Source organism: Schistocerca cancellata, chromosome 6 (assembly GCF_023864275.1).
Source record: "Schistocerca cancellata isolate TAMUIC-IGC-003103 chromosome 6, iqSchCanc2.1, whole genome shotgun sequence".
In the NCBI taxonomy this organism is placed as follows: domain Eukaryota; kingdom Metazoa; phylum Arthropoda; class Insecta; order Orthoptera; family Acrididae; genus Schistocerca; species Schistocerca cancellata.
Genome location: NC_064631.1, coordinates 656,201,477 through 656,273,565, shown reverse-complemented (window position 1 = coordinate 656,273,565; position 72,089 = coordinate 656,201,477).

The following is a 72,089-nucleotide window of genomic DNA, read 5'->3' as shown; positions in this document are numbered from 1 at the left end:
CAGACGACCATGGATACAGAAGAACTGCCTAGCGTGGATGCAACGGCGGCCAGCGGGCCGGCGACACGACCTACCGCTGACGATGCTCCAGACACAGCGAAGGAGTTCGATCGACAGCAACAGGCTACCGAGGAAGCTACGGCGCCTGCACCGCACGACAACGATGGGACACTAGGGGACTGGTCAGAAGACGCACCCCCATGGCGAACAGATGATGCCGGAGGAACTGCTCCCACGCATTCTCCCGGTGTAAGACCGGTACGGCCGTGACCATAGGTGGAATACGTTTGATCAACATATACGCACCGTCAGGCTCGGATAAGAGGAGGGACAGAGCAGATTTTTACGCCCATGAGGTTACACCGTTGTTCCAGGGACGATACGATGGTTGCATACTCGGCGGAGATTTTAATTGTGTGCTCGACAGGAAGGACCAACAACCTAACTATACTACTAGCCAAGAACTTAGGGAGCTGGTCACCGGGATGGAATTAGTCGATACATGGGACCTAAAGTATCGCAACCAACCAGGATATACATTTTTTACTAGCCACTCCGCGAGCCGTTTGGATCGGATCTACGTTTCAAGGGCGTTAGCAATGTCGACGGTGGACGCAGAAATATGGCCGACAGCGTTTACAGACCACGAGGCATATATTTGTACGGTTAACCTTGATAGACAGCAGGTATGGAGACGGAGGGGTAATTGGAAGATGAACGTCTCCCACCTGCGAGATGCAGAATGCCGACGCATGGTGAAGGACGCGTGGCATGGCTGCCTCCGTCGACGAAATTCTTTCCGTTCTGTCCTGCAGTGATGGATCGAGTGCGCGAAGCCAGCTTTACGGAGGACGTTAATAGGTTACGGGAAGAAGGTTTCTCAATGGCAGCGCATGACCACTGAGTTTTAGTTTACGGCTCTCCGTGAACCGTTAGCTCAACCACCTACACCAGAACACCAGACGGCCGTCCACCGAGTTAAGGCGAAGCTGGTACAACTTGCGACGCAGAGGATGGCAGGTACGATGATACTCGCGAGGTCGCAGGATTTCCTGCCCAATGAGGTTCCCTCGATGCATTATGTGATAAAGGAAAGACGAAGGAATTTAATACATGAGATCGATTTCGGCGATGGCCGTTGTTTTACAGCACAAAGGGACATAGCACAGGCGTTTACGGATCATTTTAGCAAATTCTATGCGAGCGACGGGGAGGGTCAGAGGGAGCTGGGAAACATCCTGGAAGAGATACCAGACGCGACGAGTGTGAACGGGGAAGTGGACGGGTTATCTGAAATTACGTGTGAAGAGCTGGAGGAAGCGATTACACGAGGTGCCTGCAACAAGTCCCCAGGTCCAGACGGATTCCCGTTGGAATTTTACCGTGCCTTTGTGATCATTATGACACCGATGCGGCTATGCATGTTTAATGAGCTTCTGCGGCAAGAAGTTCCAGTTCACATTCAGTTCACGGAAGGGCTCATGAGACCGATACCAAATCCCCGTGGTGGCAAACGGCCTTGTGATTATCGCCCCTTGACCCTCCTTAATAGTGACTACAAGATCTTCATGCGCATCCTGGGCAGTCGTATCAAAAAGTCGCTGGAGAATCGAATACATGCCGATCAGACTTGTCTTGGCGGCATCAGTAATATCCACACCGCCTTGGGAGACTATCGTGATGTCGTCGCCCTCGCGGTTGCATGCCGCCTCCGGGGTGCGATGGTTGCAGTAGATTTCGATCATGCTTTTGATCGCATGGATCATGTGTACCTCGCGGCGGTGATGAACAGGATGGGTGTTTCGCCCTTATTGACCACTGCTGTGATGCGGCTGTTGCACGGCGCCAGATCAGTGATGGTGGTCAACGGAGGGAGAACTGAGTATTTTAAGATCTTAAGATCAGTGAGACAGGGTTGCCCCTTGTCGATCCTCCTTTATGCGATCGCCTTAGAACCGTGCTTCGCAGGCCTTCGCCGCCGTCTTACCGGGCTCTCCCTACGGCATATATCATTCAAATGCAGAGCATACGCGGATGACATTGTGTTCCTCGTACGGAATGAGGGGGAGACTCAAACAGCACTGGATTGGCTACAGACATATGGGAGGGCAGCTGGAAGTATGGTCAACTACCGAAAATCACAATTCATGCATGTGGGGCGTGGACTAGAACTAGGAACGGAAGGACCCTTACCTGCGGTGCAAACCCTCCGCTGTTTGGGTATCACCTTTCATAAGGAGACAGCGGGAACGGCTGCGGACAACTACCGAAGGCTGTTACTCAGAGTCCGCACGGTAGTACGACTAAAACGCCCTACGGTCAATGGATATGCTGCAGCGAGAGTTACTCGTCAACCTTTATCTCGCGCCCATGATGTGCCATCTGACACACCTTCTCCCCTTGACGCGCACGATGGCTATGAGGATTCAGGCGGCTTTTGGGTACTGTGTATGTCTGGGACAGCTCTTTAAGGTACAGTACAACACGCTTACCCTCCCAGCGCGAGAGGGGGGCGTTGGTTTAGTGAACGTGCACGAGATGGCGCGTGCCATGTATATTAATACTATGCTCAAACGATGGCGCAACAGGAATCACTCGCTTACGGGAACGATCATCGAAGAACTAGTACCAACATCGCATCTTCCTCCAGTCAGTGTCGGCCATATATCGCCCCCGTTAACGTATGTGCGCACGTTCATCGTGGAACACAGTTACGTTCGAGAGCGTTTACCGACGGCCCGACAGTCGACATCGAAGGACGTGTACCATCTGCTTCTTCGACAGATCGCCCGGAATAGGGTGGAACGGAAACATCCAGCTGTTAATTGGCACATGGTGTGGCGCACTGTCCACCATCCCCACCTACCTACATCAGTCAGATCAACGTGGTACATTGTCGTGAACCGAAAATACCCTACGAATGATAAAAAGTACGCAATACATTTGGCGGATTCGCCCTTGTGTCAGCAATGCGGCGTACTGGATACGGACGACCATCGGCTGGTCTGCGGCGAGGCATTGGCGCACTATTTATACAGCAGTCTCTCCTGACATAGTATTTTTTCCAGAGGAAACGTATTTTCCGCGTCATAAGACGAACGCAGTGGCGTGGATCACAGGTATGACGGTCCATTACACCTATAGAGACACACGTCAGAACGTACTGAACGTCCTGGATTACTGGAAGTACTTGCACGATGGACACACAAAACTATTACGGCTACACAAGTACAAGGATTGGTATGCCAATTTCCTAGTAACGGTTTTTGCGGACCCGCCATATACTTGGGGTGTGCCGGGTGCGCAAAGATGAGCGGCGGTGCTGTCGTTGTGAAACCGACCAAGTAAAGTGATCGGCTACGGATACTATGCGAGTATGCGACCTAGGAAAAACTAACGCTTGCACAGTTAGCAAATGTATGTACTTCAAATTTTGTTTTCATATCTATAAATACCTTTCTTTAGGGTGCCGGAGGTGGCCCCACTTTCATTTTGTTGTTATGTCATGCTGCATGGTAGGACGGCAGCGAGGTTCCTTCCGGGACAGTTATCATGTGTCAGGAGGTACTATGTTTATTTTGTGAATAATAAAGGTTTCTGTTTCTCCTACCTTCGTTAATAAAAAAATAATAAAAAAACCCTCATTCCTGGCAAAATAAAGTGGTTCCCTTGTAAAAAAAAAAGAAAAAAAAAGATGGATAGAGCGTCTGCCATGTAAGCATGAGATCCCGGGTTCGAGTCCCAGTCGTGGTACACATTTTTAGCTGTCTCCATCGAGGTATATCAACAACGCCTGTCGGCAGCTGAGGGTTGCAATTAATTATCATATATTCTACAGAAGCTGCACTGTCAACAATGGTATCTGTTCTTTCGAGAACAGTTACTATCTTCATATATAAACTGCTTAGTGTTTGCCGGATAGTCCCACATCCACAATCGCAATGTACACAGTCACAGACGGTGCAGTATGGCACAGAGAAGACGCCTACCAGGTTATGGGCCATAGGAAGAATAGAAGCACTCAGTCAAAAACTGATGTGTCCCGATGTCTTAACGTGAATCGTTCTGTTGCTTTTCGGATGAGGTGACGAAACTCTATCTCGAAGAGCAGGACAGGGCCGACCGCGTGTTGCACCAGAAATAGAAGACCGTTATTTGGCTGTAAAGGCACGACGGTGCCACCTTAGTACTGCACAGCAACTGACATCTGACCTCGCAGCATCCACTGGACGTGTTATATCGATCCAAACGGTGTACAGAAGGCTTCGGCAGAGTGCCCTTTACCACAGACCTGCTGTATGTGTACCTCTGACGCACCTGCACAGGAGGGAACGTCTAGAGTCGTCAACATGCCACTTGCACGTTCGAACAGTGGGCCAATATTCTTTTCAGAGATGAGTTCCGATTTGGTCTGGAGGGTGATTCTCGACGGATTCGCATCTGGAGCGAAACTGGAGCACGATTTCGGCACCCAAGCATTGTGTAAAGAGACCGATATCAAGAAGAATTCCTAACGCTGTGGGCAGGGATTATGTTGACCCCTTAAACACCTCTTCATGAACTTGTATAGGTGACTCGGCAAGGTTTAACTGCTGCCAGATACAGTGCAGAGATCTTGGGACCTCATGTACGGTTGTTGCGAGTTGCTGTGGGCCCATTCTTCCTAGTGATGGACGATAATGCTCCACCTCATAGAGCACAGGCGGCTAATGTTTTCTTGGAAATGGAAGTTACTGCTCAGATGGCGTGGCCTGCTCGCTCACCCTATCTGAATCCCGCAGAACACATCTGTGTTGCAGTAGGGAGACGGGTTGCATCACGTCACCATCCATTAACCACTCTCCAAGACATGTGATCAGGAAGAAGGGGCAGTATTGCCTTGACATAAGATAGGTGACACCATTTACAATATGCCCTATGGTTGTCAGGCCTATACTGCTACCAGAGGTGGTCATACACCATACTGAGCACATTAACCAGTTGTCGGAATGTGTGTGCAAATCCGTTAAGTTGAGAAAAACGAAGAACATTTTTGTCTGCCGTTATGCATGTTGCAGTTGTTTACGTTCTTTATTTTTTACATTGTTTCTACTGTACTAACACCCATTTATAATTTTTTGAAGGACATAATCTTTCCGCCAGTGACTGCTATAAGTTTTTATTTCACTATTGCAATTTCGGCCTTAGGCCATTATCAAGTGATATGGCTCTAAGCCATGTCAACGTAATGTAAGCTGACACATTTGTATGTCGTTGTTAATACTGTTAAATACTCTCGTGACGTTGTTACACAGTGCAAGCACACGTATTCAAACATCGTAAAACAACATAATCTGTAAGTGCACATGATCGTTAAACCATCACTAGTCACAAATGCATTTGCTCGCACTGTGTAACAACGTCACGAGAGTATTTAACAGTATTGACAACGACATACAAAATCTCTCTCTCCCTCCATTTATCCCTCCTATCAACTCTGAAAATTCTGAAAATTCTGAAAGACAACCTGAGAGTACATCGTGGTTTGAAGATAAATTTCAATTTATTTTGTGAGTACAAATTGCATACGGATGATAAAGTTCAGGAATTTGGACAACAAACACAAAACTATACCATTATGACAGAGAAGGATTTTAGTAAGAAATTCGAGCGTGGGAAGCGAGATATTTTAGCGAAAATATCTAATTTTCAAGCACAACGATCAGGATGGACATTAAATAGAAATATTGGTTTACAGCTAGCAATTAACAAATATGTCCCACTGAGGGGATCGTCTTACATTGAGTTACCTGGAGCTATAAAAAAGAAAAAAGCTTGCATCAGTGTAAAAAATGACGATCAAAAATGTTTTCTGTCAGCTACAAAATCAGCTTTGTATCCTGTAGACACACATTCAGAGTATCGAAGTATAGAAATGTTGGTCTTGATCTTGATCAGAACTTGAAAATATTGAGTTTACTGTAGTGGTTGATCATATTCCAAAAATAGAGAGTAGAATTAATGTATCTATCAGTGTCTATTCATTTGATGAAGAATATCAAGTGTATCCATTAAAAATTACGAAAAGTAAGAGAGAGAAACATGTAAATCTCCTTCATTTCAAAAAATATGAAAATTCACACTATTGTTACATAAAAAATTTTCCTCGACTTGTCTCAAGTCAAATCACCAAATATACTGAAGCAAAATTTATTTGTGGTTTATGTTTACTCCATTTCACTAGTAAAGAAAAATTAGATAATCAAACATCAAATTGTTTGACTAAGAAGTCATTAAAAGTTGAAATGCCAAAGAAAGGATCATATGTACATTTCAAAAATTATCAACACACACAGAAAGTTCCTTTCGTTATTTACGCTGATTTTGAAAGTTTACTGTTGAAGATGAACAACTATCAGCCGAATCCAGAAATGTCGTACACAATGAAATATCAGAAGCATGAACCAAGTGGATTTTGCTACTGTATCAAGTACGTATATGGACATTATAAAGATCCTGTTGTTTATTGAGGACCAAATTGTCATAAAAAATTCATATAATGCATGAATCAAGAGGTTGAACAGATTGGAAGAATTTATTCTGAAACTGAAGGAATAAAACCACTTACACCTGAAGAACAATCAAGACATAGTAAATCTAAAGTTTGTACACAGTGCAAATGTCATTATACAAGAAATAATAGAAAGATTCATCACCATGATCATCTAACTGCTAAATACATTGCTCCATTGTGTACTAATTGGGTATGATTCTCACCTCTTTGTGAAAGAAGACCTAATCCCACACAATGAAAATAGATACATCAGTTTTGGTAAGAGCTCAAAAAATTTGAAAATGAGATTTGTTGACACATTTAAATTTATAGCTTCATTACTTGACAAACTTTCGTCAAATTTGAAGAGAGATCAAATGAAAAATACTAAAAAGTTTTTCTCAGCACCAGCACCAGCTGAAGCAGGCTTAGGACTGCGTCCAGCTGAAGCAGGCTCAGACCTGTGGTCAGCAGAATTATTTAATCTAGTGATCAGAAAAGGTATATATCCATACGATTACATGGATTCTTCTAAGAAATCTGAAGATACACAATTACCACCAAAAGAAGAATTTTACATCAAATTGAATGACTGTGACATAAGTGTTGAAGATTATGAACATGCAAAAATGGTTTGGAAAAAAATTAACGTGAAAAATCTTGGTGAATATCATGATTTGTATCTGAAAACTGATGTACTATTGTTAGCTGACGTGTTTGAAAATTTTAGAAAAACTTGCATAAAAGCATACAAATTAGATCCATCTTGGTATTTTTTGCACCTGGATCGTCTGAGCAATGTTGAAAATGACTCGACAACTGCTTGATTTACTACATGATTATGATATGGTTCTGCTACTTGAAAAGGGAACAGGAGGAGGAATATCACAACGTTGCAAGATATATGTAAAAGCAAATAATAAATATGTGAAAGTTTTTGATGATAAAAAGATATCAAATTATTTAGCATATTTAGATGCAAACAATCTGTATGGTTACGTGTGAGTCAATATTTACCATATAGTGGATTTCAATGGGATGAACCAAGTAATTTTGATTCTACATCTAGATGATTACTCTGCAATTCACATTTAAGTTCTTGGCAGAGGGTTCATCGAACCACAATCATACTATCTCTCTACCATTCCACTCCCGAACAGCGCGCGGGAAAAACGAACACCTAAACCTTTCTGATTTCTCTTATTTTATTTTGATGATCATTCCTACCTATGTAGGTTGGGCTCAACAAAATATTTTCGCATTCGGAAGAGAAAGTTGGTGACTGAAATTTCGTAAATAGATTTCGCCGCGACGAAAAACGTCTTTGCTTTAATGACTTCCATCCCAACTCGCGTATCATATCTGCCACACTCTCTCCCCTATTACGTGATAATACAAAACGAGCTGCCCTTTTTTGCAACCTTTCGATGTCCTCCGTCAATCCCACCTGGTAAGGATCCCACACCGCGCAGCAATTTTCTGACGGAGGACGAACGAGTGTAGTGTAAGCTGTCTCTTTAGTGGACTTGTTGCATCTTCTAAGTGTCCTGACAATGAAACGCAACCTTTGACTCGCCTTCCCCACAATATTATCTATGTGGTCTTTCCAACTGAAGTTGTTCGTAATTTTAACAGCCAGGTACTTAGTTGAATTGCCAGCCTTGAGAATTGTACTATTTATCGAGTAATCAAATTCCAACGGATTTCTTTTGGAACTCATGTGGATCACCTCACATTTTTCGTTATTTAGCGTCAACTGCCACCTGCCACACCATACAGCAATCTTTTCTAAATCTCTTTGCAACTGATACTGGCCTTCGGATGACCTTACTAGACGGTAAATTACAGCATCATCTGCGAACAACCTAAGAGAACTGCTCAGATTGTCACCCAGGTCATTTATATAGATCAGGAACAGCAGAGGTCCCAGGACGCTTCCCTGGGGAACTCCTGATATCACTTCAGTTTTACTCGATGATTTGCCGTCTATTACTACGAAATGTGACCTTCCTGACAGGAAATCACGAATCCAGTCGCACAACTGAGACCTATACCTATACCTATGGGGTATAGGCCCGCAGCTTGATTAGAAGTCGCTTGTGACGAACGGTGTCAAAAGCTTTCCGGAAATCTAGAAATACGGAATCAACTTGAGATCCCCTGTCGATAGCGGCCACTACTTCGTGCGAATAAAGAGCTAGCTGCGTTGCACAAGAACGATGTTTTCTGAAACCATGCTGATTACGTATCAATAGATCGTTCCCTTCCAGGTGATTCATAATGTTTGAATACAGTATATGCTCCAAAACCCTACTGCAAACCGACGTCAATGATAGAGGTCTGTAGTTCGATGGATTACTCCTACTACCCTTCTTAAACACTGGTGCGACCTGTGCAATTTTCCAATATGTAGGTACAGATCTATCGGTGAGCGAGCGGTTGTATATGATTGCTAAGTAGGGAGCTATTGTATCAGCGTAATCTGAAAGGAACCTAATTGGTATACAATCTGGACCTGAAGACTTGCCCGTATCAAGCGATTTGAGTTGCTTCGCAATCCCTAAGGTATCTACTTCTAAGAAACTCATGCTAGCAGCTGTTCGTGTTTCAAATTCTAGAATATTCCATTCGTCTTCCCTGGTGAAGGAATTTCGGAAAACTGCGTTCAATAACTGCGCTTTAGCGGCACAGTCGTCGGTAACAGTACCGTCGACACTGCGCAGCGAAGGTATTGACTGAGTCTTGCCGCTTGTGTACTTTACATACGACCAGAATTTCTTCGGATTTTCTACCAAATTTCGAGACAATGTTTCGTTGTGGAACCTATTAAAGGCATCTAGTATTCAAGTCCGTGCCAATTTTCGCGCGTCTGTAAATTTTAGCCAATCTTCGAGATTTCGCATTCTTCTGAACTTCGCATGCTTTTTCCGTTGCCTCTGCAACAGCGTTCGGACCTGTTTTGTGTACCATGGGGGATCAGTTCCATCTCTTACCAATTTATGAGGTATGAATCTCTCAACTGCTGTTGCTACTATATCTTTGAATTTGAGCCACATCTCGTCTACATTTGCATAGTCAGTTCGGAAGGAATGGAGATTGTCTCTTAGAAAGGCTTCTAGTGACACTTTATCCGCTTTTTTAAATAAAATTATTTTGCGTTTGTTTCTGGTGGATTTGGAAGAAACGGTATTGACCCTAGCAACAACGACCTTGTGATCACTAATCCTTGTATTAGTCATGATGCTCTCTATTAGCTCTGGATTGTTTGTGGCTAAGAGGTCAAGTGTGTTTTCGCAACCATTTACAATTCGCGTGGGTTCGTGGACTAACTGCTCGAAATAATTTTCGGAGAAAGCATTTAGGATAATCCCGGAAGATGTTTTCTGCCTACCACCGGTTTTGAACAAGTATTTTTGCCAACATATCGAGGGAAGGTCGAAGTCCTCACCAACTATAACCGTATGAGTGGGGTATTTATTTTTTACGAGACTCAAATTTTCTCTGAAGTGTTCAGCAACTATATCATCGGAGTCTGGGGGTCGGTAGAACGAGCCTATTATTCACTTACTTCGGGTGTTAAGTATAACTTCCACCCATACCAATTCGCACGGAGTATCTACTTCGACTTCTCTACAAGATAAACAACTACTGACAGTCACAAACACTCCACCACCAATTCTGCCTAATCTGTCTTTCCTGAACACCGTCTGAGACTTCGTAAAAATTTCTGCAGAACTTATTTCAGGCTTTAGCCAGTTTTCTGTACCTATAACGATTTCAGCTTCCGTGCTTTCTATTAGCGCTTGAAGCTCAGGGACTTTCCCAGCACAACTACAACAATTTACAACTACAATTCCGACTGTTCCTTGATCCAAGCACGTCCTGTATTTGCCATGCACTCTTTGAGACTGCAGCCCACCCCGTACTTTCCCAAGGCCTTCTAACCTAAAAAACCGCCCAGTCCACGCCACACAGCCTCCGCTACCCGTGTAGCCGCCAGCTGAGTGTAGTGAACTCCTGCCCTATTCAGCGGAACCCGAAACCCCACCACCCTATGGCGCAAGTCAAGGAATCTGCAGCCAACACGGTCGCAAAACCGTCTGAGTCTCTGATTCAGAACCTCCACCCAGCTGTGCACCAAAGGTCTGCAGTCGGCTCTGTCAACGATGCTGCAGATGGTGAGCTCTGCCTTCATCTCGTAAGCAAGACCGGCAGCCTTCACCAAGTCAGATAGCCGCTGGAATTCAGAGAGAAGTTCCTCAGATCCAAAGCGACAAACGTCATTAGTGCTGACATGTACCACCACCTGCAGCTGGCTGCACCCTGTGCTCTTCATGGCATCCGGAAGGACCCTTTCCGCATCAGAAATGACTCCACCCGGAATGCACACGGAGTGCACACTGGATTTCTTCCCCTCCCTAGCCGCCATATCCCTAAGGGGCCCCATTACGTGCCTAACAAAAATAGGTGATATGTCAAACACTTGTCGAGATGGATACATATTCGAAGTAGATCCAGAATATCAAAAATAATTACACGTTGTACATAAAGATTTCCCATTAGCTCCTGAAGGGAAAATTGTGCCAGGGACGAAGGAAATCAAATTGATGATTACTCTGCTTGACAGGTATAATTATGCAGCTCATTATAGAAACCTTAAACAGTATTTGTCCCTTTGAATGAAACTCACAAAAATACATAGAGTTTTAAAATTTAAACTATCTGATTGGCTAAAGAAATATACAGATCTGAACACACAGATGAGGACCAAGGCTTCAAATGACTTTGAGAAAGATTTCTACAAATTGATGAACAATTCTGTGTTTGATAAAACGATGGAAAATATAACAAACAGAGTGGATATAAAATTAGTATCAGATGGAAAATTGTGTGATAAACTTATAGCAAAGCCAAACTATAAAGGTAGAACTATATTTAATGAAAATCTTGCTGCTATCCATATGAAAAAAAAACAAAAATTACGTTTCATACGCCTATCTATGTTGGAATGAGTGTACTTGATCTACCTAAAGAATTGATGTATGATTTTCACTTCAGAGTTATGAAACCAAAATATGGAGAAAATATTGAGTTGTGTTATCAAGATATGGATAGTTACATTTACAATATTAAAACTGAAGATTTCCATGTAGACATGAAACCAATGATTGATAAATTTGATACAAGTGACTGTCCAGCAGATAATATTTATTGTATTCCACAAGTAAACAAGAAAGTTGTTGGAAAAATTAAAGATGAATGTAATGGAAAAATCATGGAAGAATTTTGTGGTTTGAGACCAAAAATGTATGCTTATAAAGTTAGTGACAAAATAGAGAAAAAATCTGAAGGAGTTAAGAAGTGTGTTGTTAAAAACAGCATAAGTTTAGAAGATTACAAAGATTGTTTGTTTAGCAATAGAGAACAGTACAGAAGAGTTAATTTGATTCGAAGTGAGAAACATGAAATCTTCACAGTTGAGGTAAACAAGAAACCTTTGAGTCCACGTGACAACAAGAGATATGTCTTGGAAAATGGAGTAGATACATTACCTTTTGGACGTTAAAAGTTATTAAAGTCTAATAAATTTTTAATACATAAATTTAATAATTTTTTTCTGTATAAATGGAGACTATAATCAAGAAGCTCAATGATGTAAATGTCTCGAAAGAGATTAAAAAATAGGTGAGCTAGAGATAAATGTTTTATATGCTGTTACTGGCTGTGAATATTTAAATACTAGATTTGGAGAAAAAAATTGTATGGAGCTTAATAATGATTTTAAAATTACTTTACCAAATAGATATTCCAAATTAACTGATGGTTGGGATTTTGAAATAACTGGAAAAGGGCAAATGAAACGGAAATATAAAGGAATGAAGAAACTTAAAAATAAAAATAGTGAATTTCATCATGTATAGTTCTCGATGTGAATTCCCATTAAATTTTATAAACCTTTTAAGTAATTTACCTTCAGTAACCCAATTCATTTTATTTATTTTCTTATGTTCACGTTTATAGAATGGGATTCACCTTTTTTCTTACGTCCACCTTTTATAAGAAAATAAAGAACTTAGAAATCGGTTGGTTAACGAAAAAATAAGGTAAATAGCTAAAATCGTTAGAGTTATCCAAAAATTGATGTATTGAGCTGAAGCTTAGAAATCGGTTGGAATTATTTAAATAGACTGAATTTTAAAAAAAAGTCGGTTGAATTAGTTAGAAATTGCAGTATTGAGCTAGTGGGTGGTCTAGTGGTCTAGAACATACAAAAACAATCTACTGACAACTCCAAGCCAGATGGCCTTCTAGCGTGTATTCCACAGACTCCAAACCACCACCACATGCGACTTCACTAAGCTCACTGGCGGGCTGAGTGGAGGTCTGTTGCGTATTCTGATGATCTGTCTCCAATCGAGCAAGTATGGGACATCATCGGACGACAACACCAGCGTCATCCACAAACAGCAATGACCGTTCCCGTTTAGCCCGATCAACACAGGCATGGAAGTCCATGGCTTATCTTGCACTGACATTAACTTAAGACCTTGAAATGTTAATCACTTAAATATGTTACCTCGACAAATATACAGAAATCTCATTACTCTAAATTAATTATTTTTTTGTTGTTGTGAAATTTTTCATGAGAGAGAGAGAGAGAGAAATACGGACATTGCTAAACACAGAATGCTTTTCAGTTTCTTTCGTCACGTGGCTGGGCTTGCGTCATCTTGCGGCTTGACTGTACGTGCCAGACCATTGCAGCAGTCAAAAGCCGCCTGTTCAGAGACTGACCGTGCCTTCTACCTATAGGAAATCTGACGCAGACGCGGTCGTCAAACCACAGGAAGTTGAGTAAGGCAAGATACAAAAAGAAAGACAGTCCACTCACACAGACTGTCTTTCGCGAAAGTAGTTGGAAATGGATGAAAGAAGCAGCTTTCCTCCCACTTGCACGCTCACATGACTATACTTTGCCGGCCTGTGCTAAGATTCATAATACTAAGTGAAATGCTGACAATGGACAGTGCACACTTCCATTTTCTCGTTGTTGGCGTGGGCTTCAGTCTGAAGACCGGTTTGATGCAGCACAAGCCTCTTCAACTCAGGACACTACCTTTCCTGGGGCGACAGAGAACAGAGGCGAGGAAAAATTTAGTACGCACCAGAAAAAGCAGTACCCATGATAAAGCAAGTTACCATATAGATTTATCTGTTCTGTGTAAAAAATACATTTAGATTAGCTCCAAAAGATCATCAACAGACGCCATGAGCAGCTGAGCTAGCTTGCTATTGCATTATCTAGGGAATACACACTAGTAACGAGTGAGAAATCAAGTTCAGGCAGTGGTAGTCGAGTTTTATATTTCAGAGAACGCTTAAGGAATAGGTAGTGGATTCGATTAACAGTGCCTCTGTGGCGAATTATCGATGATTATTTACTCTTAAACACAAAACAGGCTCTTAACCAAATTACAGCGCCCGCTAAGATACGCTTTGAACCCAACGAAAATACTTAGTACACCCAACATGTCTGACTACAAATTCGTAACACCACTGAAGTTAAAATGTTAATTATTATTTCAGAACAAATAAAATATTTTTTACAATAGCTGCTCTTTCCAACTCATTCACAACAAAATATAATAGAATAGAAACAGTGATTCATATTTTTAAGGACAGATGTGAGACGCCTAAGCCACCTCAGAGATAACGAATGTGCAGTCTATGCACTTCTTGTGAAATCAACTTTGAAAAGTGTTTCGTAGAAAGAAGTGCTGTTATATAAAACATTATTACACAGCGCCCTCTTCATGAAAGGACTAGTAATTTTAAATGAAGGATGCAAGGCGCAAGATCGTTCATTAGTATTTCACTGGTTACGTAGTAACGTCACTACACTGAATGTTCTTTGGAAAGTTTCTGAAGCATTAAACCCATAGTTCACTTTCTTTTTACAGAATTACTGAAGGTCACACGAATACTCTCTCAAAAAATGTATTACATATAATCATCAATCACTTAGTTGTGTAATGACTATAGTGCCATATACAGCTTCCATTGGTGTTACTCTAACTATCCTAAGATCTCCTTCAGTGTAGAAGACTGAACATCATTGCTAACCTCAGGAAAACACGTGGTGACAGAGGCCCCCCTTTAGGCCAAGACCAGCAGGAAAGACATGAGTGATTAGGAAAAAACTGTGACAGGACTCTTCAGATCTTTAGACCTCGGGAATGGAACGTACGAGAAACTCAAATGGGTAGGATGTCACATGCATGTCAAAGAATGAAAGTTATTTAAGCAATTTCACCAAATTCTGGCACTGAACGTTTTACAATAGATATATCTAATTCAATAACTTAAAGTTTAACAAAGAATCAACTGATGAGAAGTTCAGTGAATAATTTCCATTTATCTTATTGAATCATCAAGTATGAAAAGCATCGTTCATATTAGTTCAATAACTCACTGTTGGCTGCAGTGGATTGTGGAAAGATGGAGAGTGAAGACGGACGAGTCGAAAAGGTGAGGTCATGGCGTAGGGTTGGATACAGCCAGGATCCATCACCATACTTGCGCACCAGACAGGAATATGGCTTAATGGTACAGATCAGAACATTCCATACCGAACGCCTATGGTACCTCTCATTCTCCATAAGCAGCACGTTGTAAGTGGGAACATGAAAAATACATTTGCAAAAATTATAACAAAATAGTACTATGGAGTTTTGTGCTGGAAGAAAACATTGTATTTACCACCCATCATCGTTTTAAATAAAGTTTTATACTCACAAAATTAGCATAAGTGTTATTTATGTATCTCCGTGAGAGTTGAAATTTTCTACACTGAATCACTCTATTTCTTAAGAGTTCAGCAAATGTCTTTCCTCATGTATCATTGCGCTAATAAATCGTCAAAGCAAGCTATAGCGTCCGTCAATGATAAATGTTTATATTTATGGTAAGTTTTCGCTGCCGTTACGGTCAAGCATGTCGCCGCTCTAACGTCTGGATTAGGCAACAATTAGTCTGTGTTCACTCCTCGCGATTACCAAGTTCGTTCAAACGCGCAGCTTATTCAGAGCTAGACAATGTCTCGTATCGTGATCATGCGCCATAGACCTGGAGCTTCCTCAGCTCCATGATATCGCGACTAGACAGAAGCCCTCCTGAGGAACCATTTCCAAGCAGGTTGAAGTCAATAGCAAGATAATCACCACGTTCTTTTTTATTTCGTTTACTTGCTTAATGTCTTGGCTTTTCACAAACTGGTTGCTTGCCTGTGCCATACCAAATCTTTCTTTTCTCCACAATACCTTACCTGTCTTGTTCATTTCCGCATCACATGGCACAGAGTACGTATTCAGCATCTGACAAATTACATTATTTACAAAGCATATATATATATATATATATACAATATTCCATATTAAAATTCCTTTTAAAATGATCGAATTTATTTACCCCGTGGCTAAGGGCAATACTTTACGACCCCTGAAAATGATACAAGAACCAAAGACAAGACAGTTTCACCTTTCCCTGATTAATTGTCCACAATCAACTGGAAGAATCAACGCAATAGTATCGCCATTACAATGAGGAATATTTACCGCAAACTAATAATTCGATACCCAAACGCACTGCTTAAGCTACAAGTAGAATATAGTGATGGGTCACTCTCAGAATACAAACTCAAGACAAACACATCATATTATCTTAAAGTTACTCAAAAGAAACATTCTGTGTTTACTTGTAACACAGCAACTCTTTAGTTAACTTCCAGAGTCATTAATAATAAAACTTCAGAAGTCTCTCTCATTAAACTAGAAATCATTCATGATGCCTTTCGACTTTACTATAGTCTTTTTACTACTAAAATATGTGTGCATGTACACACTTTTCAGTGTAAATGTATGGTATGTGGTATATATAGATGATAAAATCGTTGCCATCCAACCGTACTTTCTAGCACAGAATAAGCAGGATTACCTCATTAATGACCTGCTGGACATACATGGTAACATTCCTGGCAACATAAATATGTACATGAAATGAAGTAATTGTTCCAATTCTTAGGATCTACCGTATTTAGAAAGCCATACTACGGGATAATCTCACAGTTTGTCACGTTGTGAATCTTTTTTTTCGCACCCCCCCCCCCCTCCTTTTGGACCATGTAATCGAGTATTAGCTGTGGCAGAAGGTTTCATGAAGTGAAGTTTTACCTCCAAGTGATTCACATACATATCAATGCTTTTATTATTGCTTTTAAAAACAAGTAAGAAATTAAACAATTTGTCGAATACTGACGGGAAATTCGAGATCAGATTTGACTTTAGCAAAGGAACTCTTAAACAATTAAGAAACTAAGAATGCTGAAGTCAACCAAGCTGCATATTAGTAATCAAAACTTTAACATCTACAAAACTTGTCAATTGACATTTAAATGTAATATGTTATTTGATTGCAGTAGACTTGTCAATGACAGTAATACTATAAACAATGCGTCACGTCCGTTGGTGACATAAGATCAGAACCAGGAGAAGTTATACAGTTCAGTCCCGCGACAGGCGGGATAAGCCGACGGATAGGGTGGGCGGAGTGAAACCAGCACCCACGGGTGTGCTTGTAGATGGGGCAGGTCCCTTATAACGTGAACTACAGCAGACTAAGAACTAACCTTACAAAAATAGTAACAGTGAAGTGCTTTATAAAGGGTGGCACATATTTCATTATATTACCATTTAAGAACCAAACATAAATAGATAAACAGACATCTACCCAATCAGCGAACATGGTGAGCAGCAAAGCACTTAACAGTTGGGTCGCACGCTGAACTCAGGAATAAGGAAACAAATAAGGCTTACGTGCCCCCAAAATTAATTGGCAAACAGTTAGTTGTGCTAATGATGCAGCAGGAACAGTCATTAAACACTATTTTGAAATGGAAGAAAATTCAAACTCGCTGACTATTAACATCTTTACAGTAAAACACTAGCCATAAGTAACGAATCAGGCGGCTCTTACTAATGTAAACTCCACTATTTCAAATAGGTAAGCAACCGAATCTCAGACAAATTTTGTTTACGAGGCTCCCCGTAACAATTACAATCGAAATGTATGCAAACTTCCGGGTTCTTTCAATTGCAACCATGCGTTTAATAAAAATTACAAAGGTTACGTAAATCAGATCACGGAGAGGAGATGTGGTCTAAATAACAATCGATTTATTCTTTCTTAATATCACATGACAAATGATGGCTAAAGAAATGCCACACAAACATTTTATCTGACAATCGCTTTCAATAACATTGGGTCTATGGTTAAGAAAGTGATCACCTGGGGATCAACGCACCACACTAACCTAAACTAATCGCTTTATCTCACTACACAAATGTGAATCTGGGGTATGGCCCAAAAACTACACTACTATCGAGCACCTATACTCAACTATTGCAAGACGAAATATATGGTTCCTAAGATCAGGATGCTAAGAAGCATATATTAGAGCCCTACACCATAGCAGCGAATACTTCACCCTTCTGCAGGTGAGGGTGGCACAGCACGATGCGCTCGCCGAGTGCAGTCACAGACAGCGGCAATTTGTTATTAATCGCGTGCGCCCACAGGTGTGCGAGTACGCGGTCTCGCGTTCGGCTGATTCAGAACGCAGATACTTCCCTATGGGCTTTTGAAAGCCCGGTGGATTCCATTGTGCATGTGGACCTGTTTGCTGGTCTGCCAAGCGAATTTCACTCCGCCGGCCAGGGTGGCCGATCGGTTCTAGGCGCTACAGTCTGGAACCGGGCGACCGCTACGGTCGCAGGTTCGAATGCTGCCTCGGGCATGGATATGTGTGATGTCCTTAGGTTAGTTAGGTTTAAGTAGTTCTAAGTTACAGGGGACTGATGACCTTAGAAGTTAAGTCCCATAGTGCTCAGAGCCATTTGAACCAATTTCACTCCGTGACACAACTGTGCGTGTTGGAATATGTCAGATGTTTAGACAGCCGACTCAAAACAAATAAGTACACCCACGCATATCACGTTGTGTGTGTGATGCTAGAAGCAGTACATCTGACGGTTCAAAACGGGCACAGGCTCTAAGTGGCACACTAGCTAGGTAAAAACCTGTCGTTCTTTAGCAGTGAAGCGCCAGTACACGAGTGACCTTCTCTTTCTCTACAGCTTTCCTCCGCAGCTCGGTAGCATAGCACATTTTGCATGCTTAGATCGCATCCACTTTAGCACAAGCCAATCACGAACTGGAGCTCAGCGTTCGAAGCTGGGAGACCGCCCCCCTGCTCTGCATACACAGATTTGACCAACCAGCGATTTTAAAAATTAATTGGGAAAAAAGGTAAAATGATTCAGTTTTGCGCCCTCTTTCCCACGCATTTACGCCGCGTCTTTGCTAAAAGCATGACTTGGATGCAACCACAGCGTTCCATCAAAAGATCATTATCTCCCTTGTTGTGTCCATTTCTAACTTTCTAAAGAACAGCCATAAACTCGATAAAAGCCTCGTGACTTCACAGATATGTTCTGTAGCAGAGTCTGGACGCCTGGGCGCCATTGCCATGTCCCATGGAATTCGAGAAAAACTCACAGCCATCTCATCGGCTTCCTACCTTCCAAGGACCCATACTCTGCTTTATTTCCAGCCATCAAGTCGTACTATGCGCCAGTCAAAGCTGCAGTGACCCCTCGGCCCCAGTCAGCCTACCTGGACGCGGTCACCGACCAACCGGCGCCACCCAGTGTGTCTGCACAAGGAGACTTGGGGACTTGGCTGTCCGCAAACGTTTTCACCCAAGTTCCACAGAAAAAAGCTCTCCTCAGCTCTCAGCCACCGTACACTTTTACTAGTGTCAATTAACTCAGCACCCTCTTCCTTCAAACACAGATAAAGCCTACAGCTACGTCTTCACTAGAGCACACAAGCAAGAGCGTACTACTGACAATCATTTCATGAAATGAATGAAGTCAGATCGTATCAAATGTAGCAACCAAGTAATAAAGATCACCTTCCCTATGAACATTAAGCAACACGACACAGTATCAAAAGTGAGAGTGCCCTGCAATCTGTCACAACCTCCCTGTTCCTCTCAAATTCATTCTCGGGGAGTGTTACACTTTAAAATGGTTAGTGTAACATGGAACAGAAAAAATGGACACTTTAGTTGGGTCATTATCAAACAAATAAACGTGAATCAATCTTTGTTCACCATAAACCCCAGCACAATGCTATACCCTGTCTTTACCACATTCAACCAGGGGTCATACGTACACTCTCTTCTGCATGCCTACAAAATTAAAGCGAGAAAAAAAATGTGATAGGCCTACCATCGGGTCATATTCTTGTACACCCAGACTTTGATGACAATTACTAAACGGTTACGGGGTCATGCAGACATTAATATACTCATTTAAGCTGAAATTGGGGACAGAGAAGGTTATTTCCCAAAGCAGAATATAATATTGTTGTCTCGAAGATTACCTGCCCCCTAGAAAATCACTACTCCTGCTCAGTTATACACATGGCTGTATTCATTCCTTGACAGAAAACAGATCACAAACATTCTCACATTCACCCAATATAAAAAAAATCATAGTGTTCTTGTAGCATGTGTCATTTGTTCAGCTCATTTCTTTAACATGTGTCAGTCTGTTCCTTTAGTACAAAGGTGTGTCAACACAACAAAACAATACATAAGTGACATAAAACAAGTGAATCTTTACACAAAACGAAAAATAATACATGAGTTCATTAAGAAAAAAATAAAACTTGGTAAGAAAACACAGAAAATACATTTAATCTAGTAAAAATGAAAACACAAGGCACACATAAAGCAGATTAATGAAAAACAACAAATGCCTTCTACAGCTCCCTTCTCAAAGGTCTTTAGGAAGACCAATTTTTTTTTTAATTTACAATTGTCACACGAATAAATACAGCACTACACATTTCACGTAACAGGTGGATGTGGCAGATATGTGGGACGAGTTTGCCAAGATAGGTTATCCATTCTACTCAGCCTTGGTGTGGCATCACGTCCTCCTTGTCTGTTGGCAGTAATCGGTGGCATCTCGATTATTGACCGTCTTGGATGACGTGGTAGTCGGCAATGCGTTGCCGTCGTCAAAGACATTCATGGGCTGAGCCAGGCAGTATATGGACACAGGTTTGAGATTAATCACCACCTGCTATCGTCGTCTGTGTCGTCCCATGTCTCCAGCGACGTTAAGTTCTTCCATTCAGCACTCTGCAGCTCTGCCCTTTGGCTGGTCACTCCTTTTCATTCAGCGGTAGGTCCCATGGGACCTTGGAAGCCAGAAGCGGAGGCAAAAGTAGTCGCATGCTGCCAGGGCACCAGCCCTTTGTTGACAGCTCGTGGTTCGTCCACACCTGCCACCATTCATGCAGCCTGATAACGTCATGTCATGAGGGTCACTGCAGACGAGCTTAACTGCGCCGCTTTACTCCTCGGCCCCAGCTGCTATGGCCACCCTGTTATCAGCGTCCACTCCAACTGCCTGATACGTCGCCATCCACTCAGCTTCCGTAGTCTGCACAATTCTTACATGTGGGCTTAGTGCCGTGTTTTTTACGCATATGTTCACAGGATAAATACAGAGAGTATTATAACGAAATTATAAAGGATTGCTTTACTCCAAGAAAAATAAAAAAATAAAATAGTTTACAGAGCTCTTTTGACAAAAATAAATTCTGATTCTGTTCTACAATCATTCTTTGATTGTATTACAGCAATAATTTTAAATGATTAGTTTTCTGTGTCTAAATCTTTATAATATTAAGTAGTGGTGAGGTCATGATGTTGTAATGTATGATAGTGAAGTGTTAATTTCTCACTACCTTTCATGCAACTCAAAGTACTAAGCCGGCTTAGACTACACATTCACTTCAGTCAGTCTTACAGCATCTAAGTCTACCACTTATTCATGCCACGCAACTACTATAAAGGATATACGAACTACTGAAGGTACTAGAGATTACTTCCCCATTACTTAGTCGTTACGGTGACACTAATGTTAGTGTATGACATGAATCTCGATGATTACCGGCGTCACCAGTATGTTCTACGTTCTATGTGGGCAAAACAATTCTTCTGAGGAATTTTCTTTTTGCTGAAACTGGCACAAAAATTTCTCAGATTGGTGTAAAAATCTTCCACTCCAGCTGCTGAAACAAACAAAAAAACACAAGGTATTATCGACATTTGACTGCAAAGATACTTTTCTTCTGTTCTCCTCTTTCTCACAAATTGATGGTGTGCCTCGCTCACCCTGCAAAAACATACCAAAGTGACTCGCTCATTCCGTGCTCACGCCACATAGTACAAACTATCACCCAAGATCATTCAGGCGCTCGCGAACCACTCGCGAAAGGAACAATCGCATAAGATGCGATAGCTCGTCTGTGTAACCACAATCGAATAAAACATCCCATTCGCGAGAAACATCGCACCAAAGGCGACATCCCTAGACGAAAAACACACCACAAATACATCGCGCCACTGGCGATGGCAGTAACCAGGCCACAGCGAAGACGCACTGCACTGGGCAATGGTCAGAAACCATGACGAAAACACACAAGAAAGTCAACACGCCTCTCGCGTGGACAATACACGACCATCCTGCAAAATACCTCCATGGGTCTCGCAAACTACTCTCAACGACGCCCCTCCCACACACTATCCTACGAATTCTATACCGGATCGTACAAGGGCGTTTACAGGAATGCACACGCAATAAACAGAAGAAATTTGATTGTAGCTGAACTCCAAGATGTTACGAGAAGAATTTCGTCCCCAGTACTTGTGCACTTGTTTCGGACTCAAAGACATAACATTCTGTCGTTGTTGTGACACCTGATTCTGTCGTTCCGCGCAAACTGTAAAACTGCTATGAGAACATATTACCTCACGCGAAATGGGATTCAAATAAAAAACGAAGTTTCCGTCGTGAAATCGGCACGTTTCTACTCTCAATAACTGTAATTAGTCAGCTCTGGGATGACCATCTGTGCATCTATAAACTTGATACATGTGACGAAGAAATACATGTACAATGAAATTCTAACAATGCCTAACTCTTACGACTAGCAGTAATGTGAGAAGTTCCTATGCTAATTATCATAGTGAATCACAAAAAAATCTAAAGAAGTGATTGTTGTCTTTAACACTATTATAACTAAACAAAACTTATGCTTATATTTGGCTGTCGCCGACCATCCAGCTATCTGTGGCTTGTTCAGAATAGGAAACTTACAGAAACGTTTCTTCAAGATCGTCGTATCTAATAACATTGATGAGGCTAGGTCTGAGTTTAGATTCAGATGCGTTTTGTGCCTCTTCCGCTTTTTCAACAAGTCACTGACACTGGTTGTCATTTCCCCGCGCCCCTCGTCCTGTGTTCCGTCCGCGAATCTCAATTTCCTCGGCCTGACCTCCATTTCCGTTTCCTCTGTTGTTCATTCGCGCACCCCTTCTATTGTCATTGAAACCGGATCCATGGTTTCACCACCCGCTGTTTTGTGGCCTATGGCCTTCATTCCTCCTTACATTCCAGCCTCGGTTGCGTAGTACATAACTATTGCGGTCTCATTGTTGTTCCCCTTTATTACTCCCGAAATTTCCGACCGTGAATGGTTTCCGTAAGGCGCTCCATGTCGTACATTTCCTTTCCTATTATTATAATTGTTATGTTGTGGAGTCGACATAGGGCCTGCGACGTATCTGTCAGTGTTTCTTTTGTGTTCCCTGATATTCTCTGCTCGGAATGCGTACTCCACTTCGTAAAGTGTGTTGTGGAAAGTACTGAGCTCCACATTGCACCTGCCAGCTAATACAGGGCTATTACAAATGATTGAAGCGATTTCATAAATTCACTGTAGCTCCATTCATTGACATATGGGCACGACACACTACAGATACGTAGAAAAACTCATAAAGTTTTGTTCGGCTGAAGCCGCACTTCAGGTTTCTGCCGCCAGAGCGCTCGAGAGCGCAGTGAGACAAAATGGCGACAGGAGCCGAGAAAGCGTATGTCGTGCTTGAAATGCACTCACATCAGTCAGTAATAACAGTGCAACGACACTTCAGGACGAAGTTCAACAAAGATCCACCAACTGCTAACTCAATTCAGCGATGGTATGCGCAGTTTAAAGCTTCTGGATGCTTCTGTAAGGGGAAATCAACGGGTCGGCCTGCAGTGAGCGAAGAAACGGTTGAACGCGTGCGGGCAAGTTTCACGGTTAGCCCGCGGAAAATTGGCCCATGCCACAACTGGAGACCGACAGCGCCGACTTCATCTTTCAACAGGATGGTACTCCACCGAACTTCCATCATGATGTTCGGCATTTCTTAAACAGGAGATTGGAAAACCGATGGGTCGGTCGTGGTGGAGATCATGATCAGCAATTCATGTCATGGCCTCCACACTCTCCAACCCCATGTGATTTCTTTCTGTGGGGTTATGTGAAAGATTCAGTGTTTAAACCTCTTCTACCAAGAAACGTGCCAGAACTGCGAGCTCGCATCAACGATGCTTTCGAACTCATCGATGGGGACATGCTGTGCCGAGTGCGGGAGGAACTTGATTATCGGCTTGATGTCTGCCGAATCACTAAAGGGGCACATATCGAACATTGGTGAATGCCTAAAAAAACTTTTTGAGTTTTTGTATGTGTGTGCAAAGCATCTCAAAGTTATTGTAAGCTGTGAAATCGCTTCAATCATTTGTAATAACCCTGTACTTGTTGATATGCTGACGCAATGAGATCTGGGGACTTGGCTGTCGGCAAACGTTTTCACCCATGTTCCACAGAAAATAACTCCCCTCGGCTCTCAGGCACTGTACGCTTTTACTGCTGTCAATTAACTCAGCACCCTCTTCCTTGGAACACAGGTGAAGCCTACCGCTATGCCTTCACTAGGGCACAAAACCAAGAGCGTTAACTAATGCCAACCATTTCATCATATGAATGAAGTCAGATCGTACCAAATGTTGCAACCAAATAATAAAGATCACCTTCCCTACGAACATTAAGCAACATGACACAATATCAAAAGTGAGAGCGCCGTGCAATCTCTCAAGTACATTCTTATTTTAGCAGAATTTACCATAGAAAATCTCAGGGCGGCTCAACTAACAACCCCACCAAAAAGTTTTACAAATGCTTAACAGAAATGATTACTATTAAATGAAACAACAAATTTACTGTTACCAGTCACCGTTTTATTTTTTCCACGACGCGTTTCGAAGGTTTAAACCTCCATCATAGGGTGGATTTACATTAGTTAGTATTGCATATGTGTGTGTGTTGTGTTACGATTTTGGAGAAACTTGTGGCACTGCTTAGTGGAGAAACAAGACACTATTTCAGAATATGGTTCTGGATTACTTTTGACAAAAAATTAAACTGATATCTAATGGTAAACTTTAATAAGTAAACTAGAGTACCTCCAGTGGTCACATGTTCCTTTTGCTGTCGTAACACACCACATGTATACTGCCACATTTGTAAACAAACATGGCGTCTGGAATCAGCTGGGTGCAAGGTTCGTATAGCAGAAGACAAGACATAATCGCAAAGTGCAAAGAATATACATCGTAACAACGTTATTACAGAATAATTGTTTAAAGCATTTGGAGGTGTTTGTTTTGAGGTGTCGAATATATGTGTGTGTACTTCTGGTGGTATATAAATCCAATTCTGAAAAGTAACAGCTAAACATTCGTACTCGTTTATACAATCAGGTGAAATGTTAAAATTGCTTAAACTTCATACTTGATAATAACAATTAGGTGAAATGTTACAGACTTGAATTACAATGATCATATCGGCTACAGCAGTAAAATCATACATAGATGACACTCTTTGAAGAAAGACAGAGAGAGAGAGGAAAGAGTAATTATATGAGAGCAAACATTTACACATTAGCTGCCTTAAGGTTGGGGTAATACATTGGTTAATGCTATAAAATATGCTGATAGATATACATTTGTGCCAGTAGTTGATGTACATACAGTTTTAAGCTGACAAGGGGTACAAGCTGTTGGTGTGATGAATTATCTGTGAATGAGGTCAATCTCTTGTACTCTTGGCGGCTGTCAATATTTATGGTGTAAAAAACGAGATTAGCTCATCACTTGATTACACAGTCATTTACACTATCTGAAAAGAGGTCCACAGTCCTGTTGTGTTAAACTGTCAACGGATACCTTATTTTAGTCTAGTTGAGCAGTAAATTTCTTTTCCTCGCATTTAGATTCAGTACCTCCCCATTAGTTACACGATTTACCCTTCTAATCTTCAGCATTCTTCTACAAAATATGTTTCAAAAGTTTTTATTCTCTGCTTGTCTCAAATACTTATCGTCCCCGTTTCACTCCCGTATAACGCTTCAATCCAGACAAATATCTTTAGTAAAGACTCCCTAACACTTAAACCTATGTTCGATCTTTCTTGCTGTTTTTCAGAAATGCTTTCCTTTCTACTACCAGCCCGCAGTTTATATCCTATCATCTTCGAGTATCATCGTTTATATTGTTTCCCAAACCGCAGAACTCATCTACTACTTCTAGCGTCTCAGTCACCGAGCCGGTGTGACCGAGCGGTTCTAGGCGCTAAGTCCGGAACCGTGTTGCTGCAACGGTCGCAGGTTCGAATCCTGCCTCGGGCATGAATGTGTGTGATGTCCTTAGGTTAGTTAGGTTTAAGTAGTTCTAAGTCTAGGGGACTGATGACTTCAGATGTTAAGTCCCATAATGCTTAGAGCCATATGAACAATTTTTGTCTCATTCCCTAATCTAATTTCGTTAGCATCGCCTGATTTAATTCGATTATGTTGCATTAGCCTTTTTTACATTTGTTTGTGTTCATCTTTTAATCGCTTTTCCTCACAATATCATTTCCGTTCAGCTGCTTATCGAAATCTTTTGCTGTCTCTGACAGAATTTCCATGTCTCTGCGAAACCTAAAAGTTTTTGTTTCTTCCCCCTGAACTTTAATACCTTCTACGAATTTTTCCTTGGTTTCCTTTAATGTACTGATTGGATAGCATCGGGGATGGTCTACAACCCTGTCTAACTCCCTTCTTAACTACTGCTTCTTGCCCACATCCTTAGATTCGTAGAATTGCAGTCTGGTTTCTATGCCAGCTGCATATCACCATCGCTCCCTGTATTTCACCCCTGCTATCTTCACAGTTTCAAAGAGTGCATCACAGACAACATAAAAGAAGCTTTCTTTAAGCCTACAGATTCTATAAACGTAGGTTTGCCTTTCTTTAATCGATATTGTAAGATACGTCGTAAGGTCAGTATTGCCTAACCTGCTCCAACATTTCTCCGGTATCCAGATTGTTCTTCCCCTAGGATGGCTTCTATCAATTTTTCCATTCTTCTGTAAATAATTAGCGTCAGTATTTTGCAAGTATGATTTATTAAACTGACAGTTCGGTAATTTTCACATCTGTCAGTACCGTCTTTCTTTGGAATTGGGATTACTTGCACTACATTCCTCTTGAAGTCTGAAGTCTGTCTCATACCCGTATATTCTTTCGTACGCGAGGTGGAGCAGTTCTGTCATGACTGGATCTCTCAACGATCTCAGTAATTCTGAATGAACGCTTATTTAGACTTGGGTCTTTCAGTACTCTGCCGCATTCTTCTCGCAGTATCGTAACTCCGACCTGATCTTCATTTACTTCCGCTTCTTTTTCTATAATATTGTCGTCAAGTTCATTTCCCTTCTCTTGTTCATATAGTTGTTTCTCTTTTTTCCATAGAGCTCTTTAATCTTCCTAGAGGCGGTAACTGTCTTTCATCTACATATTCATGATTCCACAACCTTGCGTCTGTCCTCTTGCCATTCTTGCTTAGCCATTTTCCACTTCCTTCTAATCTCATTTTTTCGACTCCTATATGCCCCTTCACATGCTTCATTTGCTGCATTTTTAAAGTTTCTCCTTTCGTCATTTAAGATCATTATCTATTGTATTATTCAAGGATTTCCACTAGGACTTGTCTTTTTAACATTTTGATCTTGTGCTGCCGTCTCTATTGCAGCTACTCATTCGTCTTCTACTGTTTTCCCTTGCCCTGTCTAGGTCAAAAGTTACCTAATGTATTCTCTGGAAATCTCAATCATATCTGATCCATTCAACTTATCCATGTCTAAGTCCTTAAATTCCTACCTTCTTGTAATTTCTAAAGTTTTAACTTATATTTCATAACCAATTAATAACAGTCAGAGTCCACATCTGCCGCTGGAAACCTCTGCCTTATTACTCAGTCTGAAACCTTCCAGTGTCTCCACGTCTCTTCCACGCATACAGCCTTCTTACATGACTCTAGACCAAAAGTCAGCAATGTTTAAATTATGCTCTGCGCAATATTCTACCAGAGAGACTCATCTTTCATTAGTCTCCCCTATTCCATATACTCCTACTATTTTTCCTTCTCTTCCTGTTTCTACTATCAAATTCCCGTTCTCCTCTTCCGTAACTATCTGAATAATTTATTTTATCTCTTCTTGAATTATTTCAGTCTCTTTATCACTTGCGAAGCTAGTTTCCATATAAGCTGGCGCTACTAATCAGGGTGTTGGCTTTCTCTCCATCTTGGCTATGATAATACATTTAATATGTTATTCATAGCGGATGGGCCACATTCCTATTTGGTTATTCATTATTAGACACACTCCTGTATTACACCAATCCGATTTTGTATTTATAGCCTTGTATTCATCTGACCAGAAGCCATGTTCTATTCTTCTCGTTACCGCACTTCACTAACTCCCACTAAGTATAACTACAACCTATCAAGTTGCCTTTGAAATTTTCTAATCTCTTTAACCGATTAAGCGGTTTTACATTCCACAGCCCAACCCGTAGAAAACCTGTTCCGTTTCTCCTGATGATGACATTCTCGACTGGAAACGTGAATGGGCAAGTATTTTACCTCCGGAATATTTCATCCAAGAGGATGCCGTCATAATAATACAGAAGGGCAGCATGCCCACAGGGAAGATAACGATTGTAGTTTCTTCTTGCTTTCAGTCGTTCGCAGCACTAGCACAACAAGGCCATGTTGTTTGATGTTACAAGGCCAGATCAGTCAATCATTCAGCCTTTTGTCCCTGTAGTTACTGAAAAGGCTGCTGCGCGTCTTCAGAAACTACACGTCTGTGTGGCCTTTCCGCAAATAGGTCTCTACTGTTGTTGTCCCTACGGATGGCGATTTGTATTGCTGAGTCACTCAAGCCATCCCACCTTTACTAGGTCCGTGGTTTATGGGAGAGACATCGATTTTACATTATGTAAATTACGACGTCAAAAGTTATAAGAGTTTATTGCTATTATAGTACTTGAACCAACTCCATGATACTTGTACTTCTCAAATTTTCAGATGGATGCTTTTCAAATACTATATTTACCTGAATTCCAGTTTATTTGAAGTTGTTGTAACTAAGCACTGATAGAAACAAATTACAGGGTGATTCAAAAAGAATACCACAACTTTAGGAATTTAAAACTCTGCAACGACAAAAGGCAGAGCTAAGCACTATCTGTCGGCGAATTAAGGGAGCCATAAAGTTTGATTTAGTTGTACATTTGTTCGCTTGAGGCGCTGTTGACTAGGCGTCAGCGTCAGTTGATGCTAAGATGGCGACCGTTCAACAGAAAGCTTTTTGTGTTATTGAGTACGGCAGAAGTGAATCGACGACAGTTGTTCAGCGTGCATTTCGAACGAAGTATGGTGTTAAACCTCCTGATAGGTGGCGTTTTAAACGTTGGTATAAACAGTTTACAGAGAATGGGTGTTTGTGCAAAGGGAAAAGTTCTGGACAGCCGAGAACGAGTGATGAAAATGTAGCACGCATCCAGCAAGCATTTGTTCGCAGCCCAGCAAAATCGACTCGCAGAGCTAACAGAGAGCTGCGAATTCCACAATCAACTGTATGGAAAGTCCTACGAAAAAGGTTAGTTATGAAACCTTATCGTCAACTACCCGAGGCGATGGATCGGCCGCCAGGCAGCCCGTGACAGAGCACTTCATCACTGGCCTCCAAGAAGCCCTGATCTTACCCCATGTGATTTTTTTCTTATGGGGGTATGTTAAGGATATGGTGTTTCGGCCACCTCTCTCAGCCACCATTGATGATTTGAAACGAGAAATAACAGCAGCTATCCAAACTGTTACGCCTGATATGCTACAGAGAGTGTGGAACGAGTTGGAGTATCGGGTTGATATTGCTCGAGTGTCTGGAGGGGGCCATATTGAACATCTCTGAACTTGTTTTTGAGTGAAAAAAAAAACCTTTTTAAATACTCTTTGTAATTATGTATAACAGAAGGTTATATTATGTTTCTTTCATTAAATACACATTTTTAAAGTTATGGTATTCTTTTTGAATCACCCTGTATTATTATTATATTTAAAAGTTCTCTTCTGTAACCGAGCGGTCAACGCGACAGACCCCTCTTGTGGGGGTCCCAGATTTGCTTCTCGGGACTCCCAGGGGTTTTTCCTCGTTGGGAGGCTTGGACTGGGCTGCACTCAGCTTCGCGCCGCCTACTGAGGAGCCACCTAACTGAAGGGTAGCGGCTCCAATGTGCGGACGTGGAAACGGCCGAGGGTGCGGTCTGCCGGTCCCCTCGCCCCTCTACACCGCATCCGATGATGAACGACTGAGAATGACACGGCGCTCGGTCGAATATCCCATGGTCTTCAGGGCCTGACCGCTAATTTTCCTTTTTTCCTTTTTATTAAATTAAAATGTATTATATATTAAATTATTAATAATTACACTAATGGCCATTAAAATTGTTACACCAAGAAGAAATGCAGATGATAAACGGGTATTCATTGGACAAATATGTTATACTAGAACTGACATGTGATTACATTTTCACGCAATTTGGGTGCATAGATCCTGAGCAATCAGTACCCAGAACAACCACCTCTGGCCGTAATAACGCCCTTTATACGCCTGGGCATCGAGTCAAACAGAGCTTGGGTGGCGTTTACAGGTACAGCTGCCCATGCAGCTTCAACACGATACCACAGTTCATCAAGAGTAGTGACTGGCGTATTGTGACGAACCAGTTGCTCGGCCATCATTGACCAGACGTTTTCAATTGGTGAGAGATCTGGAGAATGTGCTGGCCAGGGCAGCAGTTGAACATTTTCTGTATCCAGAAAGGCCCGTACAGGACCTGCAATATGCTGTCGTGCATTAACCTGCTGAAATGTAGGGTTTCGCAGGGATCGAATGAAGGGTAGAGCCACCGGTCGTAACACATCTGAAATGTAACGTCCACTATTCAAAGTGCCGTCAATGCGAACAAGAGGTGACCGAGACGTGTAACCAATGGCACCCCGTACCATCACGCCGGATGATACGCAAGTATGGCGATGACGAATACACGCTTCCAATGTGCGTTCACCGCGATGTCGCCAAACACGGATGCGACCATCATGATGCTGTAAACAGAACCTGGATTCATCCGAAAAAATGACGTTTTGCCATTCGCGCACCCAGATTCGTAGCTGAGTACGCCATCGCAGGTGCTCCTGTCTGTGATGCAGCGTCAAGGGTAACCACAGCCATGGTCTCCGAGCTGATAGTACACGACGCTGCAAACGTCGTCGAACTGTTCGTGCAGATGGTTGTTGTCTTGCAAACGTCCCCATGTGTTGACTCAGAGATCGAGACGTGGCTGCACGATCCGTTACAGCCGTGCGGATAAGATGCCTGTCATCTCGACTCTTAGTGATACTAGGCCGTTGGGATCCAGCACGGCGCTCCGTTTTACCCTCCTGAACCCACCGATTCCATATTCTGCCAACATTCATTGGATCTCGACCAACGCGAGCAGCAGCATCGCGATACGATAAACTGCAATCGTGATAGGCTACAATCCGACCTTTATCAAAGTCGGAAACGTGATGGTACGCATTTCTCCTCCTTACACGAGGCATCACAACAACGTTTCACCAAGCAACGCCAGTCAACTGCTGTTTGTGTATGAGAAAATGGTTGTAAACTTTCCTCGTGTCAGCACGTTGTAGTTGTCGCCACCGGCGCCAACCTTGTGTGAATGCCGTGAAAAGCTAATCATTTTCATATGACAGCATCTTCTTCCTGTCGGTTAAATTTCACGTCTGCAGCACGTCATCTTCGTGGTGTAGCAATTTTAATGGCCAGTAGTGTATTAGTCATATGCATATATGGTATGTTACAAGGGTTGTCGACGGCATGTGGAGGCGGTGGGGCTGAAACAACCTGCGACCCTCCCCCCGAGAACCGAACTTTGGATCCGCTTCTGTCCAAAGACTACTCAGATTGGTTTATAGAACAAATGAGAACGGTGACGTACCATCAGTCTTTCAGAAAAATATCATCCACACAAACCTGAAGACCGAAAAAAGGTAGATAACTGCGAGACCTATCGCACACTCTGCTTAACTGCTAGTACATAGAAACTGCTGACAAGAATAAAGTACGGAAGAATAGAAAAGAAAATTGAATATGTATTAGACGACGATCAGTTTTGCTTTAGGAAAGGAGAAGGCACCAGAGAAGTAACTTCTGTCTTTGCAGTTGATAATGGAAACAACGCAACACGCCCGGGGGTGTGCAACTGGTGGGGGACCCTAAAACTGTTCTCGCTTTGACCGTGCGTCCTGCCCACGCCACGTACCCCTGGTACTCCCGCGACTCTATTATTTCTGCTCCACACTGCTGCTGGCTTCCCTGAAATTATGTATATAAACATGCAAGCGGGTTTAGGAGAGCCACTCAACACTGAACACAACACAGTCCTATGGTAAGAACAATTATATTCTGAGACGATAAGAAAATCGCAGGTTCCACTGTTTACACAATAAGTCGTAAGTGTTGGTGCCAATTAACATTCTTGCTAATTTGATGAGAGGTCATAATTATTATTCCCTTATTACTGTACAGTATTCTTGACGATGTTAATGTCTGTCACTATTGAAATTCACGCCATCCATGTATTTGACAGTCTTAGCCGAACGTTCTGTGATAGATACGCAGGCAATGATAATGATTATCTGTCCACAATTATTACTTGGACGAGCGTAGGCGTAACCGACACGACGCGGGTTATTGTCGATGACGCGGAAGCCGAATGGTCAAACGAAAGTTCTTACGCTCGTCACGTACACACATATATCTCGTACCAGTCCTTCTCGACACTTGCAATAATATAGCACTCTTCATAAAAGTTAGTCCGCAGCTCGTGGTCGTCCGGTAGCGTTCTCGCTTCCCACGCCCAGGTTTCCGGGTTCGATTCCCGGCGGGGTCAGGGATTTTCTCTGCCTCGTGATGACTGGGTGTTGTGTGGTGTCCTTAGGTTGGTTCGGTTTAAGTAGTTCTAAGTTCTAGGGGACTGACGACCATAGATGTTAAGTCCCATAGTGCTCAGAGCCATAAAAGTTAATTTACAATTCACAGTTCTCACTCGTACGAGCGTGCGCGTAACCGTCGCGACGCGGCTGATCATTGATGATGCGGAAACGCGATGGCCGAACGTATGTTCTCTCGCTCGCTACATGACACTGGCACTTGATTACTCTCCTTGGTGTAAACTGTTTTAGTGATTCACATTAGTTTCATTCCGGGAGGCCGAACACAACGCGGATGATTGATGTTGTACGGTACGACACGCAAACGGACGGATACTCAAATACGTTATCGGCGGCTCTGCTCATACTTAATTATTTCTGTACGGACTTTTCACTGAATCCACTTCCACATCTCATTACTTCACAATAATACACTCCTGGAAATTGAAATAAGAACACCGTGAATTCATTGTCCCAGGAAGGGGAAACTTTATTGACACATTCCTGGGGTCAGATACATCACATGATCACACTGACAGAACCACAGGCACATAGACACAGGCAACAGAGCATGCACAATGTCGGCACTAGTACAGTGTATATCCACCTTTCGCAGCGATGCAGGCTGCTATTCTCCCATGGAGACGATCGTAGAGATGCTGGATGTAGTCCTGTGGAACGGCTTGCCATGCCATTTCCACCTGGCGCCTCAGTTGGACCAGCGTTCATGCTGAACGTGCAGACCGTGTGAGACGACGCTTCATCCAGTCCCAAACATGCTCAATGGGGGACAGATCCGGAGATCTTGCTGGCCAGGGTAGTTGACTTACGCCTTCTAGAGCACGTTGGGTGGCACGGGATACATGCGGACGTGCATTGTCCTGTTGGACAGCAAGTTCCCTTGCCGGTTTAGGAATCGTAGAACGATGGGTTCGATGACGGTTTGGATGTACCGTGCACTATTCAGTGTCCCCTCGACGATCACCAGTGGTGTACGGCCAGTGTAGGAGATCGCTCCCCACACCATGATGCCGGGTGTTGGCCCTGTGTGCCTCGGTCGTATGCAGTCCTGATTGTGGCGCTCACCTGCACGGCGCCAAACACGCATACGACCATCATTGGCACCAAGGCAGATGCGACTCTCATCGCTGAAGACGACACGTCTCCATTCGTCCCTCCATTCACGCCTGTCGCGACACCACTGGAGGCGGGCTGCACGATGTTGGGGCGTGAGCGGAAGACGGCCTAACGGTGTGCGGGACCGTAGCCCAGCTTCACGGAGACGGTTGCGAATGGTCCTCGCCGATAGCCCAGGAGCAACAGTGTCCCTAATTTGCTGGGAAGTGGCGGTGCGGTCCCCTACGGCACTGCGTAGGATCCTACGGTCTTGGAGTGCATCCGTGCGTCGCTGCGGTCCGGTCCCAGGTCGACGGGCACGTGCACCTTCCGCCGACCATTGGCGACAACATCGATGTACTGTGGAGACCTCACGCCCCACGTGTTGAGCAATTCGGCGGTACGTCCACCCGGCCTCCCGCATGCCCACTATACGCCCTCGCTCAAAGTCCGTCAACTGCACATACGGTTCACGTCCACGCTGTCGCGGCGTGCTACCAGTGTTAAAGACTGCGATGGAGCTCCGTATGCCACGGCAAACTGGCTGACACTGACGGCGGCGGTGCACAAATGCTGCGCAGCTAGCGCCATTCGACGGCCAACACCGCGGTTCCTGGTGTGTCCGCTGTGCCGTGCGTGTGATCATTGCTTGTACAGCCCTCTCGCAGTGTCCGGAGCAAGTATGGTGGGTCTGACACACCGGTGTCAATGTGTTCTTTTTTCCATTTCCAGGAGTGTAGTACTGGCAGCCACACTGGAACTTGCATAATAATACCTTTCCCATGAAAAGCTTCCCACAGCACAACAAAGCAACTCCGTGTCCCGTGCTCGACCCTGCAATGCAGCCGCTCGCAAAGATACTCCGCAACCAAGCGACATAACAATACGCTTACAACAAGACTTACAAAAAATCAAGAGACTTTCATAGGAAAGCGGTTCGACAGTCCGCGTGCTTAGCTGAGCCGCCACGGTAGCTCAGCGTATTCGGTCAGAGGGTTAGCTGCGCTCTATAATAAAAAAAAAAAAAACTGAGTGAACGCATCAACGAACGACCTGAACGGGTGTCATCGGACGTCCGCCCCGAACAAATTCAATGAGCAGTAAAGAAATAAAGAACAAAATGAGATCAGCAAAAAAAAAAAAAGAAAAGAAGTGGTTACGTGCTTGCTTCCCATGCAGTGGGCCCGGGCTCGATTCCCGGCCGGGTTGCTGATTTTCTCCGCTCGTGGATTGGGTGTTGTGTAGTCTTCATCATCATTTTATTCTCATCACCGGCAAGCGAGTCGCCTAATGTGGCATCGACTGAAATAATACTCGCACTCGGCGGCTGAACTTCCCCAGATGGGGCCTCCCGGCCAATAATACCATACGATCATTTCATTTTTTATCGGTCGACAAAGTAAAGTTGTGGAATCCGTTTGAAATTCTCGGAAAATCAGGTGTGAGCTATAGGGAAAGACAGGTAACGCGCTACGCTCGCAGGTTCGAATCCTGCCTCGGTCATGGATGTGTGTGATGTCCTAAGGTTAGTTAGGTTTAAGTAGTTCTAAGTTCTAGGAGACTGATGACCTCAGAAGTTAAGTTCCATAGTGCTCAGAGCTATTTGAACCATTTTTGAACAGGTAATGTTCTTTATGTACAAGAACCAAGAGAGAATAGTAATAATGGTAGATAGAAAACGAAATTATAGGATTAAGAAAACGTTTAAGTCAGGAATGTAGTCTTTCTCCCCTAGCCTTCAATTGAAACATCAATTTACGACTCAGTGGGCTACGCGATCAATCGCGTCTTCGAAGTGTCCGTCGGTGTGATATGGGTGTTTATTCACCGTTTGAAGACCGCTGTGTCCAACGCCAGGAACAGAGTGTAGCAGAATTGCTTACTGTTGCAAGCTAAATAAGCTAAAGGTCCATACATAAATAATACTCTAAACTGAAATAAGAGCAATATTCTAGCAGGCTATCTGGCGCAAACACGAAAGGAAGGTGTAAACAATTCCTACAGTTACCATCTTCTCTGCTAATGGACATTTTAATCACTTTCCTAACTTAATTTCACATCGTTTCTCGAAGCTGCAACAAGGTTGCTTACTGACTCCTCAGGGGCAACGAGGCCCTACAGCACCTCTGGCCAACAAAATTCTCTCGACTGCTGTGTGGAGGTAAGGGCCGCAGCTCTGGTAGCGTAAAAGTCACCGGCCTTCGGCTGCGGCTCGTAAACGCTTCAGGCAGTAAACCGAAATGCTCGACGGGCGTCCACTCTGGCTTTGCGGTCACCACAGAAGAGGTGGTACAAGGGATCCGCAACGATTTTAGAGGCAGTCGGTTAGGAGGAGAGACTTCCGCGCTACAAACTACGTACGCTGGAAGATTCAGACGTTCTTCCATGACACACACAGTCTACACTATCCAGCTATGAAATATCAATCGCATTATTGAAACATTAGTGGCTACAAGGCTTCAAGCTTCTACTCTCACACTCCCCTTTCCCCCTCCCTCTCTCCTACCCCTGTGTGTTGTGGTGCTGGTGGCGGTGGTGGTGGGGAGGGATGTAGTCCTGAATAAAAGAAGATACTACTTTCGTGTTGCTGTGATCTGTGTAACACTTCCAAGAACATTCCGTTCTAAAAGTTACTGTGAAATGCATACCGCTGATGTTCATTAAACCGTCACAACGAAACCTTATTCCCGACCATACTGCAAATCGAGAATATAATTTTTGCGTACGTCAGAGCATATTTTAATACTCAGTTATCTTAGTCAGGCCTTCGCTATCTGTATGTGATAACACTGAACTGTTTTTTATTGTTCAGTGAAATTATTTTTGTCTAGAAAAATTGCTTTTCAAGAAACAGAAGATGGTTCTCTTTTTTAGTAACTTTAGGTTATTTATCGTTCTTTGCTAAGAGAAATCAACGTTGTGATCGCCTTCAGCGTTCCTCTCCTTTTTACTCATATACCGTGTTCGCGCAGTCTAATACGAATAGCCGACGCTCATGAAATATTTCGGCTATAAGTAGTTTAAGAAGGGGTGCAATGAGTACCATATGAAATACTTTTTTATATGAAATACTTCTTCCGGATGAACAGGAATAAAATCTCTCCCGAGATTACCAAAGTGCGCCAGTCTTCTAAATTCCCATCAAACGTTCCTGATGCATGGCTGCCTATCAAATCACAAAGATAGTTTTTCTTCATGTTACAAGTAACTTCAGCTAGCGGCTACACCCGAGTACGCGTATGTCTCATATACATACTGCACAAATGGCTCTGAGCACTATGGGACTTAATATCTGAGGTCATCAGTCCCCTAGAACTTAGAACTACTTAAACCTAACTAACCTAAGGACATCACACACATCCATGCCCGAGGCAAGATTCGAACCTGCGACCGTAGCGATCGCGCGGTTCCAGACTGTAGCGCCTAGAACCGCTCGGCTACTCCGGCCGGCCATACTGCACACATGTATGTTTGAATCTCTGCTGTTTTATACCGTACGACCCCAGAGAGGACGTTAAATTTGTCTATGGTATTCAGGCCTATGGCTTGGCTCTTAAGTTCCGAAACACGTTGGCGAAAATACTGGCTCGCTACAATGCTCATTCTCGCAAGCCGGTTGACACACTCAACAGCACACATTAGAGACAGTTGAACTTCATATTTTTTAAAATGTTCCAGGTCAACCAAATGTAGCAAAGAAATACCAACAGACTGCTTTACTATGTTTTTGCATGTCCATCTCTTCTCATACCCATCCCTAGGGACCGAGCGAGGTGGCGCAGTGGTTAGCACACTGGACTCGCATTCGGGAGGACGACGGTTCAATCCCGCGTCCCGCCATCCTGATTTAGGTTTTCCGTGATTTCCCTAAATCGCTCTAGGCAAATGCCGGGATGGTTCCTCTGAAAGGGCACGGCCGACTTCTTTCCCTAATCCAATGAGACCGATGACCTCGCCGTTTGGTCTCTTTCCCCAAAACCAACCAACCAACCATCCCTAGGGGTATCAGTAGTGTCTTGGTTCCATACCACTTTTACACAAAAAATGAGTGATTTATACACCAAATTTGTTCAGTTGCTCTAGGTATCCCTAAGGTACGACTTTATGCAACCATACATTTTGCACTTAAAATGTCAGTCATAGGATGCGATTGGGGGGTCTCACGTGATACATGGGGCAAGTTTTTAAAAAATTGCTTCAGGCGCTACTGGGATGGGCCGGTATGTCACTGTCTTTGCACCACATCCCCCCTTCACACACACACACACACACACACACACACACACACTGGGGAGAGGAGCCACAGTGGAACCTACACTGTGGTACTGTGCAATCAGGAAAAATTTAAATCTGTCGCTTAATCTACCTTCCCCGATCTATTCCTCTCTCCCCTCTTCCACCTGCTTCGTCACACCCTTTACCTTTTCCACCTCCTTCCTCACATCCTTTACCTCTTCCACCTACATCCTCATAACCTGCTCCTCTTCCACCTACCTCCCCACATCCCATCCCATCTCCACCTGCCCAATACCTCTCTCTGTCTTATAACTGATCCCTACACTTCCCCTTCTTCTCACCTGTATTTTTCCATCTCCTCCTCCTCCTCCTCCTCTCACTGCTCATCTCCTTCTGCCATCTCTCCCTGTCCACCTCCTCCTCCCCCTCTTTCTGTCCATCTCTTCGCCCCAACTTTGTCCATCTCCACAAAACAGCCCCTCTCGGTCTGTCCATCTCACCATCTTGTCTCTCTCTTTGTCTATCACACCATTATCAGCCCCACACCAATGTGAGGTTAATGGTTTTTACCCAACAGTATTTCTTTCCAGATAGTGAATAATATGTGTACTATGTGTGGTTGAAATCGACCTAGAGGTCTAGGAGGAGATGTTGAGCGCATGCGTATGTGACATACATAGCACACACATATGCCTGATTGGCCCCATGAACTTCAGACATTGCCAAGATGGGGTGGCATCCGTGCTCAGCGATGCAGATAGCTGTACCATAGGTTCAACCATAATGGAGGGTGTCTGTGGGGAAGCCAGATAAATATATTAAGGTTCCCAAAGATGCGCAGCAGTCTTTACCGTAGTTGCAGGGGCAATAGTCTGGATATGTGCAGTGTCACACTGTCTTACTCCATATGAAAATTCTCGTACTGTCTGAACAGCTGAGTGATTTACTGGTGCAAACCGATGGTGGAGGAATTTGCCCAAAGTGAATTAAGCACACCCTCTATTCCAGAGTAACGTCAAGCGCTGGCACGCCAGGTGGGAACATTAGAGCAGAGAGGGCTGTGAGATGACGTCAACCAATTGCACACTTACTGACCCCTCTCCAGGTTGACAATGCGACGGCAGCGCCCTCTACATGAAGAGGACATAAGCGCCGCGCCACCTGGCAGCGGCCAGTTCTACAAGTTCAACATAAGCGTCAAGACCAGCTACCTGGATAGAAGCATCCACTGTATTACTTTTTTTTATTTATTTTTATTTATTTACTTATTGTTCCGTGGGACCACATTAAGGAGAAGTCTCCATGGTCATGGAACGAGTCAATACATGAAATTATAGCACGATTGTAGAAACAGATAAAATGAAATATAAGAAACATATTCAGGCGACACGTCATTAGTTTAAAGAAAGAAATCAAGAATGTAACACTGGAATTTGCTTAATTTTTTAGCTCTTCCAGGAGCTCCTCGACAGAATAGAAGGAGTGAGCCATAAGGAAACTCTTCAGTTTAGACTTAAAAGAGTTTGGGCTACTGCTAAGATTTTTGAGTTCTTGTGGTAGCTTATTGAAAATGGATGCAGCAGAATACTGCACTCCTTTCTGCACAAGAGTCAAGGAAGTGCATTCCTCATGCAGATTTGATATCTGCCTAGTATTAACTGAGTGAAAGCTGCTAACTCTTGGGAATAAGCTAATATTGCTAACAGCAAACGACATTAAACAAAATATATACTGTGAGGGCAATGTCAGAATTCCCAGACTATTGAATAGAGGTCGACAAGAGGTTCTCGAACTTACACCACACATAGCTCGAACAGCCCGTTTTTGAGCCAAAAATACCCTTTTTGAATCAGAAGAATTATCCCAAAAAATAATTCCATATGACATAAGCGTATGAAAATATGCGAAGTAGACTACTTTTCGTGTTGAAATGTCACTTATTTCAGATACTGTTCTAATGGTAAATAAAGCGGCATTTAGTTTCTGAAAAAGATCCTGAACATGGGCTTTCCACAACAGCTTACAATCTATCCGTACGCCTAGGAACTTGAACTGTTCCGCCTCGCTTATAACAAGCCCATTCTGTCTGATTAAAATATCAGTTCTTGTTGAATTGTGAGTCAGAAACTGTAAAAACTGAGTCTTACTGTGATTTAGCATCAAATTATTTTCCATAAGCCACGAACTTATTTCATCAACTACATTATTTGAAAATGTTTCAATATTACACACAAGATCCTACACTACCAAGCTGGTCTCATCAGCAAACAGAAATATTTTTGAATCACCTGTAATACTAGAAGGCATATCATTTATATAAATAAGAAACAGCAGTGGCCCCAGCACCGATCCTTGGGGAACGCCCCATTTAACAGTGCCCCATTGGGACTGAACATCATTACCACTCTCAATATTGCGGAGAATTACCTTCTGCTTTCTGTTCTTAAGGTAAGAGGCGAACCAATTGTAAGCTACTCCCCTTACTCCATAATGTTCCAACTTCTGCAGTAATATTTTGTGGTCAACACAGTCAAAAGCCTTCGTTAAATCAAAGAAAACACCTAACGTTCGCAACCTTTTATTTAATCCGTCCAAAACCTCACAGAGAAAAGGGACTATAGCATTTTCAGTTGTTAAGCCATTTCTAAAACCAAACTGTACATTTGACAGCATATTATGTGAATTTAAATGCTGCAGTAACCTTGTATATACAACCCTCTCGATAACTTTAGCAAACACCGATGGCATAGAAATAGGTTTATAATTATCAACATTATCCCTGTCTCCCTTTTTATAAAGTGGCTTCACTACCGAGTACTTTAATCAGTCAGGAAACCGACCACTCCTAAAGGAAAAGTTACAGATATGGCTAAGTAATGGGCTAACATACATGGAACAATACTTCAGTATTCTGCTAGATACCCCGTCATATTCATGAGAGTTCTTGGTCTTTAGTGATTTAATTATTAACTCAATCTCCCTCTTGTCAGTATCATGGAGGAGCATTTCAGGTAACAGTTTCGGAACACTTTTTTCTACGAGCTCTGTTGGGACTAGGTTTCTATTTAGTTCACCTGCTATATTCAGAAAGTGATTATTAAATACTGTACATATATGCGATTTATCAGTAACACGGACATTCCCACTACGCACTGATTCTATGTCCTCGACCTGTCTCTGCAGACCAGCCACTTCCTTTACGACTGACCATATGGTTTTAATTTTATCCTGAGACTTAGCTATTCTATCTGCATACCACACACATACCACATACTTTTTGCCTTCCTAATAACTTTTTTAAGCACCTTACAATACTGTTTGTAATGGGCTACTGCATTTAGATTGTGACTGTTTCTAACGTTTTGATATAATTGCCACTTTGTTATACAAGATATTCTTATACCTTTAGTCAGCCACCCAGGCTGCCTGTTTGTGCTAGTACCCTGTTTTGAACGTTCTAACGGAAAGCAACTTTCAAAGAGCACGAGAAAAGTCTTGAGGAAAGCATTATATTTATCGTCTACTGTATCAGCACTATAAACATCTTGCCACTCTTGTTCCTTGATAAGGTTTACAAAAGTCTCTACAGCAACTGGATCAGCTTTCCTAAAAAGGTGGTAACTATATTTAACCTGTGTTGCAGCACAAAAATCTTTTAGACTTAAAATTTGTGCATCATGATCTGAAAGGCCATTCACCATTTTGCTAACAGAATGCCCTTCTAGTAATGACGAATGAACAAAAATATTGTCTAAGGTTGTTCTACTGTTCCCTTGCACTCTCGTTGGAAAGAATACGGTTTGCATAAGATTATATGAATTAAGGAGGTCTACCAGCATCCTTTTCCTTGCACAATCATTTGTATTATGAATTGTGTATACTGAAGAGACTGCTTAACTGTCTGTCGCCATTTGCTTGCGACACATCTATGTATTTCTCAAAGTTAAGTACTGTCATTTAATTTTCAGTAATAAAATTCATTAATCCAATTTTCTTGAATTGTTGTCTAGCGATCCGAGAAGCAGATTTCATAGGCACCCCATATTTGATGAGTAGGCAGGATACAACACCCTCAAGTCAACAATGTCATCAGTTGCTGAGTCCCATAGCGGACAGGAGCTCGGGGCAGGCTTTGCCAGAGGTTATGCGGCGAAAACCGTCTTTTAATGCATTTTGGGAAATAATTTTTCCATATTATTTGAGTGCCCATTCTCGCACTGTCTAATCGGTAAAGGCAACGGTATGAAGAACCGTTGAAGGTCACACTAAGAGAATCAAAGATAGCGCTATTAAGTTTGTATTTAGATTGAAGAGAGGGGCAAATTGTTGAAAATGTCCTTGAAGTCATGCATCCTTGTGACCCTTCCAGGGTGCTTTTCTATGATCGGCCACAAAACTTCCGTCAGTTATAAGAATGTCGATTCGTGTGCAAGCTGCATGGCACCCTGACGAAAAACTGGAGTAGGGCTTTCGTACTAGATGGCAGAAGGCTGAAGGTAGCAACCAAAGCCAGGGGCCGGATTCATTAGCAATAAAACGTTTTAGGTGTAAAAAGGGTAAAAAGGAATTGTACAAGGCAGGAAAGTTTAACCAATAGCTGACAGCATATCGGCGGGGAATCACGAAAGAGGCCCCTTTGAGGAAGTATTATTGCTGTTCCTAGTGGTCGAGCCCCCTTGGTATGTTTGACTATAAATGAGCAGCCCGTTTGTGGCCTTTTCGATACGGGAAGCTCTGTTTCTTTGATCAGTGAAGATTGGGTTTCAAAATGTCGTGAGCAGTGTAAGCTCCTGCGATTGTATGTGGTCTTGTAAGCTGGCCAGTTCCGCAGAGTTGCGGATTTTGGCCACTTCTGAAGTTAAGATTCGAAGTGCTGATTTTATGTGGAAATTCCCAGTTAAGGTGGCACGTAATTAATCTGTGTCGGCAGTTATAGGTACTGACTTCATCCGTAAGATTGAGTTAGTTTCTCAGTGGAGTCGGAAAAAGTTTTATTTTGAGTTTGCACACCGGAAAGTCTTTAAACTCTGTAAGCGTTAGGTGAGTAAAAGATCAGACCGTCAAAATCAAGTTACTATATCAGCCGATACCGAATGTTCCCACCTAAGATCTTGAGCATTTAGTAGCCAAACAGAGGAAATAGATTGTTGATTTATGTGAAGGATTTAGGGATATGCTTGGGTGAGGTTAAAAGGCCAGAGTAAGAAATTGATTTAACAGACAACATTCCGGTGTGGCATCCCCCATACAGATTTCCCCATCTAGAATGAGACAGTTGAAGATGGCTACAGACGAGACGTTACGTGACGGAGTTATTAGGCCATCCAAATCCCAGTTCTCCTATTTGCGGTGCCTAAGCCACAGGGCAGGGTGAGACCGGTTACTGACTATCGGGCCCTAAATAACGAATGTCTATGGTTATTTACGGAACAAATAATTTTACTTTATTGAGGCTTAATGCTATTCATGTCGTAGCAGTATTTTCCATACATGAATAATGTCTATTTATAAATTTGTATTGTTAAACCTATTTTATTACTGCGCCTGTTCATAAATTATTGTTGCTGCATTTTGTAATTTCTGAGGAAATTGTGGAGGTATATCCATATTCCGTTTTAAATTGTTGTCTTAAATTCAGTGAATGAGAGTTCTGAACATTGCCTTTTAATGGGAGTTTTTTTAAATAAAAGTATGATGTGTTTAGAAGAAAAGTATTACACTCAACCTAGCCCTTCCACTCACTTATAACGTATCACCCTCCATCCATGGTTTGCAGGATATCATGTGAGAAAAGGGCCAGCTAAGTTTCGCACGAGCGATGCTTTCTAAATCTCTGTTGATTTGTGGACAGAAGTTGTTTCGTCTCAAGGAAATTTCTCACAACTGAGAATATGTTCAAGAATTCTGCATCAAACCGATGTTAATTATACTCGTCTGTAAATTTCCGGGCCCGTTCTTTTACTCCACTTATATACAGCATTCACCTGACCCTTTTCCAGTCGCTTGGAACTTTGCGCTGGGCGAGAGATTCGCGATAAATGCAGGCTGAGTAAGAGGTCAGTGCCATTGAGTACCCTCTACAAAACCGAGTCGAAATTCCATCTGGACCAGGCGACTTATGTGTACTGAACTTTTGCAGTTGCTTCTCTGCCCCTGGGTTTCCCGTTACTATATCCTCCACATGGGAGTTTGTACGACGGTCAAACGACGGTATGCTTGTGCGTGAACGATTCCTTAAGGGGAGCCGGAACGATCCATCTCCTCCATGTTAATTTTAGCAAATAGAAGGAACATTTTTCCTAAAACCATTAAACATATTGCTCAGAAATTTGTACTACATGTTCAGTGAATATTTCTCTACAGAGTTATAATGCCATGTTATGAAATATTTACTGGTTTTGTTTTAAAATTTTTAAACAAATGCTTATTTTTTCTCTAAAATTTTACACTTTTCTTCTGTAACTCTTGAATAATAGAATTTTTTTTTACAATTTGTTATAAAAAAGAAGGAAAAGAAGTAAACAACATTGTGTATAAATTTCATTGATATACTGTTAGCAGTTTTTGAGAAAATGTTCCTCAAAAATGAAAATTTTAAAGTTCTGGGAAATGACTTCCAAAGTTTTTTAAAACATTCCTGCCCCATACGATGGATTATCAGCATCCTCTTCTTTTTCCAGTGTTAGTTTCCTTTTCACTGGTCTTTTCTTCCCTTCTGCTGCATGTTCTAGGCTTTTGTCTCTTCTTCCTGCACCTTTTAGTCTTCTTTCATCAATTACGCGCATTGTGCAAATGGTGTTGTGTCCTGGTTGGAAACCTAAACGTTTCAGCACACCACGTTTGATAATATTTCCTTCATTGTATGTTGCCACTGCATTATACACTCCAAAATGCAATGTTTTTATCTGTGCAAACACTCTTTTGGGAACCCTAATCCAAATTAAATTATTTACACTTTCATTTGGATTTTGTGCTTTCCCATTTAACACTTTTCCAATAAACTTGGCTGTGATAAATCTCTGAATATGGGCTTAATTGCATCAATTACAGCACCTGGCAAACAGTTTTATGTGCATATTCCTTTCCTGATTGGTACTTACACCATGAGTCACAGTGCATGTTGTGGGTGTCATTTGTTGATGCAGTATGAAAAAATAATGCCCATACTGCTCTCCTCATATGCTCAATGCTTCTTGTATTTTGCCTAATTGCACACCCATAATACCTCTGCAATCTATCAATTGCTTCATCTGTCAATCTTCCTCTTCCTCCAAGGATCTTACCATCACTAAGCTTCTGGGATCCTAATGTCTGCTGTTGTTTGTGCAAGCGAGCCCCCATGCGCTTCTGCACATGTCCAATGCACTCCTGTTTTCTAAGGTGAATTTCATTGCCATAAGGTTTGAGTTCCTCTACAACTTTATATCCCTTAGAATCACCCTCTCCCACATAGTTCGTGTATCGTACATTATTCCACTCCTGTGATCTGGAAAAAAATTGCTTTCACTCCCTCTTCTTCCATCGCTCCACTCGTGCCGTGAAAATTTGCTTCACGACTTTCACTATGTTCATCCTTGGTATTGCCCTTACATCTACAATGTTTTGAGAGAATAGCAACATCAATTACTTTGCAACCGTCTCCACTGGTAGCTGTCACAACTCCATTTAGAAATTTATGACCTTTACATTGCCATGATCCATCTAAAGCAACAGTTAAATCTCTACAATTCCCGTTATCTATCACAGCTTCTTCAGCTGCTTTCTTCATTGTTGCTTGAACAATATTTTCAGCAGAAGATCCCACCAATTCATTATAAAATCCAAACTTGGTTGGTGGCAAGTTCATAATTCCACATAACATTGTCCCTGCAGCACTACCCTTTCCAATGCAACGCAAGCCATACACTAGCCTAACATTTATATCATACACCTTCTTTCCACTATTACCACTAAGAGGAATAGTGTTAGGATTAGAAAACGAAACTTCTGCAGCACATTTGTTACACTTCAATAACGTTTTATGTGCCAAACCAATGTGTTAAGTTATTTTCAATTGCAGTCCTCTTTCTCTGCAAACTTGGCATAATACGTTGTGTTTCAAAATATTAGAGAGCAAGGAAATGTTAATTATTTCATTCACATCATTACTGTCACTTTCATAGTTTTCAAATTCTTCTTTGCTGTCACAGAGTTTCTTGCTGGAAGAAGTTCTATCACATTCATTTGGAGTAGTCGGTGAAACAGTCTGAGCAGCATCTCCCTTCGAAACAACAAAAGATTTCTTCTTCCACTCATTGTGCCTTTCTTAAACACTAAATTGTTGAAACGAGGCATACTGATATCCACAAACCAAATATGTAAAACAGGTACGAGCAAAATTCGTCAAATACGCAAAACTGAACAGCTAAACATCACAAAGCAAACTCCACAAGTCAACACACACGGTATAGCGTTTATGTTTACCGATATGAACAATCACTTGTCACAGAGATAAAGCCATACAATGTTGGAGAACAAAACACTGTCTAATTCCGCAAAGATACCCTGCTTGCGCCCAGCGAGTGGCGCCGTCAGAGGTGACACGCTAAGTCGCTACAACCGTTCACGCGGCGCGTCAACTTTGCAGCGATATAAAACACACTTAGAATTCACTTAGAAGGATGAAACTTGATTTATTGTATTCAGAAAACTCCAGATAATGTTATAATGAAAAAACCAAAAAACGTTAATTTTGTCATTTTCATCGTTCCGGCTCACCTTAAACATGAGATTTGAAATTTCGGCTTTCCTTTTGCAGTATTCTTTTGCAATACCAGACTGGACGCCTCGCGAAATATCCACAACGAGAAAAGTGGAGAAATTAGAGCCAATACAGAGTCTTACCGACGTCTTTCTTCCCACGTGCCACTTGCAAATGGAATAGAGACGGGGGATGAGTTAGTGATACGAGAAGTATCCTGAAGTATCCTGAAGTATTGATGTAAAAGTTGCATATAGACTGGTCAACGAGTGACTGAACAGAAGGCTTCGGCCCTAATATCGATTGTACGCAGGACCAAAATTTTCTCAGGTTCTCAACAAGATCTTTTGCTGAAGTAAGACGGTTGCAGCTCTATGCTTCGCACATCGATTTTTTTACAGACACATGAATCTCTACTAACTTTTGGCTATCGTTATTTGAGCGTACTTTTTTGAACCGCCGGAGCAACAGTCTCTGCTTCCTCAGCAATTAACGATCGTTTGTTCTTAATACACTTACTTGGCACAAATTTCTTCAGGGGCTATTTACAGTTCGTTTAAACTTTGCCCATAATTCCTTTATGTCCATCTACTGGAACTAAATGACGTCCATTCATTTTCTAAGTGGGATCCAAAAAACTGCGTATCTGCTGTTTCTAATAAAAATACTATCCTAGCCTTCTTCGTGGGTTTATTAACGTTGGTAATCATCGTCGCTATGATGACATAATAATCATTAATCCCTGTCTCTTTACTCACACTGCCGACAAGTTCAAGCCTGCTTGTAGCTACAAGGTCTAAAACATTTCCGTTAAGTGCGGGCTGTCGAACTAGCTGTTCAAGACTGCTTTCGGTAAACGTGTTACTTCGCAAGACTGTCTGTCTGTATCCCCTGCAATGAATCCATAGACGTCCCAGTCTATACTCTGTATGTTAAAGTCGCCTCCAACTATTATTGCATGATTTGGAGTAAGTTATTTAATGTTGTTATCAGCAAAGAGAATGTTTTCCTAGTGACTAACAGTATTGAGAAAATCTGTGATGTATGGCGAGAATGGCGTTGGTCCTAATATGGTACCCTGAGGAAATGCTATATTTTTATACATTTTCTTCATGAACAAATATATATTCAGTAAAAGTTTCTGACACTCGCCGGTGAGAGACGATACCAGACCTGTCTAGGGTGCTATTTCTTTGCATGTAAATATCCACCATCCAAGAAAACCTCCACGACGTGGCTGAAAGGGGAGCACCGCTCCAGTGTTCTCCACCTCTGCACTGATGGCCCTGCTCCACGCCAACGGTTCCTGTGGTCATCAAGGAATATAAGATCTGAAGATGATCTCTCAGAAGATAGAAACCGATCATCTGAAAATAAAAATAAACAACTTAAATGCGATCACGACTGTGTGTATTGAAATAAGTTATTGGTTACAGAAGTGTGTGGCTTGCGAACAGCTGCTCGACCATGGTACCCCATTCTTTTTAACTCCATACGCAACAGTCATTGTGCTAGCTGGACCGCTGCCAGCAGTTTCGAACTCGCGAGTGACTCCTTCCGCTGATTTCTTGCGGTTTTGCACAACCACTCTCCGCAGTGCTCGACGGTCCCTGGGCGTCAGTTGATTACGCTTGTCTGTTCTTTATTTATCTATGGTTGCTGACACGTGTTCCCATTTCGCAATCACATCACCAGCAGCCGACTTGGGCAGCTCCAGAATTACGATATTGCAATGCCTGTGTTGTTAAGAAAGACGATGCAATATTCCTTCAGATATGTGTGCTTGTCTGAAGGAACAGGAACAGCGGCGACTACAGCCGTTATGAAGTACATGAAATGCATCTGCAGCTGCTAGTAAGAGCCAGGAAATGACGGTGAAGAATATTTGTGCCGGATCGGGACTCCAACCCGTATTTCCCGCTATATGCGAACTGTCGAAAAAAAAAAAAAAAGAAGTTCAAATGTGTGTGAAATCTTATGGGACTCAACTGCTGAGGTCATCAGGCCCCAAGCTTACACACTACTTAACCTAAATTATCCTAAGGACAAACACACACACCCATGCCCGAGGGAGGACTCGAACCTTCGCCGGGATCAGCCGCATAGTCCATGACTACAGCGCCTTAGACCGCTTTTTTTTCTTTTTTAATTTCCATTTTGTTCGCTTGACATCCATTTAAGTTCGTTGTTGATCTGTCAACTCTGTTTTTTTATTGCAGAGGGCACGTTACCCTCTGACCGAACACGCTGAGCTACCGTGCCGGCGTTTTTCTTTTTTTTTTCTGTTAAACTGCATTGCAAATTATTTGACTTGTCCTATATCATTATGTACCCTTGTACAGTGTATGATTCACAGGACCAATAAATATACAATAGAATGCAATACAATACAATACAATTGACTGATGAAGTGTTGTTATGCTTCTTACATGTGACAGAAGGGAATAAAACAAAACATTGGATCTACAGGGAAAGTATTCCCCAGGCCAGGAGAAATTTCTGAAAATGCAAATTCGTATTCCCAACATCAATACTATCAATTCAGACTCTCACAATCTGGATTCCCTAAGAATAAGATGAACAGAGTAAAAAAGGTCTGAAGTGTTTACATGTGTTAACCTTTAAGAGGTCAATACAATCAATCGTCCACTGGAATTCTGCGTACAGTAATGCCATACGTAAGAGATACTCAACAAACTGAAGGCTTGGAGAAATGTAATTTAGTCATTCTACCACCAAAAAACGAAGACCCTCACGGTAGCTGAAGAAATCACGCAGTTTTCCAAATCACATAAAACTTGGAGTAGCGTACTCGCACTTTCCTCAGTTGGACTATCTCGTATAAGAGTAAACGAATCTACCACGTTACGTATGTTTTTGTGTTGTATTACAAGGCCGTATTCTTTTAAGTGAACAGCACAATAAATTAAGCTTCGAATTTTAGCTACTGTATTCAGCTTACGGATTAGAGCACGTTTTTAACAATTCACTTAAACAGTGCTGCGACAAAGTTTCGCATGCTTTCTGTTGCAGCTGCGAGGATAATATTTCCAAGAGCGAAAGATAACTTACACGTATATAAAATGGAACACCAATAACCGTCCAGATATCAACTGAAATGTATCGAGCATTTAATTAGCTAAGGCTATGGCACGATTCATACGACATTCTTGCCACTTGGGACTACTTGCAGTTGTAATTAATCTGCTAACTAAACTGATGAATTCCACCTACTTCGTTATTTAACTGTAACTCCTTCTGTATCTGGAGTATTCGGCAGTGAAAAATAAATGCTTGTTATTTATAACGACCGCTCGGCTAATCCCGCGCGGCGGAGTTCTCGCCTTACCCGCTTGTGCATGCATGCATGTGCCAAGGAGCATTGCACCATTCTACTTAATACCACACCCATTGCAATATTGTATTTTTCCGCCGATACCAGGCGGCGACATTAAATTAAAATGTCCTCCCCTGTGTGGGAATCACATGATGGGCGTGAGAGTTCAGGTTGTAACGCAGGAACGACGACATATGGAAGTTTAGTTCTGGCCATGAGGCGTGCACGGATATCCAAAGCGGTTAGGGCGACTGCTCGCCTGAAATAGGAAATCCGGGTTCGAGTCCAAGTCTGGCACAAATTTTCATTGATCATTCCCTTACACAGCTGACAGTTGTTCGTATTCTCAACTCCAAATATATTTCATGAACGACCTTCAAGGAAGTTCCTGCTGTATTTGTTAATCGAATGGCTTCCAATGACTAGTCTACGTTCGAAGTCACTAAGATCTCCTGACCAACCAGTTCTACTGCTATTGCTTCTCTACTGACAACGCGGTACTCATCGCCTCCTTTTTTGCTGGAGGGGCAATCTCTGCTGACATCTAGTGGTCAATTTTGTATTACACAGGGGCGTCCGGACACTTCTGATCAGATGGAGTATGTGCCGACACCGAAATTCATCTTCTTCTGTTTCACTTCCATAACCAGCCAAGCGTAAACTTTGCATCACCTTGGTTCCGAGAGTTCCGGAACCTGTACAGAAAATTGGAATAGAGATCGACATAAACATCATTTCCGCCCTTTTTATTGCTCATGAAAACCACACATTGCATGTTCTACCATCGTACAGCGAGACCTTCAGAGGTGGGGACCCAGATTGCTGTACACACCTCTAATACCCAGTAGTACGTCCTCTTGCATTGATGCATGCCTGTATTCGTCGTGGCATACTATCCATATGTTTATCAAGGCACTGTTAGTCTGATTATCCCACTCCTCAACGGCGATTCGGCATAGATCCCTCAGAGTGGTTGGTGAGTCACATCGTCCATAAACAGCCCTTTTCAATCTATTCCAGGCACGTTCGATAGGGCTTATGTCTGGAGAACATGCTGGCCACTCTAGTCGAGCGATGCCGTTATCCTGAAGGAAGTCATTCACAAGATGTGCACGATGGGGACGCCAATTGTCGTCCATGAAGACCAATTCCTCGCTAATATGCTGCTGATATGGTTGCATTATCGGTCGCAGGATGGCATTCACGTATCGCACAGCCGTTAAGGCGCCTTCCATGACTACCAGCGGCGTACGTCGGCTCCACATATTGCCACCCAAAACAGCAGGGAACCTCCACCTTGCTGCACTTGCTGGACAGTGTGTCTATGGCTTTCAGGCTGACCGGGTTGCCTCCAAACACGTCTCCGACGATTGTCTGGTTGAAGGCATATGCGACACTCATCGGTGAAGAGAACGTGATGCCAGTTGTGAGCAGTCCATTCGGTATATTGTTGAGCCCATCTGTACCGCGCTGCATGGTGTCGTGGTTGCAAAGACAGACCTCGCCATAGACGTCGGGAGTGAAGCTGCGCATCATGCAGCCTATTACACACCGTTTGAGTCGTAACACGACGTACTGTGGCTGCACGAAAAGCAATATTCAACATGGTGGTGTTGCTGTCAGGGTTCCTCCGAGCCATAATCCGTAGGTAGCGGTCATCCACTGCAGTAGTAGCCATTGCGCGGCCTGAGTGACGCATGTCATCGACAGTTCCTGTCACTCTGTATCTCCTCCATGTCCGAACAAGATCACTTTCGTTCACTCCGAGACGCCTGGACACTTCCCTTGTTGAGAGCCCTTCCTGTCCCAAAGTAACAATGTGGGCGTGATCGAACCGCAGTATTGGCCATCTAGGCGTGGTTGAACTACAGACAACATGAGCCGTGTACCTCCATCCTGGTGGAATGAATGGAACTGTTCGACTGTTGGACCCCTCCGTGTAATATCCGCTGCTCATGCATGGTTGTTTACATCTTTGGGCGGATTCAGTGACATCTCTGAACAGTGAAAGGGACTGTGTCTGTGATATAATATCCACAATCAACGTCTATCTTCAGGAGTTCTGGGAACCGTGGTGATGCAAAACTTTTTTTGATGTGTATACATAGTGCAAACGGTCAGCATACAGATAAATGTCTGATACACCTTTCGGACTAAGGTAATGACAGAACCATGTCTGAGAGGACCTTGTTGGAAAACCTAATGCAGTGTCCGAGACGTCCCTGTACCACTAGGTCAAAACAGTACATTGGACTACTTACACATGAAAACTAAATACCCAACAGATCTGTTCGTGATCCTTCGAGTCTTACGCAGAAATCTTTGCCTTTCAATGTACTCCCTAACATCCTGTGGATCATATCAGAAGCTACCCTTGCAAAGGCTTCCTAAGCGCGTTTGCACAATTCATTAGTCTTCTACCGACGTTGAGCTACACATAGCACTCGATTCTTCCACACAGTGAGTTGTCTGGCTTGGTAAGTTCCAAGCTTCGCAGAGGCCATTTCAGCGATACTGTAGATATTACTGAACCAGCCTTGCAGCCTCGAAATCGCTCGTAAAGAACTCGTGCACCTGAATAACAAAGCGTGCTGGAGCTCCGTGCTGCTATCTTCGAGCTGACTCATTGACCTCTTTTATAATATCTCCAAATAAGAATTTCAACTGAAAAATCTACGGTCTGGGATCAAGCACATATGCAGCTTTTCCTAAGACCATAAAATCATACTCCACCTGCGCGAACTGAGTCTTACCGGAACTTCCTCATAAAACAATACTCTTGAGCGAGACACGTCATTTGGACATTATGCCTACAAAGCACGACAGACAGCAAGTCGCTGTCCTGTGACTTTGTCAGATAATTCATTCACAAACATGGGACTACATCCTTTCATTTTCGAATCTTTTATGTGCTCGCGCATTGTTGACTGCGGAATTTGAAGTTCAGCTGCCTCACTGGAGACTGCTCAGTTGATCGAGCGATAGTGGCATACGTTTGCCTTCGCGTTTTCTTACGTCCAAGGCGTGGCCTGTCTTTCTAACTGCTCGAAACAAAAGCACGTTTCTTCCAGTTGACGAAGATAACTTTACTAGTGAGCTCTAAAAAATCTCATAATCTCTGCCATTCTCCTCCCTGTCTATGAACGTTCGTGAACCCACAGACACGCCACTAATCTCTCCTCAACAGTATGTGTCCGCTCACATCAGCCAAGATAACTGAAACGAAACAATACTTGCAACAATGCTTTTCGTTAGCTTCAAAGGAAGGATACCAATAAAACAACTATTTACTTCGGCAATTATATGAAGTCACGAAGTGTACGGGGACTTTTCGGACACCCTGAACGGTGCAACACACTGTCCTAACGCTTAACCCGCGCTTACACGTGCACGCAAAGGTGGACGCGGCTGTCATATAACAAGCAGAACGGCTCTCAACTTTAGCTTGATTCTGATTGGTCCGCAAATCGTAACCAAGCGAATGCTTAAATTTTAGAGATTTAACTGAAAGGTGGCGGTCAATATATTGTGATTTTTAATGTTGTGAAGTTCTGCAGAGTCGTTTCTATGCCCATCTTTTCTCATATTTTTACCATCCGAAGGGGGACACCATGCTGGGTACCGAATTGGTTATCCTTATGTTCCTTTTCATTACTTCTGATATTCAGCACACCGTGAACCTTTAACCATCTTTACTAAACAGGCATGATCACTTGTTTGTATGAATGTGGGAATAGCTGCAAACACTTGCGCATTGGTGAATTCAGTTGGACTTCCTTGATTCAGCTATGTAGCAGGGCCTGGGAAACGGTCGTTGAGTTTAATTTATCGAAGTTGACTTTGGGCGCCAGAGACGGGACGTTTTCTTAACGCTAAACACCTCGTGAGTGGTTCCCTCAGACCCACAAGCAAGGCAACCGCGTGTGCAAATTTTAGACATCGAAGCGATAAACATTTTGAGCGAAGGGACCAGGCACTGTTTCTCCAACCTTCTGGTTGAAGAAGACGCCTAGTACCACTAAAAAACCCTCCTCGTCGATTGGTAATTTCGCCCCCTTCCAGTTTATTTTGTCTGTCCACGGAGTCGAGGCATGTTGGATTTTGTGTAGAGCAACAGTAGCTACGCTGGGTTCTGGTGAGTATTAAGTGCCGCTTTTGTGTGCACTTAGAAAGGTGATTTTGGATAGGACTATGTTCCGTTTTTTACTGTAGGAATATCCTATAATTTTTAAAGTCATTTCTCAGAAGCATTTTACGGTTCTCGTGAGTGGTAACTTTGCTATCTGTTAACTAGATTCAGATGGGTCCGATTTCGTTCTTTAGCTGGTCCCGATTCACCTCATGCATTGTGGTACCAATCATGCTTCGCGCTGCTTTTCGCTCCGAGTCACAAGCTAGTTTCGGCGACTCAGCCTATACTAGAAAATGGTGAATTTTATCTTCGGTTATTCTGTGAATGTTTGAATCTTTGTGTGTGAGCACAAGAGAAACCATATTACATTCCCTTGTCAAACTAATTCTCACTGAATAATGATGATTAATATAATGACAAAGAATTTCCCGATACGGAACCATTGTGTTGGGATTTTATGCGTGTTAAATGTTTTCTGAAGTTGAAGAATACGCCCCTGTTTGTGAAAAAATGTCGATCTGGAATCAACGTAGTTCGTAAACTCTTCTCATACATGCGTTCCAGCACGCAATTCCACCTCCTGTGGTCATTAGAATCATTTACCCTTTAAGAGAAAGATACGAGGAACCATTCAGTAAAGTTCATTCCCTGACCGGTCCATCTGAAGTCCGATTCTTACTTTTCCGTTGTGCGGTTTCTTTGTGATAAAACATACGACCAAATTCAATTAAAGTTCATGTGACTTCAGATGACTTGGTATTCAGTGGAAGTTACAAAATGGTAAGCAATATTTTGTTCAATAGAAAGTTCATAACTACGGAATTATATGATAGAAGTTCGTTCGGAGCACAGTTACCAATATTTAGACGTTTTTATTATTTTATAAACAGTGGGCGGCCTTCATAATTATTGCCTAAATATCTTTTCCATTCTCTCGTACCCATAAAAAAGGCGTTCTGTAAGAAACCATGGAGCTGGTGTGGTGCAAAAAGAATTCATTTACTTTTCCAACAACAGACAAAAAATATCAGTTGAATATTTTTCATATTCCATAAGTATTACAAGCGAGTTTATTCTCTCAACTCAGTAAATTGAAAACGACCTTTCTGTTTATTCCTGACACAGTGCATACTACATAGAATATTTATTTTCGATTTTCAACTGAAATTTATGTATTTTACTCACAAGGGCCACACTATTAAACTCTCTAGTAACATTTTCTACATCCTGTAAGCGTTAATAAGCTACTTCTGATGGGTCTTGCTTATGTTGTATCATTTAAATAACTCCATCTTTCTTTTACATGCGAGTATATTATCTTATGTTGTACACAGTGGCTGGCTGAAACTCTTTGTTTCTGTCTCATATACTTAAGTACACAATTAATCCATTTCATCATCATATCACTGAGTTTCGTTTATTGATCACGTTCATCTGACTCTTAGAATAAGTTCTTATATCTATGTTTAGTAACAGTTGCCCTTATTTAAATGTCACTTTTCTTAATATTAATTTTGCAACACACTTGGATGCCTCTTTGGGGAAAGAGACAGTAGTTCCTTTTTTCAGTTCTTTTTTTTCTTTTCATCATCTAGTAGAAACAGATTCCTATTTCCCTCGAAGCCTACTTTGGTCTTAGCGTAGGTCTCACTGGAACAAGATCTTCGAAGTTGCATATTGTTTACAACGAGAGCCACATATTAACCCTCCTGTTCTTTCCTGTGTGTTTGTTTAGTATGCAAATCTTACGTCTATAGTACTAAAGTCGTCATCGGTAAAAATATTTGTGTTAATCCTTTAAGCCCCAGTGATTCCCGCCTGCAATCACAATCTTAATAATTTGTTTTAAGTGCCATTGCCTTTAGCATAAAATCATCGAAGCTGTTGCAAGACAGAGACTTCTAGTGGCACGCTGAGGTACTTCCACGAATGTATTGTGTTGCAGCAGTCGCTTATAGCGTTCACAGCAACAGTCAGCTCGGAGATTGTGCTACATGATTACAGGAGGTTCTGACATGCGGTTTTTTTTTTTTTTTTCATAGTCGTCGTATTGAGAATATCACTGACAGTGACAGTAAAGTTTACCTAAGTTATTGTAAAGTAATTTGTGTTTTTACTACTGCTGTTATGAGTGCTATGGAAATGAAGTCACTGGGACAGTATGTAGTTGTGATACAACATTTATGAAATTTTAGAACAATTTTTGTTTGTTATTTAGGACTAAAATTTGTTTTAGGCGTCATGAGTTCATGGAAGTTTCGAGATGTGCGATTTTGTCCAGAAAAAATGCGAATTTGCTTTCAACGCCATCGCATGAAATGAAGGATGGTCGAGACCTGTATGTCCCAGCGGCTCCAAAGTGAAATGACTTCCTGAAAGCGACTCTTTGTTTACTGTTTACGAATTTCATGAAAATTTCGTGATAAATTGTACGTTTATATTCCAAAGTGCAGCCACATCCTTAAACAATCGATTGTTTACTTTTTACCAATTTGTTCTTGTATTCGTTGCTTACATCTATCATAAAGGTTAATTATGTGAAAATTTTTAGAATTATGTTGTTTTACATAGTGCTGTGACTCAAAACGTTAAAAGGCTGTATTTTGGCGGTACTAATTTCTGCGGCAGAGACAGTATTGGTTGCCACCCTGCAGTAGGCTTTGTTGAAGAGGACTGCTTAGTAATACGGAGTGATTTTAGTAGCCGTGTTCATTTTCGTATATAGATCACACCCCTATTTTAAAAAATCGTTTTTAAACTAAAAGTTACCTTGTATGGCTGTGTTTTGTGTAATCCGTGACGTGCTAGAAGTACAATAGTAATGCTATTAGCTTAACAGTGTCATGTAGCTACACTCCTGGAAATTGAAATAAGAACACCGTGAATTCATTGTCCCAGGAAGGGGAAACTTTATTGACACATTCCTGGGGTCAGATACATCACATGATCACACTGACAGAACCACAGGCACATAGACACAGGCAACAGAGCATGCACAATGTCGGCACTAGTACAGTTTATATCCACCTTTCGCAGCAATGCAGGCTGCTATTCTCCCATGGAGACGATCGTAGAGATGCTGGATGTAGTCCTGTGGAACGGCTTGCCATGCCATTTCCACCTGGCGCCTCAGTTGGACCAGCGTTCGTGCTGGACGTGCAGACCGCGTGAGACGACGCTTCATCCAGTCCCAAACATGCTCAATGGGGGACAGATCCGGAGATCTTGCTGGCCAGGGTAGTTGACTTACACCTTCTAGAGCACGTTGGGTGGCACGGGATACATGCGGACGTGCATTGTCCTGTTGGAACAGCAAGTTCCCTTGCCGGTCTAGGAATGGTAGAACGATGGGTTCGATGACGGTTTGGATGTACCGTGCACTATTCAGTGTCCCCTCGACGATCACCAGTGGTGTACGGCCAGTGTAGGAGATCGCTCCCCACACCATGATGCCGGGTGTTGGCCCTGTGTGCCTCGGTAGTATGCAGTCATGATTGTGGCGCTCACCTGCACGGCGCCAAACACGCATACGACCATCATTGGCACCAAGGCAGACGCGACTCTCATCGCTGAAGACGACACGTCTCCATTCGTCCCTCCATTCATGCCTGTCGCGACACCACTGGAGGCGGGCTGCACGATGTTGGGGCGTGAGCGGAAGACGGCCTAACGGTGTGCGGGACCGTAGCCCAGCTTCATGGAGACGGTTGCGAATGGTCCTCGCCGATACCCCAGGAGCAACAGTGTCCCTAATTTGCTGGGAAGTGGCGGTGCGGTCCCCTACGGCACTGCGTAGGATCCTACGGTGTTGGCGTGCATCCGTGCGTCGCTGCGGTCCGGTCCCAGGTCGACGGGCACGTGCACCTTCCGCCGACCACTGGCGACAACATCGATGTACTGTGGAGACCTCACGCCCCACGTGTTGAGCAATTCGGCGGTACGTCCACCCGGCCTCCCGCATGCCCACTATACGCCCTCGCTCAAAGTCCGTCAACTGCACATACGGTTCACGCTCACGCTGTCGCGGCATGCTACCAGTGTTAAAGACTGCGATGGAGCTCCGTATGCCACGGCAAACTGGCTGACAGTGACGGCGGCGTTGCACAAATGCTGCCAGCTAGCGCCATTCGACGGCCAACACCGCGGTTCCTGGTGTGTCCGCTGTGCCGAGCGTGTGATCATTGCTTGTACAGCCCTCTCGCAGTGTCCGGAGCAAGTATGGTGGGTCTGACACACCGGTGTCAATGTGTTCTTTTTTCCATTTCCAGGAGTGTATTATGGTCATTTAAGATCATCAGCACAGGATCTTTCAAACTTGATTCTGAATCATCACTAAAAAGCTTTAGCTACATTAAGCTTTGTAGGTCGACCTTTTAGGTGAACACAGCACAGAATAGGTTCCTTTTGTTTATTTCCAATAATGCACTAAGCCGGTTTTTTTTTCCTGTCGGATGTTCATTTCAGAAAAACTGAGAACTATATTTCACGCATTTTCTAAGGTTACAGTCCGTATTTCCTGCGCAGACAGTGTGTACAATATAGCGCACAACAACTTCATCAGCTTATTTAAGGCCTTCTCCCGTGGCATTTCATTCTAAAAGAGGTTCTGTACTAGTGTGGCTCATAACATATATCATCAAAGCCACATCTGCAACGCAGTTACGTGAGTCCCAGCTCCATTAGTGGATCAGTGGTTAATACGCGAACTAGCATTCAACAAACCTGGGGTTCTGAACTCCATCTGACGGTCCAGTTTAAGATTTCCTTTAACCGCATAAATCAAATTCCGTGATGGTTTCATTGGAAAAGAAGAGGGCAATTTTGTTCCACATCCTTCCATGATTCTAGTTTGTCTCTAATGACCTCTCCATCGGAGTGGTGTTAAACCCTACTCCTCCTTCCTCTCGTCAGTCTGCAGTAGGTCATCACACAGAAACTGGTCAGCCGCGGGGGGTAGCCGCGCGGTCTACGCGTCCTGCACGGTTCGCGCGGCTCCGCCCCCCCCCCCCCTCCCCCCACCCTTAGCGTAAGTTAGTTTTAAGTTAGAGTAAGTAGTGTGTAAGCTTAGGGACCGATGACCTCAGCAGTTTGGTCCCATAAGATCTTATCACAAATTTCCAAACAACTTGTCACCTCGAGTCATGAAAGACTTTACTAGGTTCCTGCTCTGAGTCTCTTTGCCCTATTCCTGTCTAAACTGTTTCTCCCTCCACCCGCCATCGTTACAGTTTCCTCATTTCAAAAGTTTTTGAACAGTGTCTTCTCACTCTCTGTTATCCGATACATCCCCAGATTCGAATACAGTAGTGACACGGTGAACTTAGGGGAACAACCACAAACTGGGGCTAGTAGAGGAAACAGTGTCCAAGAAAGTTCCTGGCAAAGACAAGCGTACTGACTCCAGTCGAACATAGCGCCCAGTTTGAGACAGAACAGGTTCGCAAGAGTTTTAGCAAACAGTAACAATTGATAACCGTGACTGTCAAGGCAAATAGCGTCAGAAAAACACCGCAGTGCATTGACCATGAGTGCGAATTTGTAGCTCTGTCTCGTATTCGTTTATTCCAAACGCTATCGGAAAAGTTTACAGCGGCATTTTTTAATAAAACGCGACGGATGAAACAGCAGCAAATCCCTGCACTCTCATTTGAACAAAATTTGATCAGATGGGTTTGCGATTAAAAGCGAAAGCGCGACCGCGTACACGTCGCATTGGGAGTACGTAATGGGCTCACGCCAGAGCAGCTCGCATTTGCGTCGGCTGCCAGTTTGAGCTACATTTTGTTATGTTCATCCCGCGACGCCTCCATCGTGCTTAGCTGTGAGATGGGGCGCGTTCCCGTGACCCAAACAAAGAGAAGAGCGACGTACATTGCGGGGGAAGGGGGGAGGGGGAGGCGAAAAGGGAGTCTGCTTAGCACGTGGCAAAAGGAAATACAGGGTGAACATCAATAAAACCGACAAACGGCAGTGACGGATTCCTGACTAGAAATGGAGGGAAAAACATCCTACGAACATGTGTACGGAAACATGACATTTGTTGCAATTTGACCAGGAGGTTAGCATAGTATTCTCCAGTAATTGTTTGTCTAGTGGGGAGATAATCTACGAACAGAAACCCGTTCGCATCTCAGAACACTGATGCCATGACCTTTCCCGCTGAAGAAATTCGTCTTTGCTTTCTTTAGTAGAGGAGAATCAGCATGTTGCCATTGCTTTGAAAGATTTTTTGTCTCTGGGCTATAGTAGTGCACCCAAGTTTCATATATGGTCACAAACCAGCGCAAAAAGTCTTGTTCGTTTCTCCTAAAACGGGCCAAACATTGTTCCGATATGTCCATTCTCACACGTTTTTGATCTAGCGCCAAGAGTCGTGGCACCCATCTTGCACATCATTTTTTCGTTTCTAATCCTTCAGTTAAAATATGATACACCCTTTGAGATGACAACTGGCAAGCGTGAGCAACTTCATGTACTTTCAGTTGGGATCCTCCATTACAATTTTGTGCACTTTTGCAATGATTTCTCGAGTAGTGACACATCTTTGCCGACCACTGCCCGGATCATCATCTAAGCTCTCTTGGTCAAATTTAAATTCATTTTTCCACCTACCAACAATTGACTATGAAGGATCAGAGTCCACCAGGGTATTCTGGAAATCGGCATGGTCCTTTGCTTTCATACCTTTCCTTACGAAGTAGTTAATCACGGCTCGAATCTAGATTTTTTTTCTATCTTCACAAAGTAGAAGCCATGTCACCACCACAGCTCTCTTCCAAGAGAACTGACGTGGCACATGTTTACAGACAACAGTCCAATGAATATCACATGAACAACTCGTTGCACTATTGCTGACCTCTTGTGGTGATTTCGAGAACTTTCCAAATCACCCTCGTAATAATGAAACAGAAAATAAGTTACATGACAAATTCTAACGTCAGCAAAATATATTCAGTCTGTTATTATCGCTAAAGAACTTCCAACTAAAACTAAGAACAAGATAACTGAAAAAATTGTAGTAAATAATCTCAGTTAAGAAGATATAAAACAAACAATAACAGAATGTTACTTAGTGTATCCTAACAAAGATAAAATAATCAGAAAATATTTTGGACTACTTTTGTATCATAATAATTACAAAATAACTAAGGAGAGGCAAATATTTAATTTAACTGAAGAAATACTTTGGAGTAAAATTAAATGTGTATAATAGTCTGTTGCTTGTAATATTTATAAACAATACAAACTTCATACCATGTTGATTAAAGAAATAATTGACACAATTTAACAGTCAACTGATTTATCAATGTAAACATATCATCATCATTAGGATATGAAACAGACTGAAAAAAATAAGAGTGAAAATTTATTTGTCAAGAGTATATCCATTTATATATAAAAAATTTGTAAAATAATTGTATGTTTATTTACTCAACTATTATGCGAATTATAAAATACTAACCACTTAATATATACAGGGTGTTTCAAGATGAATACATGGGTTTTAAGGCTTTGTAGCACATATTACATTCATCTTACAATTATAAATAATACTCCAAGTGAAAGAGAAACACAAATAGTTTTTCTTACAATTATTCAGTGTGAACACCGATCACACATCGAATAGATAGGCGAGTTGTTCCAAAATCTTGATCAATGTGTCAGGAGTAATGGTTGCGATAACACTGTCTCTAAAGTTGGACAAATCAGCTGGTATCAGGGGCACATACACATGATCGTGTCAGATCGTGTGTGAACGTGGAAATCATGTATAAAATGCTGTGTCAACTGGCCCCTTGCACCCAATCCACCAGACGGATACAACGTCTTCTAATAATTTCCGGGTATGCAGCCGGATCCCGTCGACATTCTGCCACGATATTTCGGCCCAGAGACGTCCGGCCATCATCAGGTGAGTACACAACTACTGAAGAGCCCAGGTGCAGTCGCGGTATTTATGCCGAATCTCGCGCATGTGAAATGTACTGGCATCCTACAGCGCATGCGTCAGGTGTTGACATGCGCAGCATAGCCGAGTTGTACGTGCTGCCCTCGGTGGTGGAAATAAAGGTTCATCTAGTCATTGAGTATCGAATGACACTGTCGATTCCGCTGTGATTGTATAATTTTAATAACAGGACTCCAATTTTTATCCAGCTGAAAGCCGTTGTCACGATTTATAAGATTATTGGCAAGACGTATTTCCACTGATTCCTTGATTACGGAATCCCAAAAACCGGAAACCGGGGATAAAATTTTTGTTACATTGTATTCCATTGAATGTCCCAAGGAAATACAGTGCTCTGCTACTGCCGATTTTGACGGTTGCCGCAGACGGGTGTATCTTTCATGTTCTATACATCGTTCATGGACAGTTCTTGTCGTCTGGCCAATATATGCAGCGCCACATTCACAGGGAATTTTGTAGACGCCTGCCTTCTTCAGTTGTAAATCGTCTTTAACGGATCCAACCAGGGCCCGGTTCTTTGCTGGTGGACGAAAGATAACCTTGATTTTATTTTTCTTCAGTAATCGGCCTATTTTCGACGACACATTCCCGGCGTATGGAAGGAACGCAGTTGATTTAAAGTCATCATCTGCGTCCTCAGTGCGTTGCTTCTTGTTATGATAGTTGCGCATGGCCTTCCTTATTTGGCGAGAAGTGTAGCCATTCTCTTTGAAAACCTTCTCCAAGTGTTCTAATTCTGCGCGGAGGTTTTCATCATCCGATATTATATGCGCTCGATGTATTAAGGTACTGAGAACACCGGCTGTTTGTGCTGGGTGATGGCAGCTTGACGCCTGGAGATACAGATCTGTGTGAGTCGCTTTCCTGTACACAGAATGTCCTAATGACCCATCAGAAGTCACATCGGATACAACGTCGTTTAACCAGTTGCGTACTGAGCTATGCCAGTGAGGTGGTGCACTATCTTGCTCCCAAATAAAGATGTGTTGTTCAGGTTCTTCCCATTGAGGCACAGGCTATAGCTGTAGCACATCAAGATAAGAAACATCAGTTACAGTTGATTCACCAAAAACAGAAAATCCCATAAACTTTCTATGGGGATATTTCTGTGGTGTGGTTCTAAAAAGGCCAATGTTAATATTTGTTAAAACTGGTTTTATCGATTTACGCCATATAGTTTCACATGCTCTTCATAATGTTAAAACAGCCAACATCTAAGCCATATAGGATGAGAAATACTGGGGTTTCAAGATGTAAGCCCCAAAGTGTTTTATCAGGTTTCCAATCAGCATAAAAGGGTCAGTCTTGACATTTGCCCTCTCTCTTATTTTACATTTGTTGTAAGAAGGGCCAGTGTCGACAATGGCCTTTTTTCTGACAAATGGTTTCAACAATTGAAACAGTGCTGTGACATTGGACTTAATCTTGGCGGGAATACACAATAATAAGAGTTGTTCCTTTAACAATTCACCTAGCCATTCGGCGCATTTTTAGTGAGGAGTCTATTCAGAGTTGGTGGGCACAAACATCATGTTTCAAAGAGGTGATAAGGAAGAGCTTGAGGAACAAACTGCACCTGAACTATCACTTCTGAAGTCGTCACTTCGCATTGAAGGTAAGTTTACTAAAATAAACTGCTATCAGGAGCATTTGTCCATAATTTTTCCAACACAATACCATAAATTGACTGGTATCTCTAGTTAATGCCAATCTAAAATATTATCAACCACCTATTAAATTTATTTCATTTTTATTTTATTTAAGGTCATCTCAGTACCAGTACAGAATGCATGTTTGTCATTATTGGCAGACGTGATTTCAAGTTCTGATGAAGACGTACTTGAAGACTGTGATGAATATGTTCAAAGTTGTGGCGAAAGTAGTGATGAAAGCAATGACGGAGGGCATATAGCTGTACGAAAGACAGTTAAAAAGATCTTCAAGGATTACAGAAATTGATCTGATTCAACAGCAGCCTGGCAATGACACAATGTAGTTCAGTGGCAGGGGAAGGAAGAAATGTGATCCACATGATTCATCCAGAAAAAGAAAGCAAAACGAAAAATTATGGGAAAGTTTTACCTGTTAAAGTTATGAAATCATCATGCAAGTGCAGGAGAAATTGTAGAGGAAAATTAAATGACAATAAGAGAGAGAAAATGTTTAGAGAATGTTACAAATTGTCCCCAGAATCTCAAAATCAGTTCATAGCAAATCCTGTGTCTGTGGGAAAGAAACATGTAGAGCATATAAGGAATAAACCTGAAGGAACTGCAAGTAGGCGAAAATATTCCAGGAAGTACTTTCTTTACAGTCCTTCTTTGCACGCTAAGATAGAAGTATGTCAGAAAATGATCCTTAGTACATTTTGTTTAATACAAAAGAAGGTAAGAATAATCGTGGAGAAAAGACGGGGCTCTGAAGGAGGAGTGTGTTCTGAAGCTGGACATGGTAAACATTCTAATCATTCGAAAGTTCCATCTGACGACATTGATTTAATAAAGAAGACACTAACATGTTTCCTTCCTACGAAAGCCATTACTCTCAATCTCATTCTTCTAAAAAATATTTATCTCCACACTTGAATATTTCAGCAATGTACCTACTCTATCAAGAATTTTGCCAAATCAAAGATATGAAGCCAAGAAGTGAAGCGTATTATCGAAGCGTTTTTGTGACGTGTTTCAATCTTAGCTTCCACAAACCGAAGACTGTCACTTGTGCAAAATGTGACAAATACGTCATGTACTCAAGGATTGTACTGATGGTGCTGAACGTTGCAAGGTTGAAGTGGAATGACAGCAACATTTGGATTTAGCCCAGGTTGCTTATGATCAGAAAGACAGTGAAAAAAGAAAACTAAGCAGAATTCCAGTGTAGTAACCTTGGAATTTGATTTGCAGAAATGTCTACCCACTCCTTTTCTACACTGTGGTGTGGAATTTTACAAAAGACAACTATGGACCTTCAGCTTGATCACCTATGGAAGGAGATATAAAGAATGTTCTCCAGTATGTTACATTTGGAATGAAACAGTGGCAGGAAGAGATGGCCAAGAAATACCTTCTTGTCTATTATTTGATGAAACTGGCCGACGAAATTGTTGATGTACACCTATACAGCGATTCGTGTACCGGACAAAACAGAAATATTTTTAGTGCCATCATGTTTTTGAGATTAGTGGAAGAATTCATGATTCAGAAAAACATTTGGAAATCAACCACAAGTTGGACATACTCACTTGAAAGCTGACTCAATTCACATACCCATTGAGAAGACAAAGAAAACAACAACTATTGAAGTAGAACTGAAAAGAGACTGGGGCAAATTAATATGCATGGTTCCCCAAATGTCACCCAAAACTGCATTAGAGATGGAACAAACGGACTTCTAAACTTTAAAGACTTGATGAGACGTCATTATCTGTAGAAGAAAATTAACACAGAAGGGAATCCTATTGTTTGGAACAAGATAAGATGGATGCAGTATCACTCAGGTATGCCAGGAATTGTCTCCTACAAACACAGTTACTCCCCAGAAGAACCATTCAAGATGATAGACCTGAACAGAAAGAAAACTCGATGCTTGTCTATGCCGAAACTTTCACTTATTTCTGATGCCATCATACCCATTTCAGAAAAGAAATTAAAGATCTTAAGTGATCTCCTTCCATACATCAATGTAAGTAGTCGTCCATTCTACATGCAGTTCATCAATCACCTGAGAGCCAATACTCAGTCAGATGAAAGAGATAAACAGATATCTTATGAAGGGGAGGATGAGGATGGTGATGATGACAGAAACCAGTGATATATATTTTATCTCCCTTTTTACACTATCAGCCATAGTGTATGCAAATTATTTGTCTGAAATTAAGAAAATGATTAAACAGTTTCCCCCCTGATTATGAGATCAAACAGTGTTTTCATGGCTTACAGTGATAAAATGTGATATTTGGAACATGTAATAGTTGCTATCAGTTATTAAATTCTTGAGGAATGAATAAAGTGATGTACTTAATGAGTACAGGGAAATATTTATCTTAAAATTACCTGTTTCTGCTTATTCAGTGTACCTGTCCCTGATGCCCAAGGGGCCAATGTCAAATAATTTAAAAGACTTCATGATGTTAAAAAGGGCCAATGTCCTCTTAAGTCCTTTAATTTTGAAGTTGAAAATTCTAGAAATTTATTGTTTAAAAGTAAGCTTTTCTTAAGTTGATTCACTGTAATGATAGGAACAACTAGCCCCAAATATATTGTTAATAGTTGTCAGAATATGACAGAAAAATATTCACAAGCTTATAACTTAAAACTAAGATTCTTCACATTGGTCCTTTTAGAACTAACCCACAGATTTCTTGTGTCTAAGAGTGAAAGACTTGCACTCGTTCTACACGTTTTTCGGTCACTCTCTGTCATTCCATACTTTTCGCATTGTGCACAGGTATAAAAACAAAACTGTTTGCATTGCTCTTTCATTTGGTGCATTATTTACATTTGTAAGTTGAACGTAATAAATGCTACAATGCCTTAAAACCGATATGTTCATTTTGAAACGCCCTGTACTTTACCATTTCTTTCTTTACAAGTTTTTTCTACAACGTATATATCCAGAAATTTAACGTTTTGTAGTTCTTGCTCAGGAAAATTTCTTTTAACATCTTTCAATCTGTATGTAATTAGGTCTGAAAGTATAACATCTTCAGTTTCAACAATGGTTCAAATGGCTTTGAGCACTATGTGACTTAACTTCTGAGGTCATTAGTCGCCTAGAACATAGAACTAATTAAACCTAACTAACCTAAGGACATCACACACATCCATGCCCGAGGCAGGATTCGAACCTGCGACCGGAGCATTTCAACAATGCCTGTTAACCAATTGCATTATAACGTTTTTCAAAAACTCCTTTTAAATTAAGTTTTTCTCACTTTATCTCATATTTTAAATTTAGGTTTACAATCATTAGATGCAATTATAAATTTAATTTAAATTTATCTGTATTATTGGTTTCTTTTGTAGTTGAATGTTTTGTATTATTATATTCTTCAACCAACTATTGAACTATATCAATCCACTTATTACCTTGAAGAACAAATATTTTCCACATCTTTTCCTTTAATTTATATTAAACTTTTCAGTAATATATGCTCTTAATTCTGGAAAAGTTGAGTAATTATTAATTTTATATTTTTTAAGAAGTTCTTGAAAATCTTTGTGAAATCCCCTTCCACATGGCGAAAGAAAATTGACCTTTGAGCAGGTCAAGCTAGGAAACAAGGTTCCTGGATTGGAAGTGACAGGATTTTTCGATGAAATCTTTCTTCATTTGAAACACATTCAACTACATTATCACTTGGCCACAATGCTTGAGGAAAATACCTTCCACCAACACAGAGCACTAGCCATACAACACTCTTAGTGTTCAACTAATTCTTTAATTTAAAATTTAAAATTTACATTTTTTGAAATTAAAAAAAACTTAATACAGTCAAAGTAAAAACATTGAGCCTCTTGTGGAGTTAAATTATAGCTTGCTCCAGATTCTCAAGAACGACTTCAAAAATTTCAATTTGATGAGAACAGCAAACACACCAAAATCTAAATACTAATGCTTTATTTTCAACCTCTGACACCTATGGCTGAGCTCACCCAGTATTCTTGCTAAGCAGTAACTGGATAACTGCTAGATTTACATTTGGATCCAGCCCTGCCTTAGCCATAGACAATGATTTAAGGTGCAGGTTAATTAACCTAATTTTTCAACATACACTTCGTATTAGCAACCTACCCAAATTAAATATTCATTATTTCCTGAACAGTTAAGTGGTAACCTTACAAGAACACTAGCTTCACTATTTTGCCTGCCTAGTCCACAGACAGGAATGGCAATGGTCCGACACACACCACTTCGCCAGGAAGCACTTTAGTGGTTGTCTACAGCATACCAAGAATATTTGATTAGGTGACTTGGCAAAACAATATTTCTTAACATGTACATTTTACCTTTAAACATGCTATATTACTTCACATCACAGGGTTCAATAAGAAAAACAGGGCTAGAAATAATCGTTCCACTATGTGTATTACACTTTTCGAAAGTGACATGCAGAATTGTGACAATTTTAGACATGTAATGGTACCTCAAGTTTTAAACATTTATACAGTAATGAATAAATAGCCACAACGTCTCACCATATTTTTCTTTTTAAAGGTTCTTGGAGGAAGTAAAGCACAGATACGAACCCCCTCTCAAGTTGCCCATCAAGTTGCCAAACCGTGGCAGACAAACGAACAGTTGACTGCACAGCTCGCTTCTGCCTTGCTGCCCATCCTCGCCACAACTGACTGTCACCATGGCAATGGCTCTGTGCTCACTCACATTGTCACAACTTCCTCCAGGCCACCACATTATAACTGCCAGCATCACTCCCCTTACATACACATCAAAACCATGTGGCCACTGCAGTGCGCAAGTCCCCTGGCTCGAGACAAGAGAAATCAATCGTCCTGAAGCTCGATGGGCATGCATCAGCCTTCTCCCCTCAACCCAGAAAACAGTTCCAAACAGGGAGGGACCTCAAGAAGAGTGTTCAACTGGCTCTGAGCACTATGGGACTTAACATCTGGGGTCATCAGTCCCGTAGAATTTAGAACTACTTCAACCTAACTAACCTAAGGACATCACACACATCCATACCCGAATCAGGATTCTAACATGCGGTCATAGTGGTCACGCGGTTCCAGACTGAAGCGCCTAGAACCGTTCGGACACCCCGTCTGGTGAGTGTTCAGCTGCGCCCTACCCCCGACCACTTTACCCTGTTTTATCTCAGTAAGATGTACTAATTCTCTTGTGCTTATGTGTGTCCTCCACCAGGTAGGGAATTGTAATCATGGTATAGGGGACCATATACCCCCTTGTCCTTCTTACTCTGGGCCCAGACATTACGCACAAAAACACCGTCTCCCACAATTCGTGCCATGTGCTGGCGTTTGTCATTATAAGGGCATGTTTGTTTCTGATGGGCTAGTAAGGTATTCTTTCTCACGGCCTCCCACTTAGCCTTAAGAACGTCAGGGTTAATCCACTGTGGTAGAATGTCCATTAATGGCGTTAATGGACCACAGATTACTTAGGGGAGGGTGTACCTGGCATGGATGCACTATTTGGTATAGGGCGCGCATATGGGACTCATTTCAGGCTGTGTTGAATGCCTAGCTAAGCCAAGCTAGGGATTTGTCCAACTTTCTCCTGGAGCTAGACTCAAAGATAATCAGAGCAGGATTCAAATTGCTACTGTTCTGCTCAGTGAATAAAGACAGAGCATAATACATTATGGTGGTAAAATGCATAATTCCGTGACAAAAACAGAAACGTCTCAACTCGTGGGAAATGAATGCCAGGGCATCATCACTAACCTATTCTTTAGGCTACCCAAAGCTGGGAAATATAAGAGACAGATGTTGTATGGCCTTGGCTAGATAACAACCACATGAACTTGGTAACTGCGTCCACAGCCATGAACACATAATGATTCTCATCCTTGGTGTTCAGCAGAGAATACAACAAATCTATGAAAATTTTATCAAGCAGCCGGAATTCCCACATAGATTGAAAACTGCCATGCTGTGTACCAGACTCTATTTTCCCCATCTTACAATCCCAGCAGCTCTGCAACAGATCACAGATGTCACATTTCATACCCTTCCAGGTCAGTTGTTCGCCAATCGTTTTATGCATCTTGTGTAAACACAATTGGCCGCCCTCACTGACCAATGAAAATATGCAAATATGGCAGGGCCTAAGGCCTGAGGTAAACAGATCTTGAGTTTTCCATCACTATGCGTTCAAAAACAAAGCACCTCACGCTCAATAGAATATCCATGGGCCGAAAGTCCCTCGCTAATGCTTCTAGGAGCATCACCCAATTCAGTGCCCCTCACCTGCTCTTCTTCTAAATCAGTAAAGAGCTGGAGAACTTCAGTGAGAATCGCTCCAACCACTAGAAGCTGATGTGCTTCAGAAGTGCCTGTGGAGCCTGTTGCCTTACATTCCTCACTTGGCTCCATTTCTTCCTCTACAAAAACATCTGGCTGAGAGCATCGTCCACCTGATTCTCACCTCCGTGGATGTGCACTACATGAAATTGGAATGTGGAATCCCTTATTGCCTAACACGCTATCCGCCTGGTCCTGCGTGGACGTGCCAAAATAGAACTTAACGATTGATTATCCATTTCAAGTCTAAATGTCTGATATTCAAGATAAAACTGAAATCCTTCAACTGCAAAAAGGGAGGTGTGAGTGGCTCAAACTCGTATACAGAGTTCTTCATCTTAGGACCACTTAGAGAATGTTATGCATAAGCTAAAGGCCTCCGCTTACCCCTCCCCCCTCTCTGCGCCCTTGCTCTTGCAAAAGAATGGCCACAAACTGGAACAGGATGCATCCATATGGACAATGAAGGGAATGTTGAAATTCGGCACCCCTAGTACAGGAGTGGTACTAAGGATCCTCTTCAGCCTTTCGAATGCCACTTGTTGAGTTTCACCCCAGAAAAATATTTCCCATTTACATCTCAACTGGTTGAGGGGTGCTGCTATGCCAGTGAAAACATTCGTCATCCCTACATATCATGCGACATCCTTCTTGTTGCGAGGAACAGGGTAATTGTAAATATCCTTAGTGCACGACTGGTTTATTTTAACCCCTTCCACAGACAGAATGTTCCCCAAGAAGGAAATCTCTTGCCTAGCCAGAGTGACCTTATTCGACTTTTTCCGTCAGCCCCGCCTCCCTTAACTGAGTCAAGACCTGCTCTACGTGCTTTAAAATTTCCTCAAAACTACCACTGTGCACCATAACATCATCCAAGTAATGGTATACACCCTTCAGCTCCAAATCTCCAAGCACATTAGTTAACAAGTGTGAGAGAATTCCTGTAGCCAGTAAGGGACCTGTCTAATAGGGCTGTGATCAGTGACTTATGTTATACTCTATTTTGTTGCTCACACACAGTCCATTTGTCAATTCCTTGGGAAATTGTCACAATAATTTCAGAAAGTGCTCTTTTTCACCTGCTGGCAAATGTCCTACCCCAAACTTTTCTTCCTCTACCTGAATATTATAAACACTAGTAAATGTAAGATGCTTACACAACTTAAACCTTGTCTCAGGTCAGAACTTAAAGAACAATTCTACTTTCCTATAGTCTAACACACACTGAGTACGGACTAGGAAATCATATACTAACAATAACTTAACTGCCAAGCCTTTCACCACCCACAATTTGACAGGCCATGTAAACTTTCCAGTACTGATTCAGAATTGGTCACCTCAGCAACACTGCCTTGGTTGGACACCCCATGTACCCGCAATTCATATTAAAGCTGTTCCTTCCTCAGGTAATTCATCCCAAGGACACTTCTAGCTCCAGTGTTGGAGGACACCACAAACATGAAAGAATTTTACAATTGGAGCTAAACAGAAGCCCACTGCAATGAAACAACACTATAATTAAACATTATCTTAATTAAACTCTGTCCAATTGCCAAATGCCATGCTTGCATGTGTCAAAAAAAATTAACCATTCTCTGCACTTCAATTTGAAATCC